Here is a 60,948-nt window from a genome sequence, read left to right as displayed (position 1 = left end):
ACTCAAGTCTAGTCTCACTCCTGTATTAAACACTGATTCTCATAAGATCTTTGTTCCAAAGCTCATATCTGAATCCAAATCCAAATCATAAAGTTTCCAACTTTATGACTTTTCATGGCTAAGAAGTGCCTAACACCAAAATCCTAACTTATTACAGAACTCCTAGCCGGGTGAAGGGAAAGAATCAAGATGGCATTTTTATGACTTAATGCACCCAAAAACGTCTGAAAATGTTGTCCAAGAGGTTTAGAGTTTCTCATACTCAAGTTAACCATGAATAAGGGACAAAAAGGACATAACTTTAACCTATAAGCTAGATCTATCAATGGAGGCACAAATGTACAAACTGTATACCTTCTCGAGATGAATGAAGGGGAAGAAATTTTGAATCCAAAGTTGTTTTAAGCTTCCAAGAACTACCACTACATTCTTTTTTCTTCAAAGGCACCCAAAACACACTTTCAGCTCACAATGCACTAAACTAGGGTTAGGGTTTCAAGGAGTTCGTTAGGGGGGGTGGATAGAGACTGAGAATGGAAGGGGCTTATAAAGGTTAAGGTGCTCAAATAGGGCTCAAAATTCCTAGATTTAGGGTTTACACACTGGTCGAGTATGCTCAATGTACTCTTTTTTACGCCCAGTGTAAGTCATTAAAAATTTGTAACGCTCTATGTAACCCATAACTCCCTAATTTCCACTTCAACTTCAAACGGCCATAACTTCTTCGTTTCAACTCCATTTTCGGTGTTCTTTATATGCACAAAAAGTTATCAAAAATTCCCACAATCATATTTAATTATTTTTTACTAAAAACATCTCAAAATAAAATCCTTAATTCATGCAAGAAACTCGGTCTATAACTACTCCCTCTCTATCCTTTAGTCCAATACACAATTCAAGGGTTAGGTCTCAGAACCATCATTATCACCTCCCAACAGGCATAAACTTTACTTCCTTAAGGCCCAAAACCTTTACGTGACCGGCTTTCAACTCACAACTTTGAATTAAAAAATGGCCAGAAATCAGGCGTTACACAGTTCGACAACTCGATGGAATTGTACCGATGAAAGATAGTTAGGGGGTTGGGAGATTTGAAATTTTGACCGTTTTTCATGATCAAAATTGACCATGTTTTTCAATTTTCTTTCAAAATTTACCTTCTTTCTACCCTATATTAGTACTACTATACCATATTCCATCTCACTTCATTTCTTCAATTTTTCACTCAAACAACCTCATTTTTATGAAAAATGGCTTCTCCTTCCAACCCAAAAACTCAAAAAAGTACCAAAAGAAACACCCACAACACAAACACAATCTCACATTCTTCACCAAATTTCGTCCAAAGACAAAGTGATCGGCATATTTATTCACCTCCAAAATTACACCTTGGTGGTGTTTACTACCCATATCAAGTTCAAAACCAACGTCAATACCAAAACCAACTTCAATTTCAAAACCAAATACACATGAACTTTTCATCCTAACACCAATCGCAAATGGGAAATGAACTCAACCCATTTGACCATCTTCCCGACTACCCAATGAATATCTAAACCCAATTCCAAACTTAAGGAGAACCCATAGTCGACCCCGAAACGGACTCGGAGCCCGAAGAGATTTGACCACAACCCAAGCAAAGTGGAAATTCGACTCCAAGGTGGTAACCCGCGTCATGTAAATGGAAAAAATTTGATGCAGTGTGACAAATTCTAGGTGGTGCCTACGTGGACCGTAGCAAACTTGACACCACTCCCTCCAGCCAAAGTAGCAACACAAGCAAAAGATTTCATCCGCTTTTACACTACTCTAGCTAAATATCAACTTGATCAAACATGCTAGCAATACTAATCTCTCTAATCCTCTCTCATTTTTCTTGGGAAGTCATTCATATTAGGATAAGGCTAATAAATTCTCACATTATTCTATATTTTTCGAACTACAATTTACTTAACATTACAAATAAAGCTTTTACTAAATAAGTGTAAAAAAGTCCTATTTTTTCAGTGTTTACAAAACAGATTTCCAAGATGTTTAAAAAAATAAGAGGGATATTGTAACGCCCGAATCCTGGTATGTATTTTAAGCTAAATTATTCATTTTTGCAAAGGGACTCGACGAGTTGGAGGCCCCAAACTCGTCGAGTAGAAACGGATTTTTAGACGTGGGACTTGAAGTCTACTCGACGAGTAGGGCTGCCAGAGTAAACCCTTAATTTTCAGGGTTTGCATCCTATTTAAGGACCTTAACACTTCATTGTGGCCTCCCTCAGTCCATCAAAACCCTATTTCGTGATCTTGAGCCTTTTAAGTGTGTGTGAGTGAAAAGAGAGTGATTCTTTGGTATTTCCTTGAAGGAGTGGAAGCTAGAAGTGCTTGGCTGAAGGAAGAAGCCTTGGATAAAAGTAGCCTTATTGAGGTATAAAGTCTATACCTTGACTATTCATTTACTAGATCTCTTCATTGAGTAGTTTAGGGCCTTAAGGAGCCTATTATAGAACCATTCATGGATGCAAGCATGTTTTGGAGTCATGACTTCAGATCTAGAGCCCTTGAGGGACTCCATGGCATAAAGGTGCCAACTTTATGGCCATGGGAGTCCCATACAACTTGTGAACCACTTTTTAGGGTCTTTTGAGTTAAATAACCCATGCACGAACGTAAAGTTAGAAACTTTATGTGATATATCGACCCTAGGGAACCAAATCTATGGTTTGGATGCATTAAGCCCAACAGAAAGTAACTTAATGGATATAGGCTATGGAGGACTCAATGATTTGTTCATACAACTCGGTGAGTTGGGTTGTGGTCCCCCAACCTTTTCTGTTACTGAGTAAACTCGTTGAGTTAGGAGATGACTCGGCGAGTTGGCCATGGTTTTGGGTTATAAAGATTGAGGAACTCGACGAGTTCAAGGAAGGACTCGGCGAGTTGTGAGTGAAAGGTCCCGACTATGTTATGAAGATTGAGGAACTCAAAGAGTTCAAGGAAGGACTCAACAAGTTGTGAGTGAAAGGTCCCGACTATGTTATGAAGATTGAGGAACTCGACGAATTCAAGGAGGAACTCGATGAGTTGTGAGCGAAATGTCATGAATCTGTATGAAGGGGAACTCGACGAGTTCATGAAAAAACTCAATGAGTAGGATCAAGATTTCAGAGTTTTATGGATCATGGAACTCGGCGATTTGATGGACCAACTCGGCGAGTTGAGTCAACCAAGATGTTGACTTTGACTTGGATCATTGACCAAAGTTAACCATTAGAGGGATTATGAGTATGAAAGGGTAATTAAAGTAGATTATTATGTGTAGGAGTTTGAGAGGAGTTGATCCCAGAGCCGAGGACAGTACAAATACTACGTAACATTCAAGGTGAGTTACCTTTCAGTAGAAGTATGTCGAAGGCACCAATGTCGACCCACTAGTAGCTGATTATAGTTTAGATAATTATCTTTGTGATAATTGTCTGGTATGCCACTATTTGTTATGCTTTATGTGCTAGTATGCTATGTTATTATGTGGTAGTGGTAGGGGTTAAATACTCTCCAGTTACCGGTTGAAAGAGACCGAAGGGGAAGCCAACACCCATATATGCTAGGTTGTATATGATTTATATGTTTATACTAGGGTATTATGTGGTAGTGATAGGGGTGAAATAGTCCCTGGTTACTAGTTGAAAGAGACCGAAGGGGAGGCCAACACCCAAATATGCTAGGCGGTTACCAGTTGAAAGAGACCGAAGGGGAGGCCGACACCCGGATATGCTAGGCAGTTACCGGTTGAAAGAGATCGAAAGGAAGGCCAGCACCCGGATATGCTAGTCATTATATGATTATATGGTATGTGGTATGATGGGAGAACTCACTAAGCTTTGTGCTTACAGTTTTCAGCTTTTGTTTCAGGTCCTTCTTCTTCGAAGGGAAAGGAGTCGGCACAGTAGCAACGCATCACACATACGATTTTCCGCATATGAGATTCTTGGGATTTGTACTCTGACTTTATTACTATCTTATGACATGCTTTTGAGACATATGATCCATGGTTTTTATGAAATAATATGTAACGCCCGTACATCAGCGCTAGTCAATTTAGAGACGATAGGCGTCAAAAATGACTTTTTGATGGAAGATTATCTATAAGGAGTAATCTTAACTAAGTTGTAGTATATGTTACAAGGATTCCGTACATATAAAGAACGCCGAAATTCGAGTTATAACGAAGAAGTTATGACCTGTCGAAGTTTTGCGACAGAACCGGCACGACACAGCGCAACGTAAAAAGTGAATTTATGTTGGAGCGATATTTAGCCTTAGCAATCTAAAGAAGGATCGAAGGTCTCGTTGTTGGTATCGAAGCGATAAAAAGTTAGGCGAGAACGGACGTCAAACGAAGAAGTTATGAATTTATAACGAAGTTTTTCTGTTGCGGCCTATAAAAATAAATAATAAAAATAAATTCAAAACTAGCCGACGAAGTCTAAACGAAAGTTGTAGATCGTAGTCTCACCTTCGCGTGGATATAAAGAACGTCGAAAACGGAGTTCGTATGAAGAAGATATGAATTTCCGAAGTTTATTAAATATTTTGTATTTAAATTTAATTGAAAAATCCGGCATTATCCGAAGGAGTCACTGATCTGATTCGAAGTACGCCCCGCGTACAGCGAAGCATGACGACCCTCGTATCAAGTGGCTTTGGATGACGAACGCCATGACGATTTCGGACCTGTACGCCCCGCGTACTCCGAGGCTCCAGCCTCTTATAAATAGGATGCGAGGGCTGCCGAGTTCTTTTGCTATTTTGTCTCTTCTCTCTCCCGTTTTGCATCGATTTGCATGCCAGAAATACCCCGAAGCCCCGGTATTATTCTCAAGCCCCGAAGCAAGTCCCGAGATCCCGAAGATCCCGAGAAGTGCGGTTCCCGAGCCGAAGCTCTGCCCGCGAGAAGTTCGATTTTTGTGGAGATCTTCAAGATCTAACGAAGAATACTACTTCTGCAAGTCGTAGTGCTGTCTGATCATCTTCTGAACAAGTGAGTGTATACTACCTTTCACAAACACGATAATAATACAAGTATGGTTTGAGTGTATTAAGTATATTGTTGTTTATACGAGTGAGTGTGTAGTTACTTTCTTCTAACACATAAATATTAAGTATTTTCTATAAAATACGTGCTGTGTGTATGATATAAAGTTGTTTATATGTGTGGGTGTATAGTCCCTTTCATAAACATGGGTATAATACAAGTATTGTTTGAATGTATCACGTATATGTTTAGGAGGGTGTGTGGTTATTTCTTCTAACACATAAATATGAAGTATTTGTTATAAAATACGTGCTATGTGTTTATATATTGTTGTTTATTTGAAATGAGTATGGAATGAATGTTTTATATAGTTTTTAAATGAGTTAAACTGTATATGTATTCCATATCTACAAATATGTTGGGTAGAACATGGGTAGATGAGATAGTTGGTATGTGATAAAATGATGATGTACGTAAGATGATTAAGAATGATACTGGCAGATGCACCAATTAGAGAATGTCATAATGCTAGCAGATGCGCTCAAGCATAGTATTGGTAGATGCACCAAAGAGAAAGTGACATAATACTAGTAGATGCACTTAAGTATAGTATTGGTAGATGAAACTAAAAGAGCATGCCATAATGCTAGCAGATGCGCTTAAGAATAATATTGGTAGATACACTAAGTAGTGAATGTCGTGATCTTGGCAGATGCACCAAATATAGATTGTCATAACAATAGCAGATGCGCTTATAGGATAATCTTGGCAGATGCGCTTATAAGATAATGTCGGCAGATGCGCCTAAAAGAGAATGTCATAAACCTGGCAGTCGCGCCTCATAGTGTATGACGTAATCCTGGCAGAGGCGCTTAAAGGATAATGTTGGCAGATGCGCCTTATGTAGCAATGGAAGTTTGTGTAAATTCCTTAGGTCAATCCTTAGGAATGAAGGAATGACGAGTAGTTGAATTCCTAGGGTAAAATCCTAAGAAACATAATAGGGATGAGTAATCGAGTTTATTGTTTGATGGTTGAATATAATAATTGTATTATTGTGGGTTGAAAACCCTATATGCTCACCAGGCTCCCAAGCCTGACCCACTCAGTTTTCTTTGCATTACAGGTAATGGCACAAGAGTATAAGTTGGTGGACTTGACGAGAGATTTTGGATTATAGGCCAGTAGTTATGAATAACTGTTGTAAGGTCTATTTATTATTGTTTATGCTTTTGGTCTGTATCGGAACATGGCATCCCGAGGTTTTATTATTTAATGAAAATACATTATCTTTGAGAAACGTTTTGATAAATGGTTATCATATTTTATTTTGGGAACAAATTCCGCAACTGTTTTCTTTAAACGATCACTCTGATTTATAAAACTAAGCATAAACAAATCGGTCTTTTCTGGCCGTGAAAATGGGGATGTCACATAATATAACTTGATGTTGTTTTCTATAATGTGTTTTATGAATCAAAAATGAAATTTTTGTTCTTGAATTTTGGGATGTTACATATATAATCCATCATATCAAAGATAAAACTACATATCAATATCTATTGCTTCCGTGCATTCTCTAATATTTCTCCAAGTACTTCCCACCAACCCACTCTCTGTAGCCAATACTCTTCAAGATACTTTTCACCTCAATCAAATGTTCAAATTACTATGCTAAGATGGAAAGCCTAATTAGATACACGTGTTTAAATTAGAAATCATATATGGATACAATATAAGCTACTTAAAACATATTATTCTTTACTTCTAAGTTATACTCAATCTTCCTCAAGGGCTTTTAAATTCATAAAATATTGCATTAACTTTCAAATATACGAATACAAATCATATAACATGAGTAGTGTATATAAAGTCAAATACATGGAATATACTTATACTACTCTTGGTTTTCTATTCACTTCCTATTCTCTACCATTATTTAAACTCTTTAGAGACTAAGACGATTACCAAGGAGGCCTTCATAGTATAGTTACAACATATAAAGTAACAAGGCTACTCAAGTCTCAATATAACATGAGCTACTAATAGAGATTGTTACCTAGTATATATGTTTATATAGTGTAACACCCCATTTATTTAATAAATAAATAAACAAATTAATGAATGAATAGTAGCCCTATAATTTATAATTATATAGCAAGGTGTGGTTCTCGAGGAGTTAACTGTTATAATTTTAGAAGGCGGGGATTAAAGTGTAAAATCCAGACTTAATTGGTAAGTAATATTGAAGAAAGGGGTTTCTTGGTAACAATTAGGACTCGATATGAAAGGAATTATGAAAACAAGGGCTAAAGAGTTAAATAAGGACCTCATTTGAAAATAATTGTAGAGGGTGGGGCCACTTAGTAAAATATGGGACTTATTTTATAAAGGAGTTACATGGATGGGGTTAAAAAGGTAAATTTCAGATTTATTTTGGAAAAGACAAGGGAAGGAAGGACCAATCTTGTCAAAATCGGATAGAAGTTATAGTGGAGACGGGTTTAAACCCGTCACTAGCCTCCCCTCCCATAAACATTGAACCCGAGCCCTAATACTCAACTTATTCTCTAGCTGCCAACCTCGTGTCCAGCCGCCATCGTCATCTTAGCTGGGAACCACCGGTCGAGTGCTGCTGTCACCGTTTCGCTACCGACGAGGGAGATAAGTCGATGACTGTTGCCACAGCACCTCTACCTTTCTTCTTCTCCTTCTGTTCTGTCTCCGTTCGTAGTCGTTCATGGTGGTCGCCGGCGTCTCAACTTCCCTTGCTCCTTACATGACTTCGTAGTAGCCGGTCGCCACCACTGCCGGCGTCGTTCCATGCGGTGGTTTTTGCTATGTTTTGGGTGTCGCCGCTACAACGAGGATAGCTCAGTCATGTGGCTTCTTCGTGTTGTATCTCGTGTAGTGGGTGTATCGAATTCAAGCCATTTGTGGGAGATATTGGCTGGAAAACGCATGAAGACCACCATGGCAACCAACCATGGTGGCCGCCGCCATCAACACCGCCGTTTATTGTTGTTGTCGTTGCCGTCTGCCACCAGGTGGGTGGCTGGGGTCGTGTTGTGGACAAATAGTGTGCGTTGTGGGTGTTTGTTAAGTCGGAAAGTCGAGTACGGTCACCATCACCACTTACCACCACCGGCCACCACAAGGGTGGTTGTGTGTGTGTGTTATTAGTGTGTGTGTGTATTATCGAGTTGTATATTGTAATGGTGCCAAAATAATAATAGAAATCTCAAACCACCACCGACCACCGTGTCGGGTGGCGGTGTGCTTAGTTGTGTTGGGATTGTTTATTGGATGTTTGGACAAAGGACTAAAACCCTAATGGGCCTATGAAACCCTAATGGGCCCAATGAAGCCTAACCGACCCAAAAGCCCAAACATGTGACTAATGGGTGTAATAAACCCTAATTGACCTAAGAAAAGCCCTAATAGGCTTAAGGATTTGGTTTTGGGTCTATTGGGCTAAGATGGGATTGGAAACCTTAATTAGGGTTTAGAAAACCCTAATATTGGATTTATGGGCTTGGACTTATCAGGACCCACATTTGGGCCATTGGAATGGAAGTGTGTATTGATCCCAATCACACCATATGATTTATTTAGAAGAGTGATGGACTTAATGGATTAATTCCTTAATGGGTTAAGTGAGAAACACTTAACCCTCATCGTCATTTTATGTGAAACCGTAATTTCACATGGGTTTATTGTTGGGACTTTGTATTGGACCTTGATAATTGGGTTATTAATGGACCATCCAAGATCAAATAAATGGACTAGAATAATTAATGGGCTTTGAGGTAAGACCCATGTAAGGGATTTGGGCCAAATTTGGAAAATTGGGCCATAGTTTGGGCCTTAATGATTACACGATATTGGGCCATTAGAATGTCAAATGTTGGATTGGACTAATTGGTTGGGCCTCAAGATAAGACCATATAAAGGTTTGGGCCCAATTTGGAAAATTGGGCCATATATTGGGCTTTGAGCCATAGTTGGACTTTTGGGCCTTTGGATTGGGCCTCGGGCTTGAATCAAGCCAAGTTAGGGGTAGAGTAGTCTTTTACCCCACCCCCCCAAGCATGGACTTATGGTTATGTATTGGAACCTAATTATTAATTGGGTGTTATTTTGGTGTTGACAGTTCGGGAATTTGTCATCCAACAGCTGGGGTTGAGTCTGCAAGACTTCAACAGTGTAGGATTGTGTCTACGCGACTTCAGCAGTGTCAGGTGAGTTATCCTCACTATACTCAAGGGTCTAAGGCACCAAGGCCGGCCCTTTGGACTGTTATCTGGTTATGATATGCTAGTATGATCTATTAGATCGATATCTTAGAGGGTAGGAGAATATTATGTGGCATGCGGTATGATCTGTTAGTTCGGTATCCTAGAGGGTAGGATAATATTATATGTTATGTGAGTATAATCTGTTAGATCGGTATCCTAGAGGGTAGGATAATATTATGTTGTACGTGGCATGATCCGCTAGATCAGTTTGTTGTCTATAGACTGCTATGTGATTATCTGTTGTATGTGCACATGTTTGTTTGGCGGTTGAAGCTTATCTGCTTTGTGCGAAAGCCAATAGACTTGGGCATTCCAACCTGTTGGTTGTGGGCCGTGAGTATTCCATCCTGATGATGATTGGACTCGTAGTATGTGGGCATTCCAACCTGTTGGTTGTGGGCCCAGGGTATTCCATCCAGATGATGATTGGACCCATAGTGTGTTGGCATTCCAACCGGATGGTTGAGGGCCTGGGGTATTCCAACCCGATGGTTGACTGGACCCATAGTATGCTGTTATGATTATATGTACATTGTTTTGGGTATGGGCATTTTGGGGGAACTCACTAAGCTTGATGCTTACGGTATCAATTTATTGTTTCAGGTGCTTCATATGGTTTGACAAGGCGAATGCATGACTGTACACATCCTCGTGTTTTGGACTTATGGTTTCTGGGATACTCTGATATTAGATAATTTTGAAAACATTTTGTAATAACTAATGACTTTTGGATGTTTGAAAAAGTTTTAAATTGACCTGATTTTTATGGGTGTTACATATAGCTGTATGGGCTACTTATAGGGGTTGTCCTCCTAATTACTCTAATTCTACACGTGGCTTCTAAGAGGGCACACAACATCTAATCTTGTTAATATATAATGGTATACTAATAAAATAGTACTTATTAAAAACCCTAAGACTTCTACACAAACACAACATCTAAGCTTGTTAATATATAATGGTGTACTAATAAAATAGTACTTATTAAAAACCCTAAGACTTCTACACATTGTCATCCCAATTCCATATATGTCTTATTAAAATGGTTTAAAAGAAACATAAGTCTCTCTCTCTATATATATAGTTGTATACTCATACCAATGTACCTTAATTCGTTATTTCTCATAGTATACATATGTTTACTAAATGCTATTGAAATGTTATCTTTAAATATTCTTAGATGATTATAACTATGTAACATAGATTATCATTGTTCATATTTTCTTAATATATACATAAACTTCTCAATATATAATGGTATGGTTATACCAATATATTCTTGATGACTCTTTCGATTCTTAAAGAATATTGATTATTTAAATCTACACGCTTGTTGTGTTTCTCATATGAATACATATGATATATGATTAATTAATGGTTCTAATACCTTTAAATATGTTTCAAGATTTAAAGATGCAATCGAACTACTAAATGCATATGCTTTTCTCAAGCATACATATAAGATTACATGCATAATATACTTTTAAATTTAACAAAAAAATATATAACGTCATTAATGGACATATGTAATAACTTTAACTTATCCTCAAAGTTTATAAATTCTTTTACCCACCTAAATTATTGTAACACTTTTAAAGTGAGCGTAATAGTTGATCATCCGTGTGGTACACAAGTTTTAACATAATATAAAATGCATTCCGTTAATAACTAGATTTTCTGTTGATTATGGTTTAAAGTTTGAATTAGAACTAAAATTTCATTCAATTTAAGTTTTGATATTTGCATCTCCAACCTGTAACGCTCGTAAGTTAGGGCTAGATGATTTAGATGATATTTATATATTTATAGTACAATTTAACTACAAATGATAGTAGCACAATCCTTTTAGATTGCCCTCAAACCTAATAATTGAATATGATAACTTTAGAGAGAGAGAGAATGATTTATTAATTTATTATATGATTAATAAATTAATTATAAATCAAAATAAATAATTTGTTAATATATTATGAGAATACTATATTAATTGAAATAATATTATTTAATTAATAATTAATCAGAAATTAATTAGAATTAATTTGGAGATTAATTGAATTAATTAAAAGTAAGAGAACTAAAGGTGATAATGTTCAATAGTTGAGCAGTGAGCAATTCTAGAACCCTAAGGGTGCATTGGATGTCGTAGGGAGGAAGTTAAGAGATTAGGGTTATCTTGGAGATATATGCCTTATCCAACACCTTCCTAAACTCCTATATAAACCCCTAAGGGTTTGATATCTCGTTCATGCTCTTCCAAGAGGCATAAGGCCGAAATTCTCAGTCTCCTAATCTCTCTCTTCAAGTTCCTTGGTTGTTAGATTTTGAATGTAAACCATTAGAGGCACTACACTTGTGACGCTTGCTACCAAAAATTTTCAAGTAAGGATCCAAGATTGCTTTCAATAACAATCTTTAAGGTTAATTTTCTTATCTTATGAATTAGTTTGTTCACAGGAAAGTTTTGTAGACTAGCCATTCATAGTATTTAAAAACTAATTACAAAAATTGTCTCAGTAATTTACAATATTTTTTGGAGTTGCTTCTTTTGGTATGAAAAAAGAAAAATTATCCCGAGACGAAGCCCGAGTTATGCACCTAGTTAATTATAGATTCACAAATAATTATTTTTTTAAATATTACTTTCACCCAAAAGACCATACATAACTTTCTTTTTTTAGCTTAGTGACCATGTTTGCATTGTAATTCAATACTTATCATACTTGTTTCTTTATGAAAAAGAGTACTTCTTGTAGTCTACCTCTAATCTTCGACCCTTGAGAACATTTGTCACCAAGGATATGAGTGTATCTTTGACAATAGGAAACAAATGCTACATATCTTTTTAAGGAAAATAAATATATAGAATGTTGAAGGGATGGTTTGTCCTCGTTGTGATATTTGAAAGAATAAATTATAATTTCATAGCAAAACAAAATTGCATTCTAACTAATAATTTCCAAAAGGTTACAAGGAAATTGCGATTACACCACATTTAAAAAAAAAAATCAGCCAAGACTCAAAGAGATCTACACCATTATATTCTGTCAAAATAGATGCCATTTTGAGAGGGAAAGATCAATGAACTCATTTTAATGAGTCATTTCAAAATTGGCAAGTGAATAATTTCACGTCAATTAAGATTAAATTAAACAGCTTAATATGTTGCTTATAATAGAGATGTAATTTAATTAGTTGTAGAGTGATAATAGAGCCGACATGTGTCATAAAATTAATTAGAAGTTATATGAAAGTGATAATGACATAATATTAATAAAACTATTTATTAGTATAAAGATTTTCTAAATTAGAATAATTTTGTTATGAAAAAAACGAGAAACCAGAAAACATGACAATTTCTTAGTTTTAAAGAAGAGGTGACAATGAAATGAGGAGTCAAAAATAACAGAAATGAGGTGCTTTCATCCATATAAAATATGGTATGACACACATTATTGAAACATAAGAGATAGAGACATAATCATGAAAATAGTCACATGATGATAAGGGGATGACTTTTAACAAAAATAGTCATTTATTTATTTATTTACAGATTAAATATGCTTTGCAAATTCGAAATTTAATAAGTTGCTAAATTATTTTAAGTTTTTTGCCGATTCGAAATTTAATAAGTTGTCTTATTTATTTAAGTAATTTTGTAGACAGTCACTTTTGCCTAAATTTAATAATAAGTCACACTATATAACTTTTTTACCAACATGTTTTTCATTAAAAAAAAACAGCAATTTTGCAGTAAGCATTATACAAAATTGATTGATAATTTACAAAAATTCGATGTTTATTTGGTTAAAAGTTTATTTATTTATTATATTTTGAATACTTTTGTAATAAGTCACAATATATAACTTTTTTAGCATTATCTTTTTACATTAATACCTAATATTTTTTTGTGAAGACATACAAAATAGCAATTTTGCATTAAGCATAATACAAAATTGATTGATAGTTTACCAAAAATCGATGTTTTATTTGTTAAAAGTTTCTTTATTTTAGAAAGAATTTCGTATATACCCTTGTTAATCTTCAAAATATCGTATTTGTCCAACCTAAAATCTAAATATCATATATATCCTTCTTTAACCTTTAAAATATCATATTTGTCCAAATTTATTTTTTTAAATACTATTAATTAGTTTTTATATTTTATAATCATTTTAATTTATGAAAAAAACTAATTGACCAGGTTGCCATTTAGCTTTATAACCCTTTTGCCATACATTTGAATTTGATGGACTGAAACACCCCTAGCTATCTAGCCCTTTTTCTCATCACCTAGATGGATATCGACGCCTTCTGAAATTGGAACGACAACCATATTTGTTGGTCTTTGCTCATGACAATAGTCGATATCTTCAGGTTCCGTTTAACTCTTGATTCAGCGTCCTCTGATTCTAATTTTCTAAGGTTTCCGTCTTCAGGTAATTTCCTGATTGGGATTTATTGAACAACATTAAACTCAGGATGAAGGGTGACTTTGGTCACAAACCCACTCACAAACCCCTCCCTCTTCCCAAAAAAGAGACCACGAGTCACCATGGAACCTCCAGTCAAGCTTATTATGTTCATGGTCATAAACTGATAACGTTCTTGATGTCTAAACATTGGGTCAATAGGATAAGTCAAGGTCAATTTGGAACTACCCATTTATGCAGTGAGATCGCAAGATGGATAGATATATACGTGTAAACTGACTTTGGTCAATCCCATGTAAAACAAAAAAAGGTTTAAAATTAAGGGCAATTTGGTCAATTAGCTTTTTTTGATAAATTAAGATGATTTTAAAATATAAAAATTGATTAAAAGAGTTAAAAAAATGTTTAAAAAATAATTTTGGACAAATATGATATTTTAATTAGTTAAGAAGGATAAATATAATATTTAGATTTTACGTTGGACAAATACGATATTTTAAAGTTTAATAAGGATATATATGAAATTCTCCATTTATTTTATTATATTTTGAATACTTTTGCAATTTTTTTAAAGAAATTATTAATGGAAACTTTGTTTGTCATTAAGCTAAAGTACTAATAATGATTAGCGACGCCCACATGCACCGACGCCTGTAATAATCGAGACAGCTAATTTCCTCACCATTCACGTCATGTTACAGTTTTCCATTACCAAATAGTCAAATGCCAATTAAATAAAATGGTAATTCCCACGAGTTGATTGATTTCTTGAGGGTTTGCATTTGAGGTTTGATTTCCATTGGTGGTCTTCTGCTTATTAGTCGAATAGGGCGATTAAAGCAGAAAAGATCCAACCTTGGAAGAATAGATTGAACCCCAATTAATCAAGGATTTCGCGAGGTTTCCTTCAATTCTTCTTCATTTCGTCGACGACGGGATTGCTAAGGATGCAGAGGGTTAAAGATCAGCAGCTTTCAAGATCTACAAAACCAGCCACCATTCATGCATCTGCTCAGTCCGGCGACCTTCCCGCCGTCCAGAGGCGTCTCCGTGACAACCCTTCACTCATCAATGATCGGAACCCCGTTGTAAGAAAATCCCTATCTCAAAAATTTATGTTTATTGAAGGAAATATGAGAAGCTTACATCAGAATTACGATTAGGGGTTTTGTATACAAGGCTATCTTGATGTGTTTTTTTGTTGGTAATATGAATCCCATAACCAACTACTTTTTGTGTGATTTTATTCGTGAATCTTGAAAATTAAACATAATTGGCAATAACTGAGGAACCTATTTTAAGTTGTTCACAATTGCACACCACCTGTTTGATGTTATGCCTGAGTGGAACTGTGACAGAATTTTGTTCTTCTGATGTATTAGGGTTCTATAAGGGGTGACATTTACCCTTTTAATTTGATTATTTACATTCATGAATCTTTCTTTATGCAGATGGCAAATACACCCCTTCATGTTGCTGCTGGTCATAACAGTATTGAAGTAGTTAAGTTTCTCTTGAACATGGCAGGACCTGAAACAGTTGAGTTGGAAGCAAAAAACATGGTGTGTAAAATCTTTATTGGATTTGATTAATTCATATACTCTGTTTATGATTTTCACTTCAAAAAATGGAAACTTATTATCTTGCTATATATTGACTTTGCAGTATGGAGAAACACCATTGCACATGGCTGCTAAAAACGGTTGCAATGAAGCTGCAGGGCTTCTTCTTTCTCATGGAGCTTCTACCGAAGCTAAAGCAAATGTATGCACTTTGTTTCTGTCATTTATTGAGCATTACAATTTTAATATAATCTAATCTTGATAAAAAAGTTTTAATCTTTATCATCCATATGCAGAATGGAATGACTCCATTGCACCTTTCTGTTTGGCACTCACTCAGAGCAGAGGACAGCTCGACTGTGAAGACATTGCTTGAACATAACGCTGACTGCAGTGCCAAAGATAATGTACCACTCACAGTCTGACAACTTTTTTTTATCTGTCAGACAGGACACAGGACATGACATGACATGACAAAATGGTTGTACATTGTTTGACATGGATCTGACTTGTACTGTGTTTGACATGCATGAGACAAATCTGTACTTTTTATTTTTTACTTTTTGTTATCTGTAAGACATGACACGACATGACATTACAGGAAGGTATGACTCCTTTGAATCATTTGTCACAAGGACCAGGAAACGAGAAGCTACAAGCACTTCTAAAATCTTACCTTGAAGAACAAAGAAAAAGAAGAGCTGTTGAAGCATGTAGTCAAACAAAAGCAAAAATGGATGAACTTGAAAATGAATTATCAAATTTAGTGGGGCTTCATGAGCTTAAATTACAACTTAGAAAATGGGCTAAAGGGATGCTTTTAGATGAAAGGCGAAGAGCCCTTGGTTTAAAAGTTGGGACCCGTAGACCACCTCATATGGCCTTCCTTGGTAATCCAGGAACAGGTAAAATTACTTGTATACCATTTTGTAATTTCGGATTGTGGGGACGAAATTGTAATTTCCAAATTGTATTGTATATAGGTAAAACTATGGTAGCTCGGATTCTTGGAAAGTTACTTTTTATGGTTGGGATTTTACCAACAGATAAGGTGACAGAGGTGCAAAGAACAGATTTGGTTGGTGAATTTGTTGGTCATACCGGACCTAAGACAAGGAGAGTGGTAAGTGATTCTTGTTCCAAATTGTGATTTTCTTGATTCTTGATTCGTGGTCGTTGTGTGAAAAAGACCAAATTACCCTTGATGGGAATTACTGATCTTTTTGCACATGTAAAAACTCCAATTTACCCTTGTGCGAAAAGACCAAATTACATAGTTTTTTTTTCTCAGATGTGAAAAGACTAGAATTACCCTTGTGTGACAAAGACCAAATTACCCTTGATGGGAACTGCGGATCTTTCCGCACATGTGAAAAAGACCCATTTACCCTTGTGCGAAAAAAGACCAAATTACACAGATTTCTTCTCAGATGTGAAAAGACTAGAATTACCCTCGTGTGAAAAAGACCAAATTACCCTTGAAGGGAATTACTGATCTTTTTACACATGTAAAAAGACCAATTTACCCGCGTGCGAAAAAAAAGACCAAATTACCCTAGTGCGAAAAAACCAAATCACATAGATTTCTTCTCGGATGTGAAAAGACTAGAATTACACTTGTGTGAAAAAGACTAAATTACCCTTGATGGAACGTTTGGCACATGAGACACAATTACCCTTATGTGAAAAAAGACCAAATTACCCTTGATGGTACTATGGATCTTTTTGCACATTTGAAAAGAAAAAGTTACCTGTGTATAAAAAGACCAATTTACCCTTGTGCGAAAAAGACCAAATTATCCTCAATGGGAACTATGGATCTTTTCGCACATGTGAAAAGACCAAACAGAAACCCTTGTGTTGGAAGGCCAAATTAACCTTGTATGCAAAAGACAAAACTACCCTTTGTGTGAAAAGACCAGTTTACCCTTGAACCATGTATTCAAAAGAGCTGTTTTTTAAACCAAAATAAAATGAAAAATTGCAGATAAAGGAAGCGGAAGGCGGGATCTTGTTTGTGGATGAAGCATACCGATTAATCCCGATGCAAAAATCAGACGATAAAGACTACGGATTGGAAGCCCTTGAAGAAATCATGTCAGTTATGGACACTGGCAAAGTAGTAGTTATCTTTGCAGGATACAGTGAGCCAATGAAACGTGTAATTTCTTCAAACGAAGGTTTTTGTAGACGTGTGACAAAATTCTTCACTTTTGATGACTTTACAACCCAAGATTTAGCCAATATTGTTCATCTAAAAATGAAAAACAACAATCAAACGGAAGGAAGCATATTATATGGATTCAAATTGCATCCTTCATGTACAGTTAAAACATTAGCAAATCTAATAGAGACAGAAACTAGTGAGAAACAAAGAAAGGAGATGAATGGAGGTTTGGTGGATCCTTTGTTGGTTAATGCTCGTGAGAATCTTGATTTGAGGCTTAGTTTTGACTGTATGGATACAGACGAGTTGTTGACTATCACTTTAGAGGATTTACAAGGTGGGCTTAGGTTGTTTTCGCGATGAATGAAAGGTGTTGTGTTGTTGGGGGTATTTTGGTAATTTTTCGATCTTTATGATTGTATAATTGGTTATGGTTTTATATTATATGTAGAAAGGGGTAGGAGATTGAGTTGAGAAGATGGAATTTTGGATTGGGGTAAGAATTTGGTTGTAATTTTTTTTTGTTTGTGTAAAATTTATATTGGATTGAGAAATTGGTGGATGCAATCATATATATGGTTGGTATTGTTTTAAACTTTTAATTAAGAAATTGCTCTTGTTAAGTTTAATATGTTTTAAGCAGTGTTTTGAAAGCTGTATCTGTGGCGTTTGTTTTGGGTTAAAACAAAAAGCTCAAAAAAACAAAAGCTACTTCAAGAGTTCAAGTAGTGTTTACAAGTTATAATTTTGCAAATTCACTTAATTACAATTTTTTAAAATCAATCAGTGTATTTTAGATAAGTCATTTTATGTAACATTATATGTTTAAAAATCTTTCAATTATTTTTGTTGAATATTTATATACAAATAAAAGCTACAACTAACAATTTCTAGCTTCCAACAAGTTTTGTGTCTTTAGCGTTCGATACTTTTGGTTTTGGGCAAACTTTAGTTAAATTAAATTTATTGAACATAAGTCTAAGATCTATATATTACACAAGTTCATTATATATATATATATATATATATATATATATATATATATATATATATATATATATATATATATATATATATATATATATATATATATATATATAAACATTTGTGAAGTTTGAATTTATAAGAAAAATATTGAATTATTAAAATTAAATTGTTTTTTTTTTCTCTTTTAAATTTAAACAATCAATCTAGTTAAATAAACAAATAAAACTAATGACACTTTACTTTACGAATTTTAAAATTAAAAGGAAAATTAATGAAATTGGGATGTATTTATTATTATTACATTTAAACTTTATATGAAATTTAACAAAATGGAAAAAACCATAAAATAACATGTGCAAAAAAAAACTAATTTAAAATAACTACAAAATGACATGTGACAAAATCAATGAAAGGGTGCCATGCGACAAAAAAATAATTATTTATTAGAGTAAGATGGTTTGCATAAATATTTTTTAGATTTTGTTTTTAATTAAACTTGTGTAATGAAAAACAGGTTTGATAAATATTCCAAGCACCCAATTCAAATTTTTATCATAAAAATTCATCAAATTCTCGAATGTAAAAGAGCATGGGGGCATGAATCAAATTTATTATACTTAGTAATAAAATGTAAATTAGATAAGTAGAAGTTTATGTAAGATTCTTTCAACGACGACGCTTTGGCCGAGTGGTTAAGGCGTGTGCCTGCTAAGTACATGGGGTTTCCCCGCGAGAGTTCGAATCTCTCAGGCGTCGTTATCTTTTTTCATTCACGATGTTTTTTTAGTCATAAATCATATGAATTACTAATTAATAAAAGGGAAATACAATAAAGAAATATTATTTAATATTTAAATATAGGTTTTGGAGGGTAGTTGAAAAGAGTAAATGTCAGAGGAGGTTAAGTGGCTGTGTCTATATTTGGAAAGTATGCAGAGCCAGCATGCTCTACAATTGTGGAGGCGCTTTACAGTTTGTCTGCACCTGCAACCCCACCCATAATATATACTATTTACTATTTACTTTTCCTTCAAATTCTCTTTCATATTGTGTCAATATAACATTTTTAATCAATAACAAAATAAAAATAATAAAACATAGACCGATTGATAACATGTTAAATGTGGATTTTTCCTGTAATAAGGTACATGACATAGTTAAATGTTTTGAATCATCAATCCATGTCTTCCTGCGAGCTGCAGCCCCTTGATTATCAAGATATGACACTTTTAGTCCTTCATCTTCTACATTCTTCCAAAACAGCTACCTGTCTCCAGCCCAACAGCAGTACAGCCCATCAGCTTTAGCCCACTTGCTACGTCTTACACATTAAATGTTACTGCAACACATTTAAACAAACAATTAACAACACATTAAAAGTTAAAATTAAAACAATTGAACAAGGTTGAGATTGCTAAACTTTTTTATACACTCTCATTAATACACATCACCACACCATACTGGGATGGTGTTCATGTGGCTTAGTCAGCAACAACTCATGACGTGGTGTCATGGTATATGCATATCGAACAACCTTATATGTGGGAATATATAACCTTATTTTATTAATAATTACCATATGTCTCATTAAATATTCAAAAGCAATCAGAAGTGTTGAAGAGTTATCCAAAAAAAAAAAAAAAAAATACCCACGTCAAACGCAAACGGATTTTTTTAACATAAATAAAATAAATAATGTGCGGGTATATCACTTTCTACCTGGATGTACAAATGTTGATGTACTACGTACAACTGGTTGAAGGTACACTTCATGTTTGTTGAATTATGGACAAAATGTTCAGAAGGGAACAGCAAAAAAGGAAACTCAACAAACGTTTTAATACAAAATTAATAAATAATAAAATCAGCCTTTTTTTCTTAGTACATATACTTTTTAATTTGTAAACGTTTTAATATAAAAAATAAAGACTTTCTACATATTTAAACTATTTAATTCCAGTATTCCAGTATTCTTCATCTTCACAAACTCTCTAAAAATAATGGAGAATCGCTTCAAATCACAGGTCTCTAAAATCTTTCAATCTACTTTCAATTCTTGCCGGCCGAAAAACAACTCCGACGTCTCCGACCGCCACTTATCCTTCCTGAAAACGCCCCACCACCGCCGCCTCATCGACCTTTTCTCACCAAAACCACAACCACTTTCTTCAACCTCCTGTAACCTCAAACCCCATCTTTCCCGGCTCGGAACCACACCTTATCCGGCGAACACAGACCGGCATACACCACATTCCGTTTCTCCTCTTCACGAAAAAACCTCCAAAAGAGGACGTAAAAAGAAACCCCATCACCGGAAAAGAAGAAACATTGCAAGTTTTTCGTCACTCACAGATAACTATTACAATAATTGGTGGAGTAGCGACGAAGGTGATAAAAGCAACGGTGAAAACACTCTGTTTTCCCGTCGATCTTTCTCTTCTGAATCATTAGAATCACTTCGTAAAACCAGAGGTAAAAGGAGCGGTAGCGGCGTTGGTGGGTGTAACGATCGGGGAGCGACGGATGTGGTGGCTGTGGCGAAAGAATCGAGTGATCCACATGAAGATTTTAGGGCTTCAATGGTGGATATGATTGTGGAAAGGGGAATTTTTAGAGTTGAAGAACTTGAAAAGTTGGTGGAATGTTTTCTTTCGTTAAATTCTGAAGAGAATCACAAGGTTATTTTTGAGGTTTTTGCAGAGATTTGGGAGACTTTGATTTCTAAATCTGATTTGTGCAAGAATGACTGAGTTTTCAAACCATTGTAGTTGTAAATTTAATTACGAGAAGAAGGACTAAAGTTTCTGAAAGATGATTATGGTGATTATTGTAATTATGGTTTCGTTGTAAACTGATAATCATGTTTGTTGAAATACAAAATTAAATTATAGAACTCATCACAATTACTTATCAAAAAAGATAGAGATTACCGTTTATCGATTATCCCCACGGTTATAATTTAAGTTTAAGTATTTGGATGTAAAACATTAAATATCCGCTTATGGCATGGAGAAACTAAATAAACTATTTTTGAAAAGATTCCCCCTTATTTAAATAAAGCTTATAGATTATTTCTAATTCAAACATTTTTGGAAAAGTTGATTTCTCACGCCGTTATAAGCTATAAACTAATTTATCCAAACATCCTCTTAATTTTTACTACTTTACAATGCGGGAAGAATGAAGATGTAATAGTAGTATACTAACAAAATCATTTGTCTCAAAATTTGGAAGTTTTTTTTTTCTTTAAATACTAGAACTCATGAAAATTACTTGTCAAAATAGTCTCCAATATATTACAAGTACTACCTCTCATTTGTCAAAGAAATCTTTTTTCTTGAAGTTCGCCTCTCACTTATCAAAATTTGTAAAATTTTACCCTATGAAATTTATTAGTTCAGCTTGAGTGTTCGGTTGAGTGCGTGCTCGACTCTGGGTGTGTTCGAATTGATAGATTAGCGGTAAGGGATGGGGCGGCGGTTGTGGCAAGGTGGAAGTGATGTAAGACTACGGGGTGACCTGCAACATTCACTAGTTAGCAGTTAGTATAGAAGTGTTGTAAGACTTCGGGGTGACCCATAACATTCACTAGCGGCTAGTTAGTGTGAGATGTGTTGTAAGACTGTGAGGTGGCCTGTAGCATTCACCGGTCCCTATGTAGCGACGAGATTGTGACAAATCTGTAACTTGATCATGGATTTCTTCAGAAAATGGTAGGTCATGGGAGACCGGGTATGAGGTAAGACTACAGTTGGTCCTGTAGCGTTCAACTTAACATCGGGTTAGGTGTCGAGATGTTTCAAATGATTATTTCCAGTCAAGGTTTTCTTTTGGAAGTTGCATGAGGCTACTGTGTGAGTGTCTTTTGCATCAGCATCCGGGTGGGAATTCGTTGTTTCAAATAGTTGTCCGACAAGTTGGAACTGCTTTTGGAAAGCAACTAGGGGGCAACAAGATGAGTCAGTTTGGTTTCAGTGATTTGGGATTCGTGTGTGGGGTCGCTTTTTATTCGGGGTATATGCTAAGTCGCTTGCAGTGGATTAAATAATCTCAGAGTGGTTGATTTGACCTTGTTGCGCAACTCTCGTCTGAATCTAACCGTTGCAGGGATGAATTTTCTACTCGAAGGATTATCTGAGCCTCTTGTCAAGTATAAGTGTTCTGCAGCTGTTTATGGTAAGTGATTTTGTACTCTATGGAGGCATCAAATAATCAGGATTGGAAGTGTTTAGGTTTAGCCTGATATTCAATAAGGATTCGATATGGTAATGTTTCAGTATAGGCGGTCTGACAGGGAGTCAGACCAATTTGAGAATTCGAAATTTCAGGTTTCAGGTAAGGTAGGGCTGATTGTCTACATGGGATTATGGATTCGTCTTCTTCGGGTTTGGAGAGTTTTGCTATGGTTGGGTTGGTAACCTTGGGAAGGCCGTTGTATGATCAAAATTGTGGCTGTGTTGTTCATGCTGTTTGGTGTGCCTGGGAATGGTAAGAAATGATTTCGAGGATGAAATCTAATTTAAGTGGGGTAGAGTTGTAACGCCCAGAATCTTGAGGAGAAATTGTTGGGGAGTAAAGCCTGTTTTCGGGCTAGACATGACCGATGTCGTTGTTTCAATCAAAAATAACCTCAAAACCACTAGATAGCTAGGGTAACTAAGGCTCGAATCCACGAGGAGTTTGTGGTCAAACTTTGTGTTAAAATAGTTAACGAAAAAAAACTACTAGCAATTGTCACAAAAAAAAGATTAAAGCAAAGATCAAACAAAAAGCTTGGAAATTTATTAATTAAAACAAAAATCTCAATGATAAAACTAGAGTACTCCCGGTTCAGTTATGGACAGTTTAAATTCACACACTTTCTTCCCTTAAATCCTAATTCAGTTACTTAGATGCAATTGAGGTTTATTAACTTGTAATACATAGTTTGGGTACACTAAATGTTCATTCAACTAGTTGTCTTACTCCTTTATGTCTAAATGGATTAAGAACAATTAGTGGACTAACTATAAAATGTCTTACAACTACCTATTACCGCATTAAGATTCAATATCATAAGTTGGAATAATATATGTTGATTCAATCACTTGTCTTTGTTCCTAAACTAATTGAACTTGGAACAAATGATGAATTGATAATAGACTATCTTAATTATGACATCAAACAATTCATACAACCTAATTTCTATTATCATTACCAAAAGATCATCACATGAAGCATAAAACAACAATTGAAATTAACTAGAATCAAGTAATAATCAAGTGTGTTCATCAAAAAGTCCTAAACATCCCCGAAAGTAACCCTAATGATTTAGCCTTCCATTGAGTTCATAAAAACACTAACTTGGATGAAATAAATAAAATACATAATAGAATTCATAATCAAACTTAGAATCATCAAACAAATGTAGCCTAATGATTATCAAAGTATGAAACAAATAAACATTGGGAGGAAGTAATCGTTTATGAAAATTACTAGAATTGATGAGAATCACCGGTTGAATGATCTTCAAATGTTGCTTGATGATGAATTGAATTGAATCTTGCCTTGAATCCGGATTGAAATGGAATGGACTTGTGTTTCCCAAATGTTTCCAAGGGTTTTAGAAGCCTTAAAAACGCAGGAAAAACTCTGAAAATCGCAGGTGGTAACTCTAAAAACGAATGCATAAGTCCCTATTTATATTATTTGACAGAAAAGAGGGAAATCGAGCGATGTGGGACGTTGGACGTCCTAGGAGATGTCTTAGACGTCGTGTATATAGCCCAAGTGTTCTTTGTACGTCCTAACATGCCTTCTTCCGTCCTTGAAATACACTAAAAAATGGCCAAAAATGTCAGAAGTCTTAGGAGACGTCTTAGACGCGTTCTAGGATGTCCTTCCTTGATTTCCAAACTTTCCGATACACACTGTTCCAACACGGGACGCTCCTAAAACTCCTGGACGTCCTAGGGGACGTCTTAGACTCCATGTAGGACGCCGACGGGCCCTTCTCTTTCCTTTTCTGCTCTGAAATTTGACCAGATGCTGACCGTTTGACTTGGACGTCCTAAGGGACGTCTTATATGCCTGGAGGCGTCCTTCATCTTCCGTGCAAGTTTTGGTCATCAAAATGACAAACTAGTAGAAACACAAAACATGAAAGTTGTAGAAAATCTTGTCTAGTTTCCAGAAACTCTTTAATCATGTCAATCGGAGCTCCAGAACTTGAGATACGACCAAAACATTGAGGCATGGTCAATTTTCCCAACAACGTTTCTTCATTCCTTTAGCAATCTGTTTTACTTGCAGGTTCTGCCCACTTTTAGTATGATATATTGACCTGCATATGAAGTTCAACTACTTATGAAAGTAGTGCCATTCTTGGACAATTATACATCAATTCAATAGATTTATAACAATTTAGTATATTCACAAAATAGACTTATCAAGACACAACATGTTGGAGGAACCAACACAACATGTATAGGATGGAAGAATCACCAAGATTAAATGATCCAAAACGGCGTGTTGAGGTGTCTCAACACAGCGTGTTGGCAGTTGGGAAGGAAACCCTAATTTTTAGGGTGTTGCACCATATTTAAAGGCCTCAAGTCCCTTTGGTTGGCCTCCTTATCAGCCTCCTTTTTTTTTTTATCAAAAACCTAAAATGAGTTGTAGCCTCCATTGTCAAGCATTTAAGCCTTGGAAAAAAGTTTGGTGTTCATTTTGTGCAGTGTAAAGGAGTTATAAGATCATGAAGTTTCTAAGCTTGGAGAAGGAAGTCTTAGATCCAAAACCACTACCCATTTTGCAAGAAGTTTGAGGTATCAAGTTCTTATCTTGATTGCTAGATGCTTATATCTCTCTTTTGGGTTAAATAATTATGTTTTAGCCATGGTTTGGATGGATGTTGGGATTAGGACGTCCCAAAGCCTTATTCTTTCAGATCCGGGGTTTTCATGGGCTCCTTTGGCAAAAAGGTGCAAGCTTTAAAAGATTATATGCCTCATGTATGAATTGATTCCTTTATTAACCCCTTCTTGAGCGTTTGAGCTTCTCTTAGGCGTGCATGAATGTAAAGCTGGCAAGTTTACATGATCTTCTAGCTCTAGGGTGCCAGATCTGTATTTTAGGGCTTTATGTTTGAAGATTAAGTGCTTAATGGTTAAGCCCTCACTCTTTGAAGTCTAGGGTTTGGGTCTGGACCCATTTCGGTGGTTCCTAGGGGTAAAGTTGGAAACTTTTGGATTCGGTGAATACAACTTAATGTATTAAGTTTTTGGGTCTTAGGCGAACTCGGCGTGTTTGTTAGTCAACATGGCGTGTTGGCTTGGCTTTTCCCGATTCGAAGTTGATGGAGAAACACGACGTGTTGAAGGACACCACGTCGTGTTGGGTCAACATGGATTGTTGATATTGATTTTGACTTTTGTCTTTGACCAAGTTGTCCTAAGGGGGAGTATTTGAGGTAATCTGAACTGTAACTAAGGAAATTTTGGGCTTAGGTTAAGGCCTATATGGGATTGGGCCCAATTTGGAAAATTAGGCCATTAGTGGGCCTTTGTGGATCTTTTGGATTTGGGCCTTAGATTTTATGCATGTTGAGTCAGGGGTAAAATGGTTATTTTACCCCAAGTATGGATGGTAGGCCTTAGAATGGAACCCAATTGCTAATTAGGTGTTATTTTGATATGATAGCTCAAAGGTGTCATCAGGGCAACAGCTAGGGATTTCTTTCAATGAGCTTCTGCATTCGAGGTGAGTCTCCCACTGTTCTATGGGTCGAAGGCACCAATGTCGGCCTGATTGGTTATGTATTGTAGGAAGACCCGGGGGTAGCCCTTGGTAGTTTGTATGAAAGACCAGGAGGCGGCTCTTGGCAAACTGTATGCAAGACCAGAGTCTGAACTCTGACAATTACTAGTTAAGTAGTTGTAGATTATATGTTATTTGTCTTTGGAAGACCAGGAGGTGGCTCCTGGCACTTGTCTGTAAGACCCAGGGTGTTGGCCTTGGCCTGGAAAGGAAGACCACGAGGCGGTTCGTGGCAATATCAAGACTATGGTTGGCACATAACATTTTTATTGATTGATTGGTTATGTATAACATGTATGGCTTGTTTGTTTTGTATGGTATGTGGTATTTGGGGAACTCAATAAGCTTTGTGCTTACAGTTGTGGTTTATGGTTTCAAGTACTTCCGGTTCGAAAAGGAAGGGCCCGACTTGATCGCAGTGCATACACCCGTGTTTTCCGCAATATGTGATTTTGGAATTTACTCTTATAATTGTTTTACTTTGGAATACTTTAATGGTTTGAATAAGGATAAAGGAATGTTTAAATATTTATATTAAAAATGAAAATTTTACCCTATGATTTTCGGGATGTTACAAGTTGGAAGTATCTTTTTTATAACTGAAATGTTATATGTAATTTTTTTCTCAGGTTAGGTGCGTAAAAGTTGAGTACACATATTCTAATATTGATGGAATTCATGAAGAGTTGTAGTCTTTTGCTGCAGGATTTATTTACTAGTGATATTTTGTATCGACAAACAATATTTTTGTGAACTTTGAATAGTTTGTCACCATTTGACATGTAGTCTAGAATATTTTCGATAACTTCTTTAGCATATGACGTTATTGGATGAAACGGATTATTTTACTATATAAGTAGTTATGTATTTTTGTATTATTATACATTTATTGTCACTCAATTTGAAACTTAGTAAATATATAATTTTGTAAAATGCTTGAAATTATGACAAGCAAAATGTTGGATTAGTGTCTAAGTCCGTAACCATATTTGGTAAGTACTTGACCCGGTTGTGCAAGGTCCTTTTAGGTTGCCTTCACCAAAGCAACTTGACTGGAGAAATAATAGAGAAAGAGGTTATTATGGTTTATTACTATATTATAAGAATAATATATTAAAAGAGAAATCATATTTATTTAGTTGACATTGGTCAAGAATTAATTAAGAATTACTTTTGTGATTAAAAGAAGTTAACTAAACTAGGGGGGCTGAATTGTAATTATGTGATAGTTGCAAAGTAAGGCAATGGATGCCCTATGGATAGGGTGGACGAATTCAAGGAGATAAGGCCCTAGAATTCGTCCATGATAGGGTTTCTAGGGTTATCCTTTGGACTGCTTGGTGGGCAAGTAATCAGATAAGGATAAAGACTGAAACCCTAATCCCTACACCTATATAAGGACCCCTTGGCTTAGGAAAATCGGCCACTTGATTCTAGAATCTCCTATAGCGATTTTTACCTCTCCCCTCTCTCTCTCTCTCTATTTTCTCTTGGTGTTTGTGAGCCATTAGAGGTACTACACTTATGGTACTTGCTTTCAAAGACAAGAAGATTGAAGATTTGAGTTATTATTACAATATAACAACAAGAGGTATGCAATCCCTTATACTATCTAAATTTCAAAATACATAGTAACATGCTAGGTTTCTTCTTGTGTTCATAATGTTGTGTATCTAATAACTAAACATAGATCCAAATCTAGGGTTGCATGCACACATAGGATTGTTTGTATAAAACCCATCAGTGGTATCAGAGAGTATGGTTTTTTGTTTTCAATTAGAATTGTACAATTGTATGAATTTGACACTTTAGGGTTTATGGCCAATAAACCCTAAGAGGCAAGGATTTCGAAATTAGGGTTCTTGAACCCTGTTTTTCGAAAATTTGAGAAGGGTTTTCAAACCCTTTTCTTAGCCCCCAAGATTTCGAAATCTAGGGTTTGTAAACCCTAGGGTTTTTCGAAACGTACCTCCTCCCCAAGATAAGATCCTAAATTTTTGGGATTTGGATAATCCCATATCTTTTAATGGTTTAAATATGGTAATTAAAGATTTTGAATTATCCCATCCCATATTTTCGAATTTTAGGGGATTTAAGGGATTAGGTTAAATTAATTGCTTAATTTAAAAGATAGTCCTTCTAGATTTGATAATTTAAATTATTTGTTTAATTTAAGGATAATTATTAAATCAAGAGTTTTAATATTTAAAAATTTAAAATTTAAAAGTTGTAAATTTCCAAGATTTTAAAATTGAAATTAAAACCCTAGTATTTTTTAAATGTTTAAAATACACCCTATACTATTATATTATTACAAGATTAATATATATATATATATATATATATATGTATATATATGTATATGTATATGTATATGTATATGTATATGTATAACTAAAATGCTAGTCTTACTGTTAGTAGGCCTCATTCACGAAGCCAATCTATAAGGGGGGTATAAGGTTATGGCCTATAAAATGGCCATTTAATGGGTGTCCACTCTCACCCACCGCTTCCTTGATTGGTGGATGGTGTTAGCCGAACGGGTAGGATAGGGCAACCCCTTCTCATTAATAAGTATAATGAATCTATATAAAGTAACTAAATGTTTTTACAAAATTCTCAATCTTAGTTACTTTAGGAAAAGTGAATTGATGCAATCCCATGAAATTACACTTTGTACCCTTGCTAAGAAGTTAGTGGAGCGTGTGTGGTTAACCGACACACTAATTGGTTCTAAGCAAAGGTGGCAAAGGGTGACTCATTGTTTGTCATAGTTCGATGGAGCGTGTACGGTTAACCGGCACATCAAATAGGTGACTGTAACAATAAGGGCACCATGTACATTTGCATGGTTATTCACACCCGCTTTGTGATCCTCGGCATCCCAGTCACAAACTAGAGGGGCATATCGAGATTTAATCATGCCATTGAAAATTTCAATGAATGTAAAAGGAATTTAGGAATTTTCAATACATTTAAAACTTAAGCCTTTCATGTTTTTCATGGTGGAGAATTAGTGAATCGTCATTCACTTACCTTCAAATTATTTGCATGTTAGATTACGAATCCCTTTTCTAATGTGTAAATAATGTTGTTGGATCCTAGCCCTAATTTCTCATTTTTGGTGTTTAATTAGGGATTCATTTCTAATCAACTTTGTTCTTTTCTATTGCAGATGTCGAACTCAAACAAAAACAATGCTTCTGACTCGAACTCCTCCGGCTCGTTCTCACTCATGAATTTGTGTGGGAGAGTGATCTTTGATGGGTCCAATTTCAATGATTGGATCCGTAACATCCGAATGGTCACTCGTTATGATGACAAAGAGTATGTCCTCGATAAGGAGCTGAAGGAGTTGAACATCAACACTACTACTCCCGAAGAAATCGCTGCCTTTGAGGCCCATGAGCGTGATGCCATGAAAGTTCATTGCATCATGCTAGCGACTATGACTGCCGAACTTCAAAAGTCCTACGAGGACTACTATCCCTATGAGATGCATCAAGACTTGGTGGACCGGTACCACCAAAGTGTGAGGCAAGAATGGTATGAGATCATCAGTTCGATGATCACTGCCAAAATGGGTAGTGGAGAGTCCCTTACCGCTCATCTGCAAAGGATGCAGAGATATGTTGATGGCCTGCTGAAGTTGAATGTTAACTTCAATGAAGAGCTGGCAATTGACATTATCCTTACCTCCTTGCCTCCCTGCTACAACCAGTTCCGCATGACCTACCACATGAATAAGGAAGAGGTCACCTTGAGCAAGCTTCAAGGATTGCTTAGGACTGCTGAGAGCAATCTCAAGGACAAGTCTGTTGCATCGAATCCCACTCCCACTGCTGCACCTGTCTTGGCAATTGGTCAAGGGAAGGGAAAGAAGAGGAAGGCTCCCTCAAAGAGCTACCACAAGGGAAAGTCCCAAGATGGCACCTCTTCTAGTGGAACCAAAGCTGGTTCTGCTAAGCCCAACTCCAACCCGAAGGAGACAGAGTGCCACCACTACCACAAGATAGGGGATTGGAAGAGAAGCTGCCCAGAATACCTGCAAGCCATCAAGGAGGGAAAGATCAAGCCATTTTTCGCTGGTAATTTACACAATTAAATCTAATGATTCATCACATGCTATTTCTTGGGTTTTTGATACAGGATGTGGTTTTCACATATGTTCTGATTTGCAGGGACTAAGAAGAAATAGGGATGTGGAGCAAGGAAGGATAAATCTAATTAGGGGAAACAGAAGATCGTCGCCTGTCGCCAAGATTGGAGTATATTCCTTAGTGTTTAGTGGATTAGGATTAGATTTAAATAATTGTTGCTATTCGCCAAATATGGCAAGAAACATCATTTCATTTCATGGTTTGTTTAGACAAGGATTTAGATATTCATTTGATAATGAGAAAGGTTCTATTTATGCTTATCTAAATGGTGTTTTATATTTCGAAGCATTGCCTTGTAATGGAATTTATGAAACTGTGATGGTTGTAGATAACCTAGGAAATGATGTGTTGTGTATCGATTCTTCCAATAGTATGGATAAAGCATGCTTGTGGCATTGTCGTCTTGGACATGTCAACAAGAAACGCATAGCCCAGCTCTAAAAGGATGGAGTGTTGGAGTCATTCGACCTTAGGGACGATGACGTGTGCGAGTCTTGTTTACTTGGAAAGATGACCAAGTCACCCTTCACTAGCACTTGAGAGAGGGGTGAGGGTCTATTGGATCTCATACACACCGATGTGTTTGGGACCTTTAGATCCACCACAAGGGATGCGAACCGCTTTTATGTTACTTTCACTAACGACTATAGCAGATATAGGTATATCTACTTAATCAAGCACAAGTCAGAAACCTTTGAAAAGTTCAAAGAGTTCAAGCAAGAATTAGAGAATCAGTGGGGTAGGAAAATCAAGATGCTTCGATCCTATCGAGGAGGAGAGTACCTAAGTCCCGAATTCCACGACTACCTCAAGGAATGCATAATAGTTTCGCAATTGATGCCACCTAGGACACCGCATTTGAATGGTGTGGCTGAGAGGCGTAATCGAACCTTGCTTAACATGGTTCATTCCATGATGAGTCGTGCTTCACTACCTATCTCATTATGGGGGTATGCCTTAGAGACTGCCGCCCATATCCTTAACTTAGTCGCTACGAAGAAGGTTGCCAAAACACCTCACGAGATGTGGACAGGGAAGGCTCCCTCGTTAGCACATATCAAGGTTTGGGGTTGTGAGGATTTTGTAAGACGAGAGACTCACGACAAGCTCGAACCTCGTAGTGAGCGATGTATTTTCATCGGCTACCCACAGAAGTCCTTTGGATATCTATTCTATAGACCGAGTGACAATGTTGTCTTCGTTGCGAGGAGAGGGGTTTTAGAGAGAACTCATAAGCCAAGGGGACAGTGGGAGGCAAATCGATCTTGAAGAGATTTAAGATTCGAGCGATGAAGGAACCTCTAACGCTGGCACTCAACCTGAGGAAGAAACTCTGGTTGAGCCAATTGACGAGTTCTTACCTCTTAGACGTTCCGATAGAGTTAGGGTTCAACCCTAATTTTATGGTTTTCATATTACTATGGAAGGGGATACGTTCATTAGTGATAGTACATCACTAGTGAATTTGGACGAACCTAACAACTATAAGGAAGCCATGGCAGGCCCAGAGTCTACGAAATGGAAAGAGGCGATGGACAACGAGATTTAGTCCATGTACGATAACCAAGTTTGGAGCTTGGTTGATCATGTAACGGGTCGTAAGATGGTTGGGTGAAAATGGATCTTCAAGAAGAAGACCGACATGGATGGGAATGTGCACACTTATAAGGCGCGATTGGTTGCGAATGGCTTTACTCAAACTCTTGGAGTTGACTACGATGAGACCTTCTCACCAGTTGCGAAAATAAAGTATATTAGAGTAATGCTGGCCATTGCTGCATTCATGATTATGAAATATGGAAAATGGATGTCAAAACCGCTTTCCTTAATGGGAAGTTGGCTGAGGAGATTTACATGGCTCAGCCAGAGGGTTTTGTCAATGCGAAGCATCCTAATAGAGTGTGTAAGCTTGAGAAGTCCATTTATGGACTTAAGCAAGCATCTCGCAGATGGAATCTTTGTTTCGACGAGAAAGTCAAAGAGTTTGGATTTCTGCGAAGCGAAGATGAATCATGTGTATATGTCAAAACCAGTGGGAGTATAGTGAGTATCCTCGTATTGTATGTCGATGACATACTACTCATAGGAAACGACATCCCGACACTGCACGAAGTTAAATCCTGGCTCGAGAAGTGCTTCGCTATGTAGGACCTCGGAGAAGCTGCATATATTCTGGGAATAAGGATAGTGAGAAATATGAGTAAAAGTCTAATAGGACTTAGTCAGAATACTTACTTGGACAAGGTACTAAAACGTTTTAGTATGGAGAATTCCAAGAAAGGGGAGTCACCAATCCAAAGTAATGCCAAGTTGAGTAAGACTCAAAGTCCGAGTACCGAAGCCGAGATAGCAGAGGTGATCCGAGTACCTTACGCTTCCACAGTTGGCTCGATCATGTATGCTATGAGTTGTACTCGCCCTGATGTGGCCTTCGCTTTGAGCATGGTCAGCAGATATCAAGGGAACCCTAGAAAAGCACATTGGACCGTGGTCAAGAATATTCTTAAGTACCTTCGGAGGACCAAGGAATGGTTTCTAGTCCTCGGTGGAAGTAATGACTTAAAGGTGCGAGGGTATAATGACGCTAGTTTTCAGACCGACAGGGACAACTACCGTCCGCAGTCGGGATGGGTCTTTACCCTTAATGGAGGAGCAGTAACTTGGAAAAGTTCCAAGTAAGAGACAATAGCTGATTCAATGTGCGAATTAGAGTACATTGCAGCGAGCAAAGCATCAAAAGAGGCAATATGGCTAAAAAATTTCATTAGATACCTTGGATTTGTGCCAGCCATACAGGAGCCCATGGAAATTTTCTGTGATAATGAAGGAGCGGTTGCCTTGACCAAGGAACCGAGGGATCATGGTAGATCTCGACATATTGACATAAAATATCACTTTATTCGACATCGAGTAGAATAAGGAATCCTCATAGTGAAGAGGGTATCGTCAGAGGATAACCCAACAGATCCGCTTACGAAGGGACTGAGTAGGGTTAAGCACTTGCAGCACGCTAAGAGCATTGGGCTGAAGGACGATATTAGTTTAGATTAGATAGTTTAGAAATGTGTAATGGATAAATGTAATTGACATTTGATGATTAAATAAAAGAGTATTATTTATAAGTAAAGTTAATATCTTATGTTAATTGTTTAACTATTGTTTCACTTTGCATGTTTTGACTTCCTGAATAATTGAGTTATTTAAGAATAATCGAATTATTCGAACGGTCCACAGTCGTTCATATGTTGGAAGTAGGTATGAATGAAGACTGTCATGAATTGGTGTGTAGATTGTCTGAACGATATTAGACATAGCAAAGGCTTGCTACAATGTTCATGAGTGCTTATGAACAAGTTTTGAGCATTGGAATAAACCCACGCTTGCTGGAATCACTTCATGGAATTTATCACGAGTGGTCGCAAGACGATAATATCATATGGTATTAAAACCTAGATATATGGTTTATTGTCTGCTAATTGGTTGTGCATTGATAATGCGAAAACGCATCAGTAACTTGATGTTATAAAATGCATTGTTGTGTATGATTTGATTAGTGAATAGTAAATGCATATAAGTCGAAGTTTATCTGTTTCTTTTATCCTAAGAGGGTAAAAGCGATATCAGGGCCCCTCGATGATTTGATTTGACTTATGTGTCGGGCCCGGTCAGGACTGAATTGATGTGTTCAATTTAAGTTCTATGCCAAACGAATCTGAGATCAAGAAACAAACTACTGGACTATAAATATGACTATGTTCCATGTGATTGTCCACACGATATCTAGAACATAGGATCATACGTTCCCTTATCTAAAGGACAGGTTGCTGATAAGATCAGAGTTCGACAGCGTCTTTGAGAGCTACGATTGCTAATCGAGTTGTGTTTGCATTTATGGTTACTAGACTTATCCAAGTGGGAAACTGTTGGATTAGTGTCTAAGCCCGCAACCATATTTGGTAAGTACTTGAACCAGTTGTGCATGGTCCTTTTGGGTTGCCTTCACCAAAGCAACTTAACTGGAGAAATAATAGAGAAAGAGTTTATTATGGTTTATTAATATATTATAAGAATAATATATTAAAAGAGAAATCATATTTATTTAGTTGGCATTGGTCAAGAGTTAATTAAGAATTAATTTTGTGATTAAAAAAAGTTAACTAAACTAGGGGGCTGAATTGTAATTATGTGATAGTTTCAAAGTAGGGCAATGAATGCCCTATGGATAGGGTGGACAAATTCAAGGAGATAAGGCCCTATAATTCGTCCATGATAAGGTTTCTAGGGTTATCCTTTGGACTGCTTGGTGGGCAAGCAATCAAATAAGGATAAGGACTGAAACCCTAATCCCTACACCTATATAAGGACCCCTTGGCTTAGGAAAATCGGCCACTTGATCCTAGAATCTCCTAGAGCCGATTTTTACCTCTCCCCCCCCCCCCCCTCTCTCTCTTGCCTCTCTATTTGCTTTTGGTGTTTGTGAGCCATTAGAGGTACTACACTTGTGGTACTTGCTTTCAAAGACAAGAAGATTGAAGATTTGAGTTGTTATTACAATATAACAACAAGAGGTATGTAATCCCTTATACTATCTAAATTTCAAAATACATAGGAGCATGATAGGGTTCTTCTTGTGTTCAAAATGTTGTGTATCTAATAGTGAAAACATAGATCCAAATCTAGGGTTGCATGCACACATAGGATTGTTTGTATAAAACCCATCACAAAATACGTGTCATAAATGTGTTTCATTAAAGGCCTTGTCATAATGGAAGATGACACTTATTTGCGTGACATAAAATGCATATCATAAGTTTATGAAACGCAAATGCTTGTCATCTTTCTTTATGACATAGGTTTTAATGACACACATTTGTTTGCCATTTAACCCCTTTATGACACATATTGTGCGTCATTAAAGGGTTGTTTCCTAGTAGTGTTAAGTGTTGTCTTTATTAGTTAAAAGTTTGGTTTCAAATAGTAAGAACATTGCCACATCAGTAGTTTCTTAAAGTTAGTTAGAGTTGGTTAAGCAAGATTTGTTCATTATTCATTATACATATATGTATCAATGATGAGTTATTAATAAAGATGAGAATTTAATCTCCAATTCTCTTTATTTCTACACTTTGTTTACTCTAGTTCTATAAATTTTGATGTCTTGAATTTTGGTTTATAGCAATGAAATAAGTATGGTTACAATTAAAAAAATCATAAAAATACTAAAAGACACCAAATTAGAAAATTCATTTCGAACTTATGCTTTATACATCGTGTCAATTTTCTTGTAATTCAGGAAACACACTTGGTTCGTATGGAATTGTTTAAAATAAAATTAGTATAGACTAATTATCAGTTTGATTATTCTTGTACTGAGGCTAGGTGAAGTCCGTGTGGTATTATTTATATTTGGAATCATGTTGCCTTTTTTTAAGTTGAATATTTATTATACTGATAACATGGTTATTGTAGAACAAGATTGGATCTTTGAGAATTTAAAATGTTATATGGTTAATGTATATTTACTAAAAGAAGAGAGCAGGAAGGTGTTATTAAGGGATTATATTCAGTCTTCTATGATTCATAGTTCGATTTGTTTTCGAGAACTTTAATATTGTGAGAGTGTGAACTGAGAGGCTAGGATGGGTGTTCTCACAAGTCTCTATAGAAAACTTTAACAATTTTATTGATGATATGATTATTATTGATGTACCTATAGGGGTTAGCGCTGCATGGGAAAATATGAGTAACTGGGATATATTATTATTATTAGAAGATGTGATGGAGAGATTTCATAACCTTTTGTTTATGGCCTTGGACAAGGCTATGTCGGATCATCTATTTATTATGCTAAAGCAACAAATGATGCATTATAGTCTAGTTACATTAAAACTAAGTAATTCATGGTTTGGTAGTTAGGGGTTTGATGAAACTATGAAGAACGCTTGGAAAGAGGAAGTGTATGAAGGCACGAACAACAAGTTTATTATTTTTATAATTTAAATCAAAAAGGTCAAATTTAAAATGAAATAATGGAAAAAGATGATGAATGATTAAAGAGAATGTGTTAAAACCAACATTAACAATAAATAAGTGACTTGGATAAAACTTTTGAAGAATATGTAGCCATCTATCAAGAATGTTGGATCATATTCATAATATAAGAAAGCCTCGAGATTTTGAAAAACAAGATATAGAGGATGAGAACATGAAGTTCTTTCATACGTTATTGAAAAAATAGACATCGAACAACAACTTGGGGTGTAAGCATTCATGAATATTGGTTCACTGAACCAGTTGTTGTAAATAATCATTTTTCAAGGAGTGTAACGTCCCAAAAATTATGATTTTTTTTTCATTTTTGAAAATCCAATTTCCATGAAACCATAAGTCAAATCAAACATTGTTTTCCAAAACATCAAGATTGATCCATAAAAATCAGAGTATCATAAATCTCTCAAATACAAATATCAGCAGGAGGATGTATACAATCATGCCTTCGCCTTGCCCTGATCATCTGATGTACCTGAAACTACGAAATTAAACGATAAGCCAAAACATAATGAGTTCCCTCAAAATACCCCACATAACAATACAATGGAAATTTCAATACATGAATATAGGATTTGTTGGCATGTGGCCCCAAACCGACTATCCAGGGTTTGGTGACATATTGCCTCAACCCAACCATCCAGGGGTTGTTGGCATATAGCCTCAAACCAACCTTTATGGGTTTGTTGGTCCACTGCATGAAGTAGTACCACCTCACCCCCCATATAGGGTTTGGTGGCCTCCCACCTTAACCCAACTACCAATATGTCGACATATGCAACAGATACACAATAATCAGCAAGTATATACAATCATACAGATCTACCAATCTAATAGGTCACTACAGTATTGCAATATCCTATATACCAAGATACATAACCTAGTGGGTCGGAATTGGTGCTTTTGACCCACAATTATGGAGGATTAGGGTTTCAAAAGGGAGTGTTAGGAGGTGATCGAGGCTGATAGTGGGTTAACCTTAGCCCTCACTTCTTTTAAATACGAGAAACCCCCCAAAATTTAAAGTTTGGCTCGCAATAGGTCTCACATCGTGACTCCTAATCAGATGTGTGTTTCTTCCAATCATGGTCACGTCGTGACACATAAGTGCTCATGTCGTGACCAGGGTTAAAACTTCAAGAATTCAATAAGAGATTCTAAAATGGTGCTTACCTTGAACCGTGTGTTACAAGGAATCATAGAAGAATTCCATTGTTTTTCCAGGTGATCAGATTCAGAATAGTAGCCTTTAGTATTTGTTCCTTAATCAATAACAATGAGACTTCATGGAGGGTACTTTCTCGACTCATGAACTCAAACAAACGATTTGTGACTTTGGTGGTGATAAGTCCCCACGCCTAAATGGTTTTACTTTCACCTTTATGAAAAATATTAGGAGATAATGGAAAAGGATGTTATAGAGTCCATGAACGAGTTCATGAGAAGGCGTTTATTCCAAAGGGTTGCAATACCTCATTTCTCACACTAATTCCCAAAGTTACTAGTCCAATGCTAGTAAGTTATGATAGACCAATGAGTTTTATTAGAGTTCGATACAAGATCATTGTTATGTTATAAGAAATCAGGTTGGCCACGATTATAAGTAGGATTGTTAGTATGGAACAATATAAGTTTATAAAAGGGACACAATTTTTTGAATGCTCGTTGTTGGTTAGTAAGTTAGTGGATTGGTAGAACAAAAAAAAAATAATGTATTATATTAAGATTGACTTTGAAAAGATGTATGACTCTATATATTAGGATTATTTGGATATGTTTATGGGATTTCTCGGTTTTGGAGATAGATTGGTTTTCTGGATTCATTCTTCCATGTCTTACGTTACTTCTTCTATTTTGGTGAACGATAGTCCTGTTATGGATTTTTAGTCGAAGCGGAGGTTGAGAGACAAAGGGCCTGTTGTCCATGTTTTTGTTCGTTTTTGTTATGAATGATCTCCATATATCCATTGAGGACGTACGTCACTAGAAATGATATCTATCATGGTGTTAAGATTGGAGATTATAACCTGATCATCTTACATTTGTTTTATGTAGATGGTGTTTTATTACCTGGGGAGTAGTCTAAGATAAAACATGTTAACTATGGTTGTGGTATTGGGATGTTTTCACTTGCCTTCTATGTTAAAGCTAGACTTTAAAAAAATCTAATGTCTATGAGGTTATGGTCGGTTTTAATGAGGCGGAGCAGATGGATGAGCTCACGGGTTATAAGGCGGGAAAATTTCATTTTATATACTTGGGGTTACCAAATAATTCCATGATGGATTTTGTCTTAGGCTAGAAGCCTATCATTGATAGAATTCAATCTAAGCTTTCTACATGAAAAACAAATATGCTTTCATTTGGAGGTCGTTCGATGTTGTTGAGTTCGGTTCATGGATCTCTTGGAATTTATTTTATGTCTATTTTCTTTATGCCTGTTAAGGTAAAGAAAACACTTGATTCCATGTGAGCTAGGTTTTTCCGAGGTGACAAAAATCAAGAAAGAAAAATGCATTGGGTTAAATGAGATCTAGTCATGGCTACAAAGAAACAAGGTGAGATTAGAGTTGGTTATTTAAAAATTTTAATTATGCACTTCTTAAAAAGTAGAGGTTAATAATTTTAAAATCAAAGTGCTAATAACATTTGGGCTACGTTTGGTCGATGGATGAACATGAATTTGTCGGATTTTTCACCAACTAAAGTTGATGTTTCAAATTGGACTGTTGAATTGAGGATTTAAGTGAAGAAAAAAAAAGAATCTATAGAGGTGAGTGTGTTCTCGATTTGGTGGACAGTTTCGAGGTATCAAAATGACTTTAATTTTTTGGAACAAGAAGATAAATAAGAGTATGCTAGTTGAGTTTTCTTATGGATGAACGTCTAGTTGATAGGAATTATAAATCCTCGATAACGTGGGTTGACTGGATTAAAAATCCAATCAGTGACATTATTTTATAATTGTTTCATTTCAACTTCTTCCTAATTCACTAATATTAAGCATTCAGTGTTAAAAAATAGAAAATCCAAATTTATAATCATAATCAACTAGAAATTACCCATTCTCCGCTCTACGAGGGACACAAACGAGTTTTGCTTAGTATGTTTTGTTTTGTGTGCAAGGTTTTTTTAAGGGGGGTGGGGGTTTGTTTTATTTTTTACAAAACGATGGTTTTATCTACTTGTTGGAGGACAAAACTTGCCGACATTTGAAAATCTAGGAACAAACATGCAAACATGCCAATATACGAAAGTTCAAGGAGTGGAAATGTCGATGCTCAAATTTAAGGGCATACAAATGATATCTAACAAAGTAAAAGGGTCGAAAGTGACATTCTACAAAGTATTGGTGAAAAGTGCCAACATACGAAAGTATAGGGGTCAAATCTATCAACAAAAGAAATATTTATGGTCAAAATCTGAAATAAAATCTTTTTGGGGCTAAAGTATGAAACCACAAAACTATAGTCCGGAGATCAAATATAAAAAAAAACTTTTGAGGTTAAAGTTTGAAATAAGAAGTGTGGCAAAAGTATGAAAGCATAAAAATAAGAAGTATGTGTGGCAAAAGTACACATTTAGTCACTGACTTTTTTTTTTCGTCCATATTTACCCCTTCAACTTGTTAAACTGTACACATTTAATCCTTATGACCGGCTACTCCAGGTTAGCAAGTAAAAATGACTTAATAAGGTAATATATTTCTCACTTTGTACACATTTATTCCTTAATATTTTTGTACACATTTAGTCCTTAATATTTTTTTAATAAATCATTTTTGTTTTTGTACTCATTCAGTACTTATGAATGATTTCTTTAGGTTTTTCTCACGACATCTTACGTGAGATACTCATATGGTGGTGGGATAGATTGAGGTGGTCCTGTTATATGTTGTAGGCCAAGATACCTGGTCCGGGCTGACTGTAAGCCGTAGGCACGGAGGCTCAAGAATAGCGATTGGGTTAACGCGACATGCCGACAAACCCTAGGTATTCCAGTCCGATGACTGAGTGAATCTGTTGTATGTTGGCATTCCAGTCTGATGACTGATATGGCAAATGTATTCCAATCTAACGAGTGTGAGCTTGTTATGCATGATAATATGTTTGTTGTATCGAGTATTTTGGGGGTAACTGACTAAATTTTGTGCTTACCCAGTTGTTCGAAAGCATGAGTGTACACACTCATCAACATTATTGAGGATTCTGCGTTTCTTATATTACTCTGACTACGTTATATCACGTGAAAACCAAGGTCGATATATTTAAAATTTTTATATAGATAAAAAATAATAAATGTATAAAAAACCAAGATATTCAGGACTGTAAGTAATTATGAATTAATTTGTTAAGCAAAATAAACATGATAATGTTATTAGGATATGATTTTATATTTTAAAATTTGAATTGAATTTGATTTGTTACCAAAGAAAAGGAAATAATAAAAATCATAGAAAAAATGTCACGTGTCAAAGAAATATTCTAAAGAACTGACATTTGTCATTTTTAAGTTTCATTTATTAGAGGATGCAGATGTAGATTTTCCATAAATGTATTTTGGAATAAACATTTTTTTTTCTTAATAATGGATTTATAATTAGGGATTTTTGCTTTATTTAAAAATGAAAATTTTTTGTTGTGAAAATGAGACGTTACACATAAACATCAACAACCTCGCACAATTCAACAATGATTGTCCCACGTAAGATGTCATGAGAAAAAAACCTAAGGAAATCATTCATAAGTATTGAATGAGTACAAAAACAAAAATGATTTATTTTGAAACAAAAAAAAGATTAAAGACTAAATGTGTATAAAAATATTAAAGACTAAATATGTATAGCCTACAAGTTTCCCTTGTTTAGTTATTTAAACTATCATCGTTACGTTACTAAGGCTTCATACCTTCATATACGTGGACTTCTATTTTTATTTAAGGCCCATATTAGCCCAATTATATTAAGGGTCATAACTTATAAGCCATGGTTCATAAAAATAAATAAATATATATATATATATATATATATATATATATATATATATATATATATATATATATATATATATATCAAAAGAATACATAAAAAAATACTTAAAGATCGCAAAACTTTTTTTTGAAATTTTTTTATGAAAAAATAGTAGCTTTTAGTATAAAATCGTTGAAATTTAAAGAAAAACCAATTTAAAAAAAATTGATTTTTTTTTCAGCGATTTTATTAAAAAAGCTGCGATTTTTCTATAAAAAAAATTAAATTTTTTTTTTGTGATCTCTAAGTATTTCTTTTATGTATTTTTATGATTTTAGGGTTTTTTTTTTGTTTTCCAAATAACCCTCTCTCTCTCTCTGTCTCTCTCTCTCTCTCTCTCTCTCTCTATATATATATATATATATATATATATATATATATATATACACACACACACACACACACACACACACACACTAGCCGTTTACCCGCGCCAAGCGACGGATGCAGATAGTTTTTCAGAAATTAGTTCCTAGAGGCAATTAGTTTTTTTGTGCAAATAGTTGCGTTTTTTACATTATTCACAATGTAGAGATCTTCAAAACATGTAAGATCATTAATATGAAGCCCAGAGGCCAGCTGGGAAAGATGTGTTGAGTTTATAACCATTGAGGGGCAAGGTGGGGAGTTCGACTCCCATTGGTGGCCACTTATGGAGAATTTTCCTTTGGAATCCATTACCCTGTAAAGGAGCTCGAACCTGGGCTTCTATTGTAAAAGGCGGAAAGGCTTCCACTTGTATTTGTTGTTCCAAAAAAATGTAAGACCATTAATATGCGATAAAAGTATGTGAATGCATTATCGCTCCCTATAACCGTATTAGCAGAAACCAAATGACCTCACATTAATTAGTTTCAATAAAAAAAATAAATGTACATTGTTTGTTTTTATATAAATGAATATATTTTATTTAAACACGCTTAAATCTTCATTTTTTCAGTATAATTATGATTTGTGTTATTTTGTCATAACAAATGGGTAACTGATAAATCGACGACAAGGAGTCCCTTAATTGATCTAAGCGGTCGGTCAACCAAGGTCAAATGACTAATCAACACCTAGACGGAGATCCTTAGTTGTATTAGTATTTATGAATATAATTTATATCCTAACAAAATTAATATATACGATAGTATTTTATTTTTATTTACTTATTTTTTGGAATATAAATACTACATTCAAAAATTCATATATCCTAAGAAAATATTTTTAATTTTTTTTTAAAGTTTGATGTAATATTTGAAATTTTGAAAATTTTGAACGACATTGACTAAATGTATTTTTTAATAAGAAATATTAGTTATATAACCCGATTGACATTTAGAGATGATAATAAAGATTAAACTAACGAATATATGTAGAATTTCGAGGATTTGAGATTAAACAAAGTATTTTCGGGATTTGAATCCTTTTGCATTTTATTGTATATTTTTTGATGGAAAAAAACGTAAAACCAACTAAAAATTTATGATTTGAACCGAATAAAAGACGTCAATTTGTTTTTCATTAAAATTCTCAAGACAGAAGCTTCTTGCCATAGTAAACATTGATTTTACCATTTCCAAAAACACCCTTGCAATAGGGCAACTTCGTATAACAAATGAAAAGAGGATTTCAACCTTCCATTGTGTTTGCTACTTATTTCTCCAAAACCAACTCTTATTAAAAGTCTGGAAGCACATGGTACCATCATTTGATCAGTACATATAATAAAAAACCACCATCTAATTTTATCTTTCCAATCTAATTTCCTCATTTTACAATTAGCAATTAAATCAAACATGCATAAAGTACAACTCCACTTAGAAACATCAAATTTAATCTTCCTTTTATGTTTTACCCCATGTATAACGCATGAGTCCTTACATAAAGCCTTTATTTTGACTACATAAATCATAACCTTCATCCAAAGTTCTTTCCTTATTGCATTTATAATTAAAAAAAAGACAGGCAATACCTTTCAATCTTACTTATACTAATTCGAACAAAATAAGTAATTTATCTCCACATGACATTGACAATAGTACAAGATTAATAGGTAAAGATGAAAATTCCCTTTAATTTTCCCCTCATTCCTTATTCCTTTTTCTACTGTTTTTCTTTTTCAGGTGAAAAAGACCCAGAATCATAAAACTATGAGAAAACTTATAACTTCCTACATAAACCAAAAAGAGAACAATTTTCCCTTTATTCATATTTGTACACCACATCATACAACCACCCTTAATAAACCTCTCATTTCTTTTCTTTTTTCCTATCTTTTTCCAACGAAACCACTCTAGAGGCATAAGACCAAACTTGCCATTTTAATAGTAATACTAACCAAAAAGGACCATTATGTCCTTTTCTAAAAATTATACTCTTGATCAACATACAAATGTTTTTCTTCTTAACTCTTGTTCCAAATATTGATAAAAAAATTTAATTTTTTACAATATAAACTATTCGTGTTTACCTAGGTTCTAGACCTTCCATGCCAACTTTCAAACCGGATCAAGATTCAACACTTCAAATAAAGACAACATCCATTAAATCCTTAAAGGAAACTTCTATCAAATGATCAAAAAATCCAACAAATTATACTAACTTGTCAGTAATCATCAGCTCCAACTGCCAAGCTGTTGAATTTATAAAAATAACAAAGCCCAAAAGAATGATAATGACATAAGACATTTTTTTAGTTTTTGACTTTTATATGAAAAAAGTGTTAAAGTAACAAACTGTTAATTTAAAAGTCAGTCCTCATACTCTACATCCATATAGACATAAAGGGGCATTGCATAGGTTGAACAGAAAAGTTTGGATCTGAAATCAGAAAATTGTATGATAAATATGCATTATGTTGCAACCTATCATAAGAATGGACAAAAAGTGGTAGGGAATGTTCCTTATAGCATCTTGTCATTTGAACATACCAATCAAATAAACCAAAACGTTTACGAGTGCATGTATTTATAATCGAATGTCTAGAATTTATTTAGTCATTAGTGTTTAAAACAATCAACTTTAAAACCAATCTATCTTTAAAAATAGAGGGTTGTGGGAGATAAAATAGAAGATATGGGGGCAACCTGCTACTCAATCACATCACATTGTATTTAATAATAATAAATTAAAATATGATACCACTACAAACCTTGTCATTTCCATCACTAAATATTGTGCTTGTATTATGAAATACAACACTACAAAAGAAATCGAGAAGAGGATGTTGTTATGACGATGCTTCAGGAGTAACTCAAATCCTTAATATCAGTTTCTTCATTAGCTAGAACTGCATATTCCATATCTATCATGCCCATCTAACTATTAGAAAATAGAATTTAAATTGTAAAAAAAAAAGCAGTGGAAAACTTTTTATGATACGAACCTCCAACACTCATAAAAATTAATAATTCATTTAGTTACATACAAAACATACCCTTTATATGTGGCATCAACCCTTTTGTTGCATGGGAAGCTATTGCATCAAGACTCAGACCATCCCATGTCAATATTGGCATGATTTTTTCTATTGAACTGCATTTTGATGTAATTCTTGTTACTAATATCATGTAAACCATGAGAAAGTCTCTCTAATAGATAATTTACAAAAAAAGGTCTCATATATATATATATATATATATATATATATATATATATATATATATATATATATATATATATATATATATATATATATATAATAAAAATATAGATTTACCTCATGGCCATAATAAACTCTAGTGGGTTTTTTCATGAAGCCGAAGTCGCACATTGAGTCATACATTGCTGATCTAAAAACCTACATCCATTCATGGTGTCCAAGAACTATGTTGGTCATAAAAATAGTTCCCTTTCCGGGCTTCTTTGGTAACTCTTCTTTAATTCCTGGAGTTTGAGATAAATCAACACCATTCCAAAAGTTTTCACAACAGATCAATGGTAAGAGATTCTATTATGGAAAGTATGGTAAGTAACTGTGCAAACCCCTATGTTGATCAAAAGCCACCAAACTTGTAGAAGATCATAAAAGAGATAAAAACACATACTTGTACTATATTTGTGGATTAGTGAAACTTGTATCCAAGTTATTTATGTTTCTCTTTGGCATTGCAACAAAATACATAGAAAGCAACACAAAAATAACAACGTTAGGACAAATGGGATGTGTGATGGTAGTGCAGTTGTCATGGTAGTGGTGCGGTAGGAGAATGTGAGAGAGATATATAGAAACAAAGAACGTAACCTACTTGGGCGATCCTCTTTATCGATCTCACCCATGCTTTTTTTTCAATAGAAAATCTTCAATGCCCACACATATTAAAAAACCTACAACAATTTCACCAAAAAATATCATTATTTAATAAATACGATGGAAAATCAGACTAAATATGAAGAACACGAACTTGGTGGTTTGTATTGGTGGAAACAATGCCTTAGGATTTTTGAACGACATTGTGCAATGATGGTGTAGTTGTTAGTGGTCATTTTCGGAAACCTGGGGTAGGACATCATCGTTGTTGAAGCCGAATTGGTCTTACCTGAAGCAAAGTGGTTACGACGGTGGAGGTTGATAGTGGTAATGAAGGAGGAGATGTGCGGTGGAGAAGACGTGAAGCATTGAGATTTCATGGTTTTGAGAAACGATTTGGAAGTTTATTGGGTGTAATCAATAGATTTTAGAGATTTGGCCGTAGGTTCGATGAATATATGCACCTAGGTGACGAAGGCGACGAATTTGTGGTGGTATGCTGGTTGTGCGCTTATGAGTGAATAGTGAGATTTGAGATGTTATATAAAGTTTACTTGGTGTTGACCAATTCAATTGATTTTAGGGATTCAAATGGCAGAAATCGGGGAATGTTGTTTAAACATTTTTGACTGATTCACCATGTTGACTAGATTAAATTTCACAACATAAAGTCATTTTACATAACATAGTAATGTTTGTACCTCTTAAAATTCAACATTTAAGGCTAAATGCCTTTTAAGGTATATATATATATATATATATATATATATATATATATATATATATATATATATATATATATATATATATATATATATATATATATATATATATATATGAAAAGGTGAATATATCATACAATGTATATAAACTTAGGTACCAAAACTCACCATATTACAATGTTTTTGTATCATATATGCCTTGTAATAATCCAAAGTTCTTAAAATTCAACTCCTAACTTGATTTATTTCCAAGATTTTTAAAAATTCTATAATTATCTTCTTCTTGCATAATTTTAATTTGCAACTATAATATATATACCCTGGTAGTTGTTCGGCAAAAAGATATGATGTAAGAGGAAAACAATGGTGAAATTTACAAAAATATTGGAAGTAAATCAAGTTAAGAGTTGGATTTTAAGAATTTTGGACTATTAAAATGCATATATGATACAAAAACGATGTGGTATGGCGGGTTTGGGTGTCTGATTGAATACACACACACACACTAGGTATGAGACCTGTGTGTTACACAAGTTTATTAAAAATAAAATTTGGTGTACACACAAATTTATTAAAAATAATGGACTTTTCATAATTAGATTAAGATTAAATTTAGAATTAGATTTGAAGCGTGTATGTCGAACATTAGATTAAAATTGAAAATAGATTCGAAACAATGATGATAATGATGACTATTGTTGCTACGTGGCGACCCAGATGTTTGTGGTCGTCTCTCTTAGAGCTTCTTCCAATGAGTAGTCTAGGTAACACGTTTCATGGTATGTGGCAAATATAGGTTAGAAAGCCATACCGAGGGTGGATCCCAGGTATTGCTCTCCGATGCCTAAGTTTGGAGTCATATCTGGTGCCTTAAATGCATATGAATTAATAGATGGTTGCATGGGTCTTACCTCTTAGTGAAGTCTTGTTTTTATAATAGAAGTTTAGATCGGTTCTTAGCTTCTTCTTCTAGGTTTTGCATTAATCTTTAGGTTATGATGGTGAGTCTTCTTTTTATTAAAATGGTCTTTCTTTTTCTGTGTTTTATGGAGATGCTTTATAGGATGTGTATAGTGATAGGGTGATTCTTGCTCTAGTGCTCGACATTTAGCTGTGTACTTGTATCTTGTGCTGGTAGGTATCATAAACAATGTTAGTTTTTCCATTACTTGAAGAACTATTTATGCAAAATATTTTAGCTTTATGAGGTTAAAATGGAATAAATTAACTAAAAATAGTATTATTTAATATCTAAAAGAATTAATAAAAAATTAAAAGGTGTGTAACTCCCAATGAGAAGGATCGATCCTTCTCATTGTGTCTGTCCATTCACCTGCGTACATAAGAAAAAAAAATGACCGACCCTCCCTTGTGTGAGGACATGCGACACAAACATCAAGTCAAGAAGGAAAAAAATGTGACTTGTGAAGGAAGGAGGAACCGGCGATCAAAGAAGGAGGAGAGGGGGAAGAGAAACCTCGCTCAATCGGTTCTAGAGGAAGAAGGAGGCTGTGATTTTGGCCAAGGATTGGTAAATAAAATCATCTTCTAATCTCTTTGTATGTTTACATGTCAAATTCGTTGTCAATTGAAGATTATGGTTGCCAATTCTCTCCTTAATTGATGATTATAACCTCATCTTCTTCTTCTTAGGAACCTTTGAAGGTTCATATGATGAAATTTCACTTTTTTGGGTGTTTATGATTGCTCAATTTTTTTCAAAATTCTAATGAACACCTTCAATAACTTCCTTGTCCAAGTTCATGTTTTGATCAAAGTTTGGGAGTCACAATCTTTCTTATTGATTTCTAAAACTTATGCTAACTTCCACCATGAATCAAGTGGATATTTTTCTGTGATAAAATCATGTGTTGAGTCACCTAATAAGCCTCAAAACAATCTCTCAATGTCCTCCCATGAGACTTGGTGGTGGAAGAAATCCCAACTCCTATTTGCGCAACCTACCTTGCTTTCCACCAAATGCTATGTATCTTGATGAGTGGGTTGTGATTGGAATTGTTATTTCTATTGTTTGATATCTTACTTCTATTAAAAAGTTATTTTTTACCTTTATGGGTGTTTTTAGTGATGGATTAATGGGTTAAGTGGTAAAAAAGTCCTTGAAATTCAAAGCTGGAAAATTCAGCAAAATTTACCAATCTGTCCCTATATTGGAAAAATTATAGAAAAATCACCAGGAGTCAGATTAATGATCCGTAAATTCTCGAAGTTTTAATTTTTAGTCTAGTTTGTCCATGAATTTTTATAGGACCTATTGTTTCCTTCAACTTAGGTGAAAATCGTCTTTTTCATCAGCTAGTCAGAATTTAGCTGCATTGATAGGCAGTTTTGTAAAAATCATATAAAAATGTATAAAAATAGTTTGGAGCTTCAAAATTACTTTCTGAAAAGATGAAAATCTGAAATTATGGAATATGAAATAAAAACAGAAATTCTACAGGTCCCAAGTGTGCTGAAACAACTCTAAACAGGTGGAGTTTTTGGGTCCAAAACTGGGAACTTTGCTTGTTAGTTGATTTATGTATTTGGGTTATGGATTTGTCATCTTTGGAATTGTAGAATTCCAATAACCTTTTTTTATTTGTATTGTAATGGGGGAAAGGTTGATACTTCAACCTTTACAGGACTTGAAGTGTGAGTTGGTCACATCTTTGGCAAAGGTGAGTCGACTTTGTGGTTTTAAAAAGTACATTGTTAGGAGTATCCCATATCTTAGATGGAATGGGATGAACCTAGTTATCTAGGATGTATGTTCCCTATTTTGATGATTGATTATTGTGCCATGATGTTGAAATACTTTATGTGCAATTTTATCTAGGATGTTGCATGCTATACTCCTTTTTGTTTGGTGTGAGATGTGAGCTAGGGTCATGCTAGATTGAGTGATGTGTATGAACATTATGTGATGTGAGCATGTTAATTCTTGTTTGAAAATATTTGTTTTATATGTTTTAGGACAAGCATGCTACTGTTGTATTATCTTTGTAGAAGTGTTGTGAATGAAAGTAGTGTGTGATGTAAAATGTAATACTATATAAATTACATGTTTCATGGAATGAACCCTTAAAGAGGTAATGTGTTAATAAAAGTAAATTCATAAAACTTACACGATTACTTGATGAAAGTATAAAGTGTAACTCCTTAATTAATTGATTAATATTAAATTAAAAGGGAAATACACTAGCGGGGCGAAGGGTAGTGTTGGCTCCATGAGGAAAGCTAATTAGTGTTGGCTCCTCGAGGTAGCCAACTAAGGTTGGCTCTATGAGGAAAGCCTATAGGTGTTGGCTCTATGAGGATAGCCAAGTAGTTTCGGCTCAAAGAGGATAGCTGGTTAGGGCTGACTCTACGAGGAAAGTCAGTTAATGTTGGCTCTACGATGAAAACCAATCAGATGGTTATTTTGTTGGATTAGTGTCTAAGTCCATAACTATTTTGGTATGTACTTGACCCGATTATGAGCATGGTCCTTTTGGGTTGCCTTCACCATAGCAATATGTAGGATGAATTAAGGAGAGAAAGGTTTAAATATGATTTATTAATATATTATTAGAATAATATATTAAAAGAGAAATCATATTGTTTAATTAATATTAGTCAAGAATTAATTGATAATTAATTTTGTGGCTAAAAGAGATTAATTAAACTTAGGGGACTGGAGTTGTAATTATAAGATAATTATAATTGGGCTATGGATCACCTAATAATATATAGGTTGGACGAATTTTATGGGAAACCCATTAGAAATCGTCCAAGGGATATGTTAAATGAGTCCATGGGCTGCTTAGGGCTCAAGCAGCCAGATTAGGGTTTCCTAGTTGTAAACCCTAATAGCCTACATGTATATAAAGGGCCCTTATGCTCCAAAAACGTGGATAAGAGTTCCTTTAGGGTTTCTAGACGTTTTGGGCAGCCTCCTCTCTTCTCTTCTTCATCCAAGTTGCTTAGTGGTGTTTGTGACTCCATTAGAGGTGCAGCACTTGAGGCACTAAGTTTTCTAAAGCCAATCAAAGCTAGGGATGTCAAAAAGTCTTGTGGGACCCCGATCCCGCGGGGGCCCCGTCTCGTATGGGGGCATTTGTTGAAAAAATTCAGGGACGGGGGTGGGGGCAAGGTTAACCCTCGTTTTAATTTCAGGGGCGGGGTGGGGGTTGGTAGTCCCGTCCCGAAACCCCCGTAGGGGCCCCGTTAATAAATTATATAAATTGACATATGTTAATTATATAAGTATAATAAACAACAAAATGATTTTTACGTACAAAAATTCAACAAAAAACATGTTTTTAAGTTGTTTGTAACATGTAAAATTATTTTATAAATATCTATTTGTTATCCAAAAAATAGTTTCTTTTAGCCCAAACAAGAACTTATTTTAGCCCAAATAAGTTAGCCCAAAATCAATCGGGGGCGGGGGAACGGGGGCGGGGGCGGGGGTCAAAAGGGGAATTCGGGGGCGGGGGCGGGGGTGGAAAGGATGGAGATTTCGGGGGCGGGGGCGGGGGCTGGGGATGCAATCCCCGTCCCGTTTGCCCCCGTTGACATCCCTAATCAAAGCAAGGAATTGATTGTTATTACAATATAACAATCAAAGGTAATTACTAAACCCTAATTCAGTTTATTATATGATAGATCTAGGGTTTATAGATTTGGATATTCAATTGCATGTTCATTAGACAAACTAGATCCAAAAGCTATTAGGGTTTGCATGTACACCATATGATTGATGTTTTGCTTGAAACCCATCATATTCTAGGTGACAAATCTGACACATGGTTCACTTAAAGATGGGTGAACTGGAGTGATGTTGGCTCTACGAGGAAAGTCGACACAAAAAATCATGTGGGAATTAGGAGGTGTAACTTGATGGAATTGGCACCGCTCGTACCAATCCTCAAAGACAACGCATGTATACGTATGTATTACGGGTGAGAGTCGCACCTAACTTAGTGGATTGGGTCGTGCCGGTCACATTAGTAGCGAACGAGGCCTTGCCTTGCGGTGGGGGGGGGGGGGGGGGGGGTCGCGGTGAAGAAATAGACCCTAACTAAGAAGTATTACTTTAATAATTAAAACAAAGGTGAGCGGTGAGTAATTATTAATGTAAAGTGGACAAACAAAATATTATATATTAATATTTAAGCGGCGAATAGATAAGATATAATTAGTTACAACGACATTAAGGAGAGTAACTAATAAAAGAAGCTCTAAAAGAAGAACTAAAAGAAATTGAGCTAAACTTGTGTTTGTTATGTGGTGTGATGTTGTATGTCTTGCTAGTGAGTCTTTGACTGTGTGTAGATGTTTTATGTGAATCCATCTATGATATGTGTGTTCTCTTGACACTGTGCTATATTGACTCACTTAGCTTATGCTAACACTTGTTCTTTGTTTGTTGGTTTTTTGTGCATTGGAATAGGTAGCTTGACATGATGCCTTGATGAGGATGGGAACCATTGGGTAGTTTAATTTAGTATCTTTAGTTATGATACCATTTGGACATGTTGGGGTTTCATTTATATGTTTTTGTGAACTTTAAATTGTGATGGGTTTGTTTTGACACGAAAGTAACATTGGTAATGTTTTTTTTGAAATAATCATAATAAGTCTTATGCAATGTATTCTGTTAAATAAATGTTTTAAAAATAAAAAATATGGGTGAAAAATCATGATGGTACACAAGCTGGGTTATTTAGTGGGCCTGGTCTTGTGTGGGCTGGCACCCTAACCCTATTAAGCACCCCCATCCTAATTGTTATAAAGCACTGGCAATTTATGATAATTGGGCTTAAATGGGTTAGTCCTTCTTTCTTTATTATTCGGCCCAGTTGATGGTTCTTTGTTTACCTATGCACCCATAACTGGTCATATGCTTATATGCACTTGAACCTCTGTTAGCAGCAGTTGGATTCTATCTTTATTAATTTGAAGTAGGCTTGCGTATTCCCCCATCAGAGTTTTTTTGGTTCGGTTATTGAGGCATATAAGATTCATACTTGCTAACTAAAGCCTAATTCGATTTCGAAAATTATCTGTTTTGAACTCCCCTGTCATGCCTCTTTGGTTGTTCCTATTGATGTCTTGTTCCAGTACTTTTTTTCACATCTATAGTAATGGGGCATGGTACTATTTTTAGTCAAGGGGACACAGTTTTATTGGGGGTCTTCCTGATTCTATAAAAAATGGAAGAATGAATTTATCTGGTTGAACTTTTCTTGCTTTCTTTATCGAAAAGAATTCCACCTTCCTAGAGCGATTCATGACCAAAAACCTGCTAGAACTAGTGATTTTAGCCAGGATATAGATAATATTTCTCGTTTCAATGTGATGATGAAAAAATATACTAAGGTTGTGTTGGGGGCAAGTTGGTATGAGTCCATATTGGTTGCGTCTTGGCGTTGTCCTGAATTTATTCGTTCGTGGTCAAGGTTTGTTTTCACAAGATGCTTTTTGACTCTTATTTGTATGTGTATTGACCCTATGTTTGTCTCATGTAGACAGAAATTGACTGCCTTTCCTGTTGGCTGACTTTGTTGAAGGTAAAATTTATGCATGAAATCTTGGTTCTAAGGATTTTGACCTCCCAATTCTTGATGATAACTTTACTTACAGTGGGAGCAATGGAAGTAACTCCCATAATGATGAAGAGGAAAGTTATGAGTCTTTGATCAAGGTAAATGATTTTTATGATGGCACAAACGATGGTCATACTTCCCCTGTTGGCATTAAGCTTGTGATTATTCCTGATGGTGATGGTGAGGATGAAAGTGGTGAACAACCCTTGGTTCGGCGAAAGAGAGGCAGTGATTCTACTGTGTCTAATGCTCTAGTGGTTGTTCTAGCGGACAGAGAAGGTTAGGGTTATCAAGAGATCTCGTTCCTTGGAACCTATTGCCTTTCATGACTTTTCTAGTAGCCTTGGTGTTAGCAATCCCTCATTATATGTGTCACAATTGAATATGAGCAACCCGCCTTGTGATGTTGATGCTTCTCACCCGGCTGGTCCTATTTATGTTCCTGCTTAGGAATATAGGCGGGAGCAAAGTTTAATGGAGTCAAAGGTTTCCATATCTTTCTTTAAGAACTCTGCTTCTCCGGTGACTCGTTCCAGTGTCAACCAAGGTCGTAAGGAGCAAGTTCATGATATGTATAAGATTAAGCTTGTGGAAAACATGGTTTTGGGGTAAGAGATCATTTCATGGCTCGATGAAAACGAGGCATTACATCTAATCGCAGTCTTTGTGATGAATTCAAGAAGATATCTGATCTTATTTAACCAATTTTGGTGTTGTTCGGTGGTGTTTCTCATAATTTGCAATTGTTTCGTGATCAACATGTGGAGCTTGTGGAGAAAGTTGTTGAGTTGGAGAAGGTTATACCGGATGTAGGAACGGTGTATCAGAGTGAAATAGATAAGGTGAGGGGTAAGCTATTCATTATGAAAAATGAGAAAGTTGTCTTGGAAAGTAAACTAGCTAGTTATGATGATGTTGTCAAGGAGGTTTCAACGTTAAAAGCAACAATAACATCTCTTGAGTTAGAGAAGACCGGGGCATGCTGTCCGAAAGTTGAAAGGCAACTTGTATGAGTCCACTCTCTGAAATATGGACTTGTAGGCAAGCATAGTAGGGCTAGAAAGGCAGCCAAGCAAAGTGAATGGGGATGTACCTTGCATATTGTCGCATGGGATTGCAAAATTGGTCGACAAACTTGTCGACGAGTCTTCGTTTTTTGAGGCAAACTGTTATTTGCAGATCATTTGCGTTGATTTTGGCAGGAGATATGATTGTGAGATGATGAATGTTGAGTTCAATATGAGTCTGCATGAGACTGAACTCCATTTGTATTGTCCCACTCGTGTGCAAAAGATGGAGGCGGCATTTTCTGCTTTGTTTTGCAAGAATTATTTGTCTGAGTTTGGTTTTCCTTTGATGAGTGTTGATCAGTTGCGTACGTTGGTCGATCGTGCTGCGGTAATGGTGCTTTTACGAGTTGTCATGATGGGAATGGCGAGCCTTGAAATGTATGGTTTGTGGTATGAGGCTGGTGGCATAGTTGTGGTTGTTTTTCGAATTATGGATACAGGTCTATGGGGTTGTTTTTGTAGTTGGAACATATGTTTTTCATTTTGTTGCTTGAGTGCTTTTGGTTTGTTACATGTAATAACACTTGAGATGATGGAATATATGTAGCTGGGTTGTATGGCTATGCGCACTACATCATATATTGATAATCTCTTACTGTGATTGATTGTATGATAGAAATTTCTTGTGTGTGTGTGTTGATACAAAAAGTGACCCTCTTTAGCTAAGGAACCACAGTCTGGATTGCTGCTGCTACGTACCGTAGAAGAAGTTGACTACCGAAGTTGGAGAAGATCTTTTGTGAATCGCAGCCGCAACAAATACAACAAAGATGTATGATGAATGAAGACTTTCAAGTTACTTTACTGACTTGGCGTGTTTACTTTGTTTTGTCCAATGAACAATGCATGGTCACTGAAGTCAGTAGAATAGTATTTTTTTATTTCCAAAATAACTCTTCGGGACTCTATAAATAAAGTTTCTCTCTTCGTGTAACATTACCCACTTCCAGAATTATCATCGAAATACAAAGATCATTCATCTCTATTCTATCTTAACTGATTTCCCGAAGTTCCTCTTCACTTTAAGTTGATCACATTTATTAACTTGTGTTTTCATGCAATCCTTGTTATTAATCAACTTGGTGTCTACTTGATATAACTTGTTGTCATTTATATTTCCTTAGGGAGACAGATCTATATGCCGAGCAGGGCTCGATGCCAGGCGGGGCCTGATGCCGGGCGGGGCCCAATGTCGAGCAAGGCCTGATGCAGCGGGCGGGGGCCCCGTATGTGGTTATGTGTATGTGGTTATGAGTATGCGGTATGTGGTAGATTTGGGAAACTCACTAAGCTTCATGCTTACTATTTTCAGTTTTGGTTTCAGGTACTTCCGGTAGCGGAGGAAAGAGCTTGGGATGACTGCATGACACACACCAAGAAATTTTTAGCCTGTGATGTTTACTCTGATAAAAAGAATATGTTTTGAGATTACACTCTGATTTGATATATCAGTTTTTGTTTATGAGTGAAATGGTTGACAATTATGGCTTTTACTAATGATTTAAAATGAAATTTTCGGACCGTATTTTTGGGATGTTTCAAGTTGGTATCAGAGCCTTGGTTTGAGGGATTCGGGCACACTCTTGGGTGTGTATGGACTCAAACTAAGGGATTGGTATGAAAATTTTTCAAAGGAAAATCATTTTTATAAAAACAAGCTTTGAGAAAAAGAAAAGAGTTTTTAAAAGAGAAAATAACTTTAAAAAGGAAGTAAAAGGGGTGTGGTGCATGCAATCAGCCGAGCTCAAGTAAGTTCTCCCAAATTACACATACATGTTTATTTAGATATGATATGCTTATGAGAACTGCATGCTAGATTAGGACTAAGGATCTAGGAGGATGCCTTATGTGCATGTTATGTGTATGAGCTTTATGAGTTGCATGTTAGTACATATTCCTGAGTAGGGAATAGAACAATATGATTGGATTATGTGGTTAGATTTTCCTTTTTTCTGAATGCTACTTGCTTTGTGCTTTGTTGTAACGCCCGCGTTTCTAGGGTAGGCATTATCATTGATGTAATAGTCTAGGTTAACCCTTGTAACTCTTTTTGGAGTATTAATGATGAAATATTTGAGTATTATGTGAATTATGTGTTTATTTTCTTAATTATTATGATTTAATAAATTAAGAATAAAATAAGCGTCAAATTTGAAGTGTGGGATAAGCCCTATATCTTTGCATGAAGATGTAGTGGTCGAAACAAGGATTCCGAAGCTATAAAGAATGCCAAAATCCGAGTTATAACAAAGAAGTTATGACCTGTCGAAGTTTCGCAACAGAACCGGCAACGCAAAATGACGTAAAAAGTGAAATTTACGTTAGAGCGATATTTAGCCTTAGTGATCTAAACGAAAGTCATAGCGTTCATTAAACCGAGAGCGTGCATAAAAAGAACGCCCAAATCTGACTTCGTATGAGGAAGTTATGATTTTTCGAAGTTTCGACTTAGCAGTATGCAGCCCGAATACTCGATTTGAGATCGAACGGTTTTTAGCCGAAACAATCTAAATGAGAATTGAAGATCTCGTTAATTTTAGTGAAACGATGAAAAGATAGGCGAAAACGGACGTCGGATGAAGAAGTTATGAATTTATAACAGAGCTTTCCTGTCCCGTCCTACTAAAAATAAATAATAAAAATAAAGTCAAAATTAGCCGATGTTGTCTAAACGAAAGTTGTAGAGCATAGTCTCACCTACGCGGGGATATAAAGAACGTCGAAAACGGAGTTCGTATGAGGAAAATATGAATTTTTGAAGTTTATTAGATATTTTCAATATTTAATTTAAATATAAAATAACCGATATTATCCAGGGGGAGTCAGCGATCCTATCCTCATTACGCCCAACGTAATTTCATATTACGCCCAGCGTAATTGGGTTTCCAGCCCCCTATAAAAGGATGTCGAGGGCAGTCGATTCTTTTGCTCATTTCTTCCCTTTCTCTCACGTTTTTGCATCGTTTTTCGTGCAAGAATTATCCCGAAGCCCCGGTATCATTCCCGAGCTCCGAAGCAAGTCCCGAAGCCTCGAAGATCCCGAGAAGTGCAATTCCTGAGCCGAAGCTCTGCCCGCGAGGAGTCTGGGTTTTGTGAAGATCTTCTAGATCTGTCGAAGAATACTACTTCTATAAGCCGTAGTGCTGTCCGATCATCTTCTGATCAAGTGAGTGTGTGGTTACTTTCTTCTAACGCATAATTATGAAGTATTTTATACAAAATACGTGTTATGTGTATATTTTGTTGTTATATGTGTGAATGTATATTCACTTCCTTCTATCTCATAGAGATGATTTATTCTCTATGAAATACGTGTTATGTGTATGTGTCTCATCTGTTGTTTGGAATATGTATTGAATGAGAATGCTATACAGGTTTTAAACTATGTATAAAAATATATATTTTTATCTACTAATATGTCGGGTAGAACATGGGTATATAGTTGTGTGATAAACAGATGAGAGGTCTCGATGTTGTTGCTAATTCAGTCATCTAGCAGAGTTTAGATGACGACCACAGACTTTTCTAGACAGTCTTGTGGAACGGTAGCAGGTTCGCCACCTGTAAGTGTTAATGAACTTGGGTGTTCATTCGCTGTACTCCATCCCCCTCATGGTTGCCTTATTTGACTTATGTTGCTGAGGAACCCCCGAAGCATGTGTTGTCGCCCCGATGAAATATTCTTAGACTAGGTCCCTTGTGTTAGTTGTTTTAGAGACATAAAGTGAGAATAACGGGAATGGGTAATTGGATTATTGTTGGTTAATGAAAATAAAGTTAATTACTTATTATGGGTTGAAAACCCTATATGCTCACCAAGCTCCCAAGCCTGACCCACTCAGTTTTATTTGTATTACAGGAAGTGGCGCAAGGGCATAAGATGGATGAATCATCAAGTTGTTTTGTTTACAAGTCTGTATATGTATATATTTGGTGAACGACTTGTAATGTTATCGTTTATGCTTTATGGTCTGTATCGGAACATGACATCCCGAGTTTTGATTATATAATGAAAATACATTTCTTGATGAAATGCTTTGGTAAATATTATTTTATCATACTTTGTTTTTGGGAACAATTTCCGCAACTCTTTCAAATCAAAAGGATTTACTCTGAAATTATTTTAAAAGCATAAATGAAAATTGGTCTTTTCTGGCCGAGATTTTAGGGATGTCACATTTGTGGGACTCTGAGTGATGGGAGTTAGCCATTAGCTGAATACGTCAAGTCACATGTGATCAGGGTTGAATAATCTCAGAGTGCTGGATTTGGCCCTATTGCACAGCTCTCGTTTGAGTCTAACCATTGTAGGGACGAGTCCTTTACTTGAAGGATTATCTGAGTCTCGTCACATGTGATGGTATTTAGGTGGTGGCTAATTGGCATTATGAAGATACCTTAAGTAGTTAAGGACTGGGTGCGGGTTGGAGGTTACCCTAGGGCAAGCCTAGGATGAGAGTAGTGTTGGCAACAATGTTAGTGGTAGTAAAAGGGACTTGGTGGAGTCGAGGAAATTATTGATGAAAGTATGAATATTTGTGGAAGGTAGTATGGGCCCGTATTACTCAAAGTAGAGGATCCGTATTCGATTCAAGAAGGACTAAGATAAAACCAGGAAACTGGTAGTAAATGTGAGATTCCTCAGTAGTGAGGAGTATTTTGATGATAGTTATGTTATGACTCATGTGGTATGGTGACGCTACAAGGTAGACCAGTGGGTACTTCAGGTGCCAAGGAGGGATCAGGTTCGGGTTTAGGAGCCGAGCAGCTCGGGGAGCAGATGGGAGAGTTTTTATCAGCTGAGATTACGCGCAGTATTCTGGACCAGACTCCTGTGATCTTTGGTATGGTTAAGGAGGGGATTTTGGAGCTTTTGGATAGCCGCCTCGAGGCCTTTCGGGCCGAGATCGTTATTGGGCAGTTAGGGGCTCCTTTGGGGTCCAATGTGTATGGATGTCTGGGATTGCTCGGAAGGGAGGATCCCGTTATTAGCTCTTTTCATCAAGGATTAGAGGTGGGTTACACACCTTGTCTCCAGGAGAGTCCACTATAAGATTGGATCGTTATGGAGGTTTTGTGAGCCATACGCGAGGATTTACCCAACATTATTAAGCGTGTTACTGGCAGGGTAAACGCTAGGTTTCAGGGTCAGACAACAACAGTTCAGACGGTTTATGGGGTAGTCAGAGTAACTCGGGAGCAAGAGATTGGGTTAGATGTGCAGTTAGGGAAGAGGAAGTTGATTTCTAGTTAGGATCAACTAGTGGAGCAGTTACACACTGCCATAGCTGACTCAAGATACCAGAGTGGTCGTGGAGGGTGTGCAAGGGATGAAGGGATACATGAGAATGTTCACGTCAGATCTAAGTGCGGCAGGTTTGGGTGGATGGGTCACAATCCCCGGGAATGCACATTGGAGGTAGAGTTGTGCCATCGTTGTCATCAGCCCAGACATATCAGGGCAAGTTTCTCCCGTGTAGTGGTTAAATCAGTTCAGGTTTCATCACAGACACTTCGGCAGAGAGAGGGAGTTCAAGTTCCAAAGCCCATGGTTCCGCAGGAAGTCAAGATCGAGCCACAATAGATCGCTGGTATGTATTTCAATTCAGCTTCTGTTTGTGATTTTATTGTTATGGTACTGCATCGATGTTAGTAAAGTGCATTTCAGAATATTATGTTTCCTGCTTATGATTTAGTTATATGCCATATGCATACCATGAATGCGAGAGCAGTAGTTCAAAGATGTTTCCCTTTAGAGTAGGTTCTCAGGATGCAGTCATTGTAGCAAGTGTGAGTAGGGCTCGAGAGGCATTTTGTTTGTCTGCAAGAGTAGTTCAGATTTGGTATTGGTTAGTTTTGGAGCTCTAGCGGTGGTAAGCGTTGGTTGTCAGCAGATTGACTCTTTAGATGGAAAGAAGGATTGGGAATCCTTTCCAAGCAAGTGAACTGTAAGGAGTTAGCTGAATCGAAGTGGGGGAGAACCCTCCAAGTATTCATGAGTAGAAGTGGTGCGGAACTAGGTTGAGTTCGCAACCTTTGAGAAGGAAGGAAAGCAGCCAAAGGGGCTACGAGTAGGGGAAACGATACATATATTATGCCAATTTTGATAATTTTCTATGTTATAAATGATTAGAAAGCAAGAAGCAAAATAAGAACACCAAGAACACAAAACACCGATGGAAAGCCTTGTAGGGGAAACAATAGGATTCTACTTGGCATAATAATGAAATCAACAAAATTGAAAAAGGCTACCATGAATCTAGTCGATAATATGAAGAGGATATAATGGTATGATAAAAATATGTGTTCATGGGGGCGTAGTTAAACATTTCAGCTATTGGGCTTAAAATCAACAAAAATATTAAAGGTATTATGCATAGATACAGATTACAGAAGATCAATCTAGAAGATTGATAAGAAAGGAGCATCATCATAGAATGATTGTGGCAAAATTTTGTAAAAAATAGATAAAACAAAAAGGACCAAGCAACAATAGTTAGGTCTTCCGTCGTCATCTCTTATCTTCATAACCACTTCTTAACTTCTACATAAACCCCATTCATCTTCATTACTCCCATTCATTCTTTATAGTTTTACCACTTTTTTACCCTAACACGTCCTCTAATTTTCATTCATTGTTAAAGAAAAAAAACGCACAAATTTGGCAATGTTTCAAAGGACCAAAAGGCTGTTCAAAAGAAGCATTGAAACATTCAAGTCCTACTTCTCCGAAGGTTACCAAAAGCTTCCTAAAACCCCATCATACAATGTCGGTTTCAGCCCGACAAATATGTACTCTGAATTCGTCGATCAATGGGAGGCTGCA

General features: G+C 35.8%; 2 protein-coding genes and 1 non-coding gene across 3 annotated transcripts; all 3 read left to right on the top strand.

Annotated features, from left to right (window-relative positions):
• Positions 1-14,448: 14,448 nt before the first annotated feature.
• LOC145061546 (AAA-type ATPase family protein / ankyrin repeat family protein) lies at positions 14,449-18,111 on the top strand. Its single transcript, XM_079009058.1, has 7 exons — positions 14,449-14,841; positions 15,205-15,315; positions 15,419-15,517; positions 15,612-15,722; positions 15,917-16,220; positions 16,299-16,438; positions 17,303-18,111. The coding sequence occupies exons 1-7, from the start codon at positions 14,701-14,703 to the stop codon at positions 17,843-17,845; spliced, it is 1,449 nt and encodes a 482-aa protein (XP_078865184.1). The 5' UTR covers positions 14,449-14,700; the 3' UTR covers positions 17,846-18,111.
• Positions 18,112-19,143: 1,032 nt separating this feature from the next.
• Positions 19,144-19,225, top strand: TRNAS-GCU (transfer RNA serine (anticodon GCU)). The gene has a single exon. It is a non-coding gene; the product is annotated as a tRNA-Ser (tRNA).
• A 1,214-nt stretch (positions 19,226-20,439) lies between these two features.
• On the top strand, positions 20,440-21,366 carry LOC145062364 (uncharacterized). Its single transcript, XM_079009977.1, has one exon. The coding sequence runs from the start codon at positions 20,470-20,472 to the stop codon at positions 21,217-21,219; it is 750 nt and encodes a 249-aa protein (XP_078866103.1). The 5' UTR covers positions 20,440-20,469; the 3' UTR covers positions 21,220-21,366.
• The last annotated feature ends 39,582 nt before the right edge of the window (positions 21,367-60,948 follow it).

The sequence above is a fragment of the Lactuca serriola genome, chromosome 7, assembly GCF_051521515.1.
Source record: "Lactuca serriola cultivar US96UC23 chromosome 7, Lser_US96UC23_V15, whole genome shotgun sequence".
Classification (NCBI taxonomy): domain Eukaryota; kingdom Viridiplantae; phylum Streptophyta; class Magnoliopsida; order Asterales; family Asteraceae; genus Lactuca; species Lactuca serriola.
The sequence above is the reverse complement of the archived record's forward strand: the minus strand, read 5'-3'. Positions and strand labels throughout refer to the sequence as shown.

Excerpts from the sequence above, each read along its gene's own strand:
- LOC145061546 (XM_079009058.1), top strand. The coding sequence starts at position 14,701 with ATGCAGAGGGTTAAAGATCAGCAGCTTTCAAGATCTACAAAACCAGCC. Across the intron at positions 15,316-15,418 it reads AGTTGGAAGCAAAAAACATG|TATGGAGAAACACCATTGCA; the intron begins GTGTGTAAAATC and ends TTGACTTTGCAG. Across the intron at positions 15,518-15,611 it reads CTACCGAAGCTAAAGCAAAT|AATGGAATGACTCCATTGCA; the intron begins GTATGCACTTTG and ends ATCCATATGCAG.
- LOC145062364 (XM_079009977.1), top strand. The coding sequence starts at position 20,470 with ATGGAGAATCGCTTCAAATCACAGGTCTCTAAAATCTTTCAATCTACT.